Consider the following 68,777-nt stretch of genomic DNA (forward strand, 5'->3'; position numbering starts at 1 on the left):
TGGGTAGAAACCATAATGGGATTGATGCCCACGAATGTAAATGCACTCTTATGAAGTATGCATGGTTAAGAGATTAGCCTTGTTAGGAGCTTACAATAAGTCTTGCTAAGAACTGACCTTCTTAGGAGCCACCTAGTTAAAAGATCTCCCTCTAGACCTATTAAGAGCATTACCTTGTTAAGAGTAGCCTTACAAAATGACTTAAAACATTAGCTAAAGTGTCACCCTATTAAATGATTTAGAATATATGTTAGAATCTACCCTATTATGGGATTTAACTTGCTATAATTGTTAAGAAACAATAAGTAGGTTGATCTGATAGATAACACCAATGCCTTTCTTGTATAGATCCAACTAAGCGCAAGCTTCTTCCTCACATGCATATTACCTTCCCCTCTAAATAACACTTCTTTATTCACAGTTTATCACCACCATACACATGATCTTTGTACTATTCTATTTGTCTTTAATAAACTTAGGATTTTGCACCTTTAGTTGTTAATGGTGTTGAAATTCTTCTTTGCATGTTGATAGTTTCTATCACATTTTACTTTGTGTTGCCCTTTCCTTTAGTGCACTTATCACTTATCATCCTCACATTGTTGCACTTGTTTGAACATACTTTATTGCATAATGGAAGATTAATCATCTTTATTGGATATGTCTATCTACCTAGTATAGGTGATAAGTTTAACTTGATTTGGTTGATCATATTGTATTGCATGCATTGTGAGAATACAACCTCTCTCTCTCTCTCTCTCACACACACACACACACACACACACACACACTCTCTCTCTCTCTCTCACACACACACACACACACACACACACACACACACACACACACACACACACACACACACACACACACACACACACACACACACACACACACACACACACACATGCGCGCGCACACACACACACACACACACTCAATAATCATCGAGCTCTAGATCTTGGCATATTGCCTTAGGAAAATTCTTACATTGTATCAAATAAATTCTCACGCTTATTATAAAGAGTAACAAGTAATAAAAGATATTGATATACCATAACCATTAATATAATAAGAGAATGAACCTAAAATAAAGGAGAATAAATATATAAATAGTGAATTATATTTAGCTAACAATTAAAATATTTGATCTCTTTTGAGAGTTTTATGAAATTCAACAATATAAAAGAGGTGGACAAGAACCAGAAATAGAAATAAAAGAAGAATAAAATGAATAAGAATAAGAAGGAAAACAAAGTGTAGGGGGGTAATATTGTAGCATTATCTCCTAAAAGAGATCCTAACTAATATGTTCAATAAATGTCAAGGTATCATCTACCATCCTTCACTTCTTTGTCAAAGTTACACCAAAAGATTAAATAAATGGAAGAGGACACTAATTACAAATTGACAAGGAGAATAAGGAAAAATAACAAAACATGTTTTGAAAAGGCAAATGAATCAATACACAATTGTAACATGGACAATGATAGCTATGTAAAATGTGGAGAGAAATACATTTTAGAGTTGAAGTTAATCTTATAAACAAATAAACAAAAATACAAAAACAAGGAAAACCACCCTAAAGTGCATCATTAAATGAAAGTAGTTTCCAGTAAAATTTATAACATGGGAAAACAAGATTTTACATAAAAGCATTTATAATTAACATTGAGAATAATTATTTTGTAAAGGGGGTAATCATATACTTATGACCCTATAATGTGATGAGTTAGACTTAGCAATCTCACGGCTACATTAACACCTAATAAGTTATGTGGGAGTTATTATAATCATATCTAGGTAGCTCAGTCATCTTATGAGTTATGGTTAAAATGCTAAGTTAACAAAGATCACAATCAAGGCATTATTACATGCTTTGGTTAATGAATAATTTTATTATCATATTCTTATTGAAGACTATTGAAGATATTCCCCTTAAGTGGATTAGAAGACACACCCCTCAAAATGACATACTATCATCATGTATTTTAAATATATTTTAGATTATTTTCTTCTATTGTATAGGTTATATTATATTTTTTAATCATACTTCAAAACTACTTAATATTAGATGTATTAAGAGCAAAATGATGAAATCTAGAAATGATATCTTTGTCATAATTTGTAAGAGGTTAATTATGTGGCTACATATTTGACCTTTCGCACATAGAAATAGAATTTAACTGTGGATTTGATGCTTATATGCAAAAATGAGAATTTTCCTTGAAATCTTATTAATTTGCAAGTAGTGATTCAATTGTACCAACTCTCTCAAAATAAAAACAAAAACTTTGGGATTGTTGGTGGATACTATTTGCAGCTTGTTATATAGGATTATCACATTAGGCTGCCCTCATTATAATTTGAGTGTTTTTGGTAAAGACTAGAAGGTATAGAGCAAACATCCAAATGATATTGATGTGACTATAATAATGTTGGGTAATAGCCAACTTATGCAAATGAAATGAAGTTCGACATGTAATAGAACAACCCAGTGTAAGATTTAAGATTTTTCTTTATGTTGATACAAGAGTTAATGTAGCTACAATAGAATACTAAATAATGGTGTATTCCCTTGTGATACATAGATGTAGAATAATAGCCTAACAAGATATATATTCTTATCACTCTCCTTAACAATCAATTCAAATGATGAGAAAATAATTTCTTCATTTACATCTTAAATATATAATAATAATAATTATATTTAATTTATAAAACTAGATATCTATACACATTAATCAAATCTATATCCCCTTAAAATATAAATGAATAACTCAAAAAGAAAAAGAAAAAGAAGAAAGTTATCACCTTACTATCACTTACTTCGATAGATATGTTATAAGTATTGCACTCTTATGTGCTTCCTTAATGATTTTTTTTATAAATTACAATTTTACTCCTTGTTTTGTGTCTTAGTCTAAGTCGTTTATGATTGATTCTTCTTTTCATGACTTCCATATTTAACCATATAAAGCTAGAAGGCACTCATGATGTTTTGGTGTTTCAAAAAGCTTTATGTTATGTCAACTTTTGAATATTATGAAAAATTATGTTATTGACCAGCTTATATTGATTTTGTAATCAAATACAAACTATCCTTTCAAAGTATCGTCTCTATTGCAATTCTTTTTTAAGTTTCTTAAAGTAAGACATAAAAGTCATCTTAGGAAATGTTCCCATTGGTATATAATTTAAGTGAAAAAACAATAATCAATCTCCTAAACATGATTATAGCAAAGATCATGTTTTCCATCATCTTAGGGAAAGTTAAGTTCAACGAATCCTCTTTTTCATTCTACTTTCATGATGAATGTTTTTGTGAAGGTCCCACTTTGCTTTTGTCAAACAAAAGTTGCATCTAAAATCTTCACAAATCTCAAATCATGATAGCTGACCATAAATGCAAGGTTATACCATTTTAAGATGCGTTGAATTATATCATTATTTATGAAACCAAAATATTCACAAAGAATCATTGATGAGTAAAATACTTGACAAAAAGTTTAAAGTATATAGAAGAAATCATATTTAGAATAATAATAATAATAAAATAATAATCAAAACTAGTTACTAGAAGAAATGTATTGTATTAAAAAGAAAAATTATGATTATTAGATAGAGAAGAGTTGTAAAATCATTAGTAATAGAAGAAATTCATTTAATTAATATTTTATTTATTGATTTATTTTATTTTAATTATGTCAATTGTTGGATAAAGTTGATAGTTTTTTAAATAATTCTTTAGAAGGTTGATCTATTTCTGAACTTTAATATTCTTATTTATACTACAAGGTCTAGAATAAGGATTTCAAAATTGTAACATGTTTAGTTGTTAATATACATAAGGTCCTAGACTACTATGGGACCAAACTTCACAATATTGATTAATTAGTATATGATCTAACACTTAACCATCCAATTCCATTCATTCATTCCATGTTAACTTGTGAAACTACAAATAAGACAACTAATAAAAGCATACACACAAGTAACACCATAACACAAATATTTTTATTGTGGAAACACTTGCTCACAGGAAAAAAACATGATACAAATTAATTCCCACAAGTCTTTACACTCTTTTAAATGCACACTCTTAAAGGCTTGCCTCTGTTAGTAGCTTATAATGATGCCCAGTTAAGCTATTAGGAATCACTTAATTAAGGGATTTATCTCTAGCCTTGCTAGGAGTAACCTTGTTTTAGGATTTTCTATCTCAAATTAACAATCCGCCATGTTAAAGGAATTAACTTCTGATATGTTAGGATCTTGCTCGCCATATTAAAGGTGACCTTGTTAGAGACTTTGAATTTGAGAACTTGTTAGGATTCACCAAGAAGAGTGATTTGGAAACAACACTTCAGCACTGCTTGTACATATCCAATTCAATTCACATCTACATCTGCTTGCAGGCATTCAACAACCATCTCAATCACATAACCCTTTACAATCTCACTATTCACTCTCACGCTTGCAAAAAGAACATTCTGCCATATAAATATACATGTCTCAACATTAGGTCAATCCACCACCTTGACCTAAATGTGTTACACTTGAAATTCATTATAGTTTGACCAAAATATATTACCAAACCCTAATCCATCATCAATTGATACCAATAGATCATCCATTTGACCTACAACTCGATCCAACAAAGAACATTTGGAAATATCACCTTCATAGTTTGTATGATTTGGTTTACAAGAACACATGGTTTGGATTAATCGGAGATAGTTTAGGAAGGAAAATGAACAACAAGTTTAGTATGCCTCCTTGTAAACCAAAACATGTTACCAAAGCCTAATCCATCATCAACTAGTACCACTCGATCATCCATTTGAACCACAACTTGGTCCAACAAAGAACATCTGGCAATATCACCTTTTTCCAATGAATATGTAAATTTCCAAGAAATTCCATCACAACTACAAAGATATAACCAATCCAAAAAAACACATTGGTTCCACGTAATTGCCACTTCATCAACTAACTTGACATCATGAAAGATCTACCAAAAATAAAGTATATGTTATTGGTTGATGAGGTAGATAAAGCTGAGATGATTCTTTACACTCATTTATGAATTACATATCCGAAAATATTTGACATCTAACATACTTCCCCCAAAAGTATTATTCTCAAGGAAATTGATTGTGACTTATAGGTTTGTACATTGATCTATTTATAATAGTTTTAGATTTATTATTTCTTTATTTCTCTAGTCTATCACGCCATTTAGTATTCTAGCTATTTTTTGTGTCATAACCTTGAAGTTATTCAAGGTTGTGTTGTCGTGTTTCTCTTTTATATGTGCAATCAATGTTTAGTTGAATACACATGGACCCATTCCACACAGATTATATGTTGTGGAATAATTTCAATAATTTTTTATTAGGATCTTAAAGGGTATTAAACATTATGACCATGGTATACGATGTGACCATAATATTTTCACCTTTCTAATTTTCATTTATTTATGTAAAGCCTTTATCAAATGTATTTATTTCATATCAATTACTAACACAATTAATATTGAGTGTCAATTAGACAAACCCAATGCCATGAAGGATCAATTCCTTATAAACACATAGTTTCTTAATCATATGGTCACATCTACTATAAAATTAACTATTTATAATATTTAACCATTTTTTATTCACGAGAATGGATAGATAGCCTAGTTAAATTATGTTATCAAATGTACTTCTAACTTTGGTCACATCCGATGACTTTAATTAACCTTTTATGATTGTTGGTTAGATGATAATTCTACATTAAATATCTACCTAGTCAACACTATTTGAAAGTGTAACAATTTAGTTTCACTATTCAAGTTTAAGAGTCACAACTCTAGCCCATCAAAATAGGTTGCATAATCTTACAAAAATGTGGAAGTGAAATTACAACTTGGATCTACTAGCTTAATATTAAATACAAGGTATCAAAATAGTTTTAAATATTTTACGCTTTTCACCTATCAGAAACCATTAAGGAAATCAAAGATTGAGAAAAACTATTTAACATACTTCTTGACATGCTACAAGCTTTTGTTTTGACACTACGAGAAGATTTTTTTCTACTAAAGAATACACTTTTCTAGAGATATTACCTTGTAACAATGCTAAATGTGGTCCCCTTGTAGGTTTCTAATGTTGAATATATTTTTGTGACTATATTCTCACAAAAGAAGATTTGTGCGAAATTGATTCTATAATGCATAATGAAAGCAATCCTAGTTTGGATGACTTCATCTATAAATTTAGAAAATCCTTGTAATGTTTATCGATCTTCTTAAGGTCTATATTGAGTCCTTTTATTTTGAATATTTAGGAAATTTAATTAATAAGAAGAATACTACATTCAATCTTGACATCTAGATACTCTAAGGAAATAGGCAACTAACAACTTGTCATTTTATTGATTGTATCATACTAGAATATTTTGAAACTTATGATTCTTTGCAATAGGTATCTTATTTTTCATTTGTAAATATTAAATTAATTGGTTTCATTAAATTAAAATTTATCCAAGATAATATATTTATTTTTGGGAAGGAATGGAATGACTATCCATTCTCAGTAATTTTCCTTTTCTATCAAATTTAATTTCACCAAGACTCTTGACCATATTGAGTGGCCTTTCATTATTTTCATGCTTTAGACACTTTGTTTTGGTACTTGTTTCATTAATATTTTTTAAATTTTATTTGTTGTCATCTCAATTTCCTTTAATGATCAATAAAATAAACCATTTTAAATTCATTCATCCATTCATTAAGGATGCTCTCTTTTGCTAGCTCTTTATGTTCCTGTAATAGAAAACATGACTTATTTATTAGCTCATTCAACTTCTTAGACCATAGCTAAGAATGTTTTCCTTTGTAATTATCTTATTTAGTTTTCAATGGTTATTATGTTGATATTTCTTTTCTGACCCTTATTGAAGATGAGATGTTGTTAAGCATGATATTTAATTTCTTAAAGGTTTTTGTGAAGGTTTTAAATATTCAATGGTAAATTATGCAAAACAATTGGAAGTATTTTCTTCTTCAACTAGTTTCATTAGACAAACTTGGCTAAAAATAAATCAATAATGAGAATTTTTTTTTTTTTTTTTTTTTTGCATTCCCTTCACTTGTCAAGCTTATCATACAACCCTTTGGAAATATTAATTACTAGATCATCAAAACTCATTCCTTAGTTTGAACAATATTGATTTGTTCAAAGGTGTTGGCTACCACATACGCTTAGTGCCCCTCTTATTGGGTGTCCTCAAAACCCTCATACCAAATATTTAAAAAAATGGTTAGAGACTTTATTTAGGCCTCTAGTTTTGCAAAGAATCTCATCAAGTTTTTAGAGAATTTTATTGTCTTCCCCATGATTTTTGTGGATTAGGCTTTCTTTTAGCCTCTTAACATGACATTTCCCTATGTACCAAGTGAATTCTTAGGAAACTTGAAGGGAATAAATCTTAAGAAATTAGCATCATATTTTATTTTGCTTAAGATGTACATTTTGGATGATCAACATAAAAAGGTCTAGATCATGCTCCCTCCTTACCATGACATATATTTTTAAAAATTATAACACTTTTTTCATTAAAAGGATTTAGAAATCCTAAGATCTCATTAATACTTGGCTTCTCCATGTATGTGATGATTTTTGCAATGCCCTCTTACTACCAATAATATATTTAGTGGCATCTTCTTGTATCTTCTAAAAGGCCCCTTCTATATCAACTTTCAAGGGTACATTCCTTAAGAAATTTTGAACAAGGCATTATAACTCTTCTAGATCTTATTCAAAATAATACCAATAATGTTAATTCTTAGCTTGACATCAATAAATAATTTAGGTTGTCTAGCCATTAATTGGAGACCTTTTAAGCATTTGTTTATACCATTTTCTCCTCGATTATCCACAAAATTAAGGTACAATAATTTAAGTGTTGGTGGAATTAAAATGGTATAGTAATACACATTTTCATTATTATAATCACTTGAAAGGATATTTTGTGTTTTCTCTTAATCTTTTAGACTAGCTAGTTAAATCATCACTAGTGACATTAGTCTTCTCTAAGGAGTTGGCCTCATTTGGGCTATCTAGTTCACTATTATTGAGCCTGAATTGTCTCATTTTTTCCAGTGTTCTCTTCATGAAGGCCCTCTACTTAGCTCTCATTTATTGCATTTTAGAGTTCATGATCCTTATTGTCTATTTTTGGACAATTGATAATAGTTGTCAAGTTATTTTTCTAGTTCTATGCTAGAGCTCAAGAAACTTGGATTTGAAATCATGATTTATTCAATCCTTCTCTAGAGTCACTATTTTTAAGGCATAAGGTTTTGTTAGGAGACTAAGCTCATATTTAGATTCAAAGTTCTTTGAAAATGAAGCTTTTTTTTTCCAATAATTGGAAAGATTTCTACAAAAAATCGAAAGTTATAATTTTATTCTTTTATCAATATCTTATATTATTGTTCACTTCTTTCTTTGCACTAAAGTTGTTATTTGTTCTAATATGCTTATGTAGATTCAGGTACAAGCAATAATAATTACACTTGAAGTGGCCCATAGGCCATCAACATAATATTTTGGACTAATACATGCAGGCAATAGTCCTTGCAACGTTGCTAGAGTTCTATTTGCTACCTATTCTCCTCCTCAAGGATACTAATGAGGTGGTACACTCTTTATTAGAAAATAAGGTCCATTCCAACTCTCACAACCACATTCCACTTCTTCTCATGGGTATGTCACTACTAATTGGCTAGATTTTGGCAAGGCTCATTGGAAATACTTTATGTCTAATTCTAAACATTACACATTTATTTAAACAAGATTATATAAAATGTATTAGGTAATTAAATTTCAATAAAATACTAAATTAGGTGGTGATGTGCTTGTGAATCTAGATTAGTTCTAGTAAACTACCTATATTGATTATTAATTAAATTATATATACGTATTTCACAATGATGAGTAAGTTTGCCTAAAAAGCCTCCTACACATATGCTTAAGTCATCCTATTATTTAAAAATTGAGATATGCAAGATGGAATAAAATATTTAATTATTATTGAAAGCATTTATTTTAATTAAGTTATCAAGCTCACAACTTTAAGATTTTGACTTCTATTATTTGTTATTAAAATAGTATTAAATTACTTCCATGAATATAATTTTTTTTATAGATTTTATGGTTGAATTTCTTGTAGTTTAATTTTTTTTTGTACAAAATAAGTTGTTGAAAATTATTAATATTTATATAGTTATCTTAAAAAAAATATTTTATAATTCTTTCCCAAGAAAAGCATATATAATTTATGAAAATTAATCTTAAAATCATAATCTTAGCTCATAATCTAAATTGTAAATAAAATATATATTTTATAAATAAAAAACAAAACAAACATAAAAGCAATAATTTATATTACTATAAAGAAATAGAAGGTAAGACATGATTTGCCCACGTAATAAACATAGTCAACGTGAAATCCCTTTCATAATTGATGACAAATGTTGAAACATTGTTTAGTTGTTATTCGAAATATAAGTATAATAGTTGTTAGTGGCGTTTATACTTCATTGGTATTAGTGAGAAAAACAAAGAACCCCTTACAAGATTTATTAATACTATTTCTTTGGACATACTCTTGACTTTTCGTGGGGTTCCTTACAGTTAGGAAGTAATGTGTCACTCTGGTTCCACACCTTATCAATAAATGAAAATCGGTAGTTGTAACAATAATTGAATAAAAGTATATATATATATATATATATATATATATATATATATATATATATATATATATATATATATATATATTGTTGTTTGATGTTTTTTAATTTTTAATTTTTTTTGTTTTTTAAAGAAAAGGTAAAAGTTTGTAAATTTTAGTTGATTAATAAAAGTAAAATTACAATTTTGTGTGTTTTGGAAAGAAGGAATGAAATAAAGAAAACTATTGATTTTGTCCAAGTGTACTCGACTTGGTTATACTTGACAATCTATTGATTATCATTACATATCTAGTTTAAATAAAATATTTGACAAAGTATTTAAGTCTCAAGAGGTTCTACAATTAGCCATTTCAATGAGAAGTTATGTTGCTATCCACATTTGAAATTGATTTCTATTCCAAGTCTATTGTTGTTATGCAAGAGGATATGTTAATAGAGTTGCAAGCACCACATTTTCTACCTTTTGACCAAAGATTAGTAACGAAACAAAAGACATCTAGAGTACAATCAAGTTGCCCCTTTTCAAATTTGTTAGTACAAAACGTAATGCATAGTAAACTGCAAGCATCAATTATTTTGCTAATAAATCCAGGATGAGAAATGGTAATACAATCTGATGCAGGAATATTTTGGGTGTAAGGGATTTTTTGCATTACTCAAAAATATTTCTCTTTCTATTTTTCTATAAGGGTTGTTTTAATGCAAAGTTTCTATTTGTAGAAGTTTGCAATTTTTAGTAAGTTGGTCATATGAGCTCAGAATGTTCTAATTTCATGGGTGGGGGTTCATCTTAGATATATTAGTCTGCTAGATGAATTTCATTTCTATATAATTTTTATTGGTGACATTATTGTAGAATTTTGGTATGAATTTTTGGTATAAAAACTCTAGGCTCAGTTTTGAAGGCCTAAATGACTCTAAAATGAGGTCAAACCTTAGTTGATGGATGTTTATGTGATCAACCACTATAAAATAGTAGTTTCCATTTCCGAGAAGGGGTTATAATAGCCAATCAGGTAAATGGTTTGTAAGTTATGGTCTCTAGAAGTTGGGCCACCCAAAAATGTAATTTGTAAATTGTCTTGAGATGATTCTATGTAATTAATTCTAATAAAACAATATAATTTTAGGTTGGTCAACCTCAAGAGTTAGGGCTAAGTGTCTAGAACCTTCTCGGATAAATGCCTATATAAGGAAGGCCCATAAGTTGTTTAGGGCAGTTTAGGGTGGCGGTTCACAACTTTGTCTTGTTAAATATTGTAAGGAAGGTGCCCATGTGGCTTTGCATATTGTATTTCTAAATTATGTAATGCCATGCTTTTGGAGATAATAAGAAGCCCATTTCCATTTCTTGTGACATTGTTGTTGTTTCTCAATTTTTTGTTGTTTATTTGCGGTATTAAGGGGAGCACTCTTCATCAAGTAGTATCAAAGCAAAAGTTCTTGAGTGTGTAGAGAGATCAGTGACTGTGAGGCAGTTCGCACTAGGACCTTAGTTTGAGTTGGGTGTGTAGACAAGTCATCGACTGTGAGACATTTTGTACTAGGGTTTCAACAATAAGCTTGAAAATGCCTCCATGAAAGGAATGTGGAGGAAGAGTTGGAGTTCTAGAACTCAAGGTTAGAGTCATCCAGAGATAAATACGAGCATTGGAAGAACATATGTATAGAGGGATGAACATTTTTGTAAGAGATGAGAGAGAGGAGTAAAAGAGAAGAAGAAGGTGAAGTTCTGAACCAAGAGGAGGAAAGACTTTTTAGGGCCATTTCTAGCTTGGGGGAATACCTAAGATTGAGGTTTGCACAATTTTGAGAAATCTTAACCACAAGGGATTGATTGACTGGATCAATGAATTAGACTAATACTTAAGTATGAAGATATTGAGGATCCTGATAGAGTCAAGTTTGCAAAGGCCAGATTGAAGGGTCATCTGAAGTTCTAGTGGCAAGAGATCCAATTGAAGTGAAATAGAAGAGGAATGAAGAAAATCACAAGATGGGATCAAATGATAGCTAAATTGAAGTGACAATTCATTCTTGTTGATTATGAGTTTCATCTATTGAAGAAAATGCAAGAGTTAAAGCAAGTAGGAAGAACTGTTCAGGATTATAAAATAGAGTTTTATCAAGTCCTCATTAGAATAGGCCATGCTGAAGATGATAGGAGAATTTTTTTTGTTACCATAATGGTTGAAGCCAAGCATTCAGGAGGAATTTAATATGGTCTAAATGAACAATATTGAATAAGCATACAAGTTTTCCCTAAGAGTAGAGGAAAAGATGAAAAAGAAGTTTGAGAGCATGCAAAGCGGAAGGGGTTGTGGAAGATGTAGTGGATAGTCTTATGGAGGCTGAAATGAAGATCGAGAGAAGAAGAATAAGGCCAACCATAATAGTCAAAACTAGAGGGGAAACGATTTCAATTATTTCAATGATTAGAATAATAGATATCTCAGAGAGGAAGGGGAAGATAACAAGGATCAGGAAGAGGAGGCTTCCATGGAACATGTTTTTGCTATGGAGAAGAAGGTCATTGAGCATTTGAATGTCCTCAATTCCAAGGGAGGAAAGATAGCAGAACTAAAAGGGTGAGTGTGCCAAGATGATGTACAAAAAGAGGGGTATAAGTGGACACCTTTTTTATGAAATCAGATAAACCCGAACTTGGACAAGATGTTTAAGGGTCATTCACTCAAAATGACAAGATATGTAAAACATATAAATTGTAGTACTCTGAATCTACTTTTTAAGCTCTTATATTTGTTTTAAAATGCATAAGATTAGGTGGGTCAAACTCTACGCACAAAAAAAATAGTAAAACATATAAATTGTAGTACTGTGAATCTACTTTTAAAGCTATTATATTTGTTTTAAAATGCATAAGATTAGGTGGGTCAAACTCTACACACATAGAAAATATAACATAGTTATTTTTGTGTGTAACACAAAAGACATAGTCATATTCACTATTTTGCACATCCTTTTAGTAAGATGATAGTTAAGAGACATATCTAGAAGTTGTATTTTTTTTTTGTAATTTTCTGATGAGTATTTTATTTTTTATGAATTATTGACTGACTACACCCTAAAATTTTGGCACTTGTTCGCGTGCTGAGCATAACTTACACCAAAACAGTCAAAAATGGAATTTTTTTCCCTAAATGTGTATAGAATCAAGTGTAGAAGAATAAAATATAGTTTATTTGTGAATTTTTAAAAATATATCAGAAGTTATTATAAAAATGGTAGATAGATGTCTGTGAGGAATATCAAAGCATTGGTAAAAGTAATTAAAGTTTACCATGTTAATGTTGTCCAAAAATAGAAAAAATTATATTGTTAGAAAGCTAAGAAGACGTGTAAGATTATGGTGTTGATTTTAGAGATACCTACTTCACCATTAGCAAACCTGATGAAAGCAAAGACAATAATTCATCTTAGAAGATGAAAACATGTCTAAAGGAAAAAAATTGGAGGGAAAAAATCTCGCAAGCCTTTGGGTCGTTTCCCTATGCTATCACCAAGCCATAACCCAATTGGGTTTCTAGGATTCAAATAACCTAATTGGGTTTTGAAATAAAAAAGTGCATTCAAAACCCAATGGGGTTATTCAAAACCCGATTGGGTTTTGAAGAATTAAAAGTAGGTTTTACTCGAGAAGCCATAACTTTTGTATCTGGAGTTTGATTCACTCCATTCAAAATGTGTTGAAAATCGATTGAAGAGCTCTACAACATGATGTAGATAAATTATTCCTATGTATCCAAAATTTTATTTCCCATCAATTTGAATTAAGCATAATCTAAAATAGGTAGTCATTATTTTCCAAATAAATAATCAATAGGTAAACATGAATGCTAACATATTTTTCATTTTCTATCTCTCAAATAGACATGCACACACTCAATCACTAACTAAATAACTCTTAATATATCTCTCTTACTAACCTTTTATCTCTCTCTCTCTCTCTCTCTCTCTCTCTCTCTCTCTCTCTCTCTCTCTCTCTCTCCTGTTATCCTTAAGTGTTGTCTCTCTCCGAGTAATCCCTAAGCCTCTTTCTTTCTCTCCCTCACACACACACAAAAATTCACTTACTCTCTCCATCATATCCTATAATCTCTCTCTCTGTCTCTCTATCTTATCCCCTTCTCTCTCTCTCTCTCTCTCTCTCTCTCTCTCTCTCTCTCTCTCTCTCTCTCTCTCTCTCATATCCCCCCTCTCTCTCACTCTCAAACACATAACACACTCACTCACTAACTAAATAAACCCTAAGATATGTCTCTTACTATATCTTAATCTCTTACATTATTTAACTAAGTCCTACCTACCTCTCTCTCTCTCTCTCTCTCTCTCTCTCTCTCACACACACACACACACACACACACACACACACACACACACACACACACACACTCCATCCTATCCCCTACTCTCTCTCCATCATATCTGTCCCCCTTTCTCTCTCTCTCTCTCCATGTCCAATCCCCTCTTACTCTATCCATCCTATCCTCTATTATCTCTCTCTCTCTCTCTCTCTCTCTCTCTCACACACACACACACACACACACACACACACACACACACCATCCTATACCCTAATCTGTTTCCATCATATCTCTCTCTCTCTCTCTCTATATATATATATATATATATATATATATATATATCTTACTCTCTCTATCTGTGTCCAATCCCCCCCCCCCTCTCTCTCTCTCTATATATATATATATATTTCACTCTCTCGTGTCCTATCCCATCTCCCTCTTTCTATCCCCTATACTCTCTCTCTCTCTCTCTCTCTCTCTCTCTCTCTCTCTCTCAAACCTCTTTATAACCCCTCACCCATCTCTTAATGACCCCTAATCCCTAACCCCCTCTCTCTATGTAAAGTTCCAACTTCAAGGATCAGAGACTAGGGACAGAGAGGGAGGGTTAGGGATTAGGGTTAGAGACAAATGGGTAAGGGGTTAGCAAGGTGTTTGAGAGAGAGAGAGGAGGGAGAGGATAATAGAGAGAGAGAGAGAGAGATGGAGAGAGTGAGAGAGAGATGAAGTGATGGAGAGAGAGAGAAAGAGAGAAGATGGGGGATAAGATGAAGAGAGTGAGAGGATTGGACATGGACAAAGATATATATATATATATATATATATATGTATATGTATATATATATATATATATATATATATATATATATATATATATAGAGAGAGAGAGAGAGAGAGAGAGAGAGAGAGAGAGAGAGAGGCTTAGGGATTACTCAGAGAGAGACCACGCTTAAGGATAACAGGTTAGATAGAGAGAGAGAGATTAGGAGTTAGTAAGAGATATATATTAGGAGTTATTTATTTAGTAATTGAGTGTGTGTATGTGTGTTTGAGAGATAGAGAATGAAAAATATGTTAGCATTCATGTTTACCTATTGATTACGCATTTGGAAAATAATGACTACCTATTTTAGATTATGCTTAATTAAAATTGATGAAAAATAAAATTTTGAAGACATAGGATTGATTTATCTACATCATGTTGTAGAGATCTTCAATAGCTTTCTAATGCATTTTGAACGGAGTTAATCAGACTCCAGATGTGAAAGTTATGGCTTCTGGAGTAAAGCCTACATTTAGTTCTTCAAAACCTGATCGGGTTTTGAATAACTTGATTAGGTTTTGCATAACCTGATTGGGTTCTATTTTTAATGTATTTAAGCCAGGCTTGGTAACCAAGCCTGATCATTTTTTGAAATTCTAAACAACCCGATCAGGTTATTAACAATTTTGGATTTTTTTGTGTGGTGTCCACTAAATTGTACACCATCTTGGTGCACACACCCAAAGGTTAGGCCAGAGTTGCACATGTGGATGAAGATGTCAAATCATCACATTTTAAAGATTGTGAAAGAGGAGAAGTCCTAGTTAACAAAAGAGTCATGCTAAGTAGTGAGAATGAACCTCATCAAAGGAGCTTGTTTTGCACCAGATGCAAGTGTAAAGATAAGTGTTGTGATGCGATTACACAAACAATTTGGTCTCATAAGAGATGATCATGAAGTTAAAGCTCAAGAGGGAGAAACACTTGCATCCATACTAGATTTCTTGGGTCCAAGATGACCTTTTCATGTTCAATGAACAATGCCTACTAAAGTTCAAGATTGGAGGCTACCATGATGAGGTGCTATGTGATATCATACTCATGGATGCATGTCATATGTTGTTGGGTAGATCGTGACAGTTTGACATGCATGTTGTACATGATGGTCGTGTGAATATCTATTCTCTAACAAAGAATAGAATAAAACACAAGCTAAAGCCATTGAAGGGCATAGGAGAAAAGGTATACAATAATGCCAGAAAAAGTTTTGTTGATGGAAAAAAATTCCTAGAAGGTATGAGGCATGAACATATTTGTTTTTCTATAATTCCAAAATATGGTAAAGAAGAAGTAGAAGATGTACCTGCAAAGTTAACCAAAAAAAATCATTATTTATATAGACTATTTAAAAAAATCCTTGAAGAGTTAACAAGAAAATATTCCTACAATTAATTAATTTCCCATTTCAGTAATATTTGTAACAACTTTCTTTATATTGTTAATTTCATATCCTTTTCAATAGTTATGTGATTTATATGAACAATGTTCACCACTTTCCATCTAATTAGTATTCTCAAATATTTTGGTTTCAAATAGAGAAATAAGTCAATTCCTTTAAAAAACTTATTGGTATGATCCACAAGATTTAATTTCCAATGCAGTCATGTTGGCCTAAGCTTCAAACTCACAAGCATCAAAACCAAACTTCTCTAATGCCAATTCCCCAATAGTTTAATTCCCCAATTTTATGTTGTAAACTTGCATACAACCCTTTCTGACCATTTGCCTCTTGAATCACATCCTCCCTCATTTTCATAATTTCCCTTTCTCCACATTCCCATCTCTTGACAAGATATTTGAGTTCCACATCTTTCATCAGACTTCTCTAGGGACCCATGAATATTTTTTCATTATTGCAAAAAGCTTTATTTACAAATTCAATATCATCTTCTATTTGTTGATGTTTCTTGAGTCAAATGAGATTTTTGACACGAAAGCTTTAAAAGAAAATGTGGTATGAATTTAATCTATCCACTATTACTAGTTGTTGCCCTGGTATTTATCATAACAAAATTTCAAAAATTTCAATCAAATTATGCAAGAGGACATATGTAATGGACACCCCTGGATGTCCTAAAAAACTAAACCAAATTGCTGAAAGGAATTATGTCAAACAGTTTGCATTCAACTTCTTAAAACCCCTTATAACTCCAAAAATCAAACATTTATTTGTTTGTTGTGTTTCGTGCATGGAATTGGTATCATACAACATAAACAAGAAAGAAACTACAATAATATGCAAAGTGGAAATGAACGGCTGCTAATAAAATGTTATTTTCAGAATTCATAAAACTAAATACATGACAGATTTATCAACTCACTAATTACTTCAACAATATTGTCATAATACTCCAGCCCATGCTTATGAACTTGCTGCTACAATACTTTTTCCTCCAATCAGTGCACTACCTTCATAATACCATTCCCTCCAAGTGGCATAAGCGTCGGACAAGTAGTGAAGAAGATATGAGCAAAATATTAAATCTGCCTGTAGCCGAAAATGCAACTAAACTGCCTGATAATGGAGCCGATAACAAAGAATTCCAAAGGCCAAACCCCAAGGGAATGATGTCTAGAATGTTACAAAAGAGGATAAATGTCCTCAAATGCCAAGAACGAAGCTGCAACTCATACACCAATTTCTTCTCATATTCAACTTGTCTAATGAAGCCACAAATGCTTCCTTTTATTCTATTCCCATGGGTCCGCTCAACTCATATGGGCAATGTGGGATAAAAGATGTGTAATATAAAACATATATTAAAATACCCCTTATGTCTCCCTTGGGTACACATCACCATAAAATGAATATTAAAGTAACACTTTAATATTTTACAATTAAATTAGACGTTACTTTAATAAAACTTCAGGCATTAAAATATATTAGCAATCGGACTTCGAATAATGCGAGTGATAGCTCATCGAAAAACTCTCACCGAGGAGTATCGAATCCAATTACCAAAATTGACCTGCACTGTGTCCTGCCGGCTTACTAAAAATAGTAAGTATGCCTGAAACTGAGTAAATCAACTTTGTTTTGGCCGAAACTGGAAATGACTAAGCCAAAACACTCCAAGATCCCATTAAACCCTTCGTTAGCCCTCGGGACCATGTAGAACAAGGCTAACGCACACACACTTGGTCAACTGCTAAAATGGGATCATTACAAATCCGCCCTCCTTGAAATTGCTTGTCCTCAAGCAATTAAGTAACATAATGAATGCCAACCTCCACCTGGATCCCAATTGAAGTAATGTGTGATATCCATATGGAAGTTAAACCAACTGCAAACCTGCATCATCAGGACCAACCCCTGTAGCCTAGCATTCAAAACTTTTGCTGATGAAGTTAGAATGTCACCATAAGGAAACTCCATAGAAGATCTATGAAACGTCTTCTTCCCGGTATCTATCCACATAATATATATTGGACTGGAATGCATATTATCACCATCATGCATTGAAAAAGATGTAACTGCAGGTGAATCATATGTACTCATGCTAACTATATCAACAATAGGTGTTGTTGCATCAAAATATATGGACATAAAAACAACATTAACTGCTGCAACAGAAAACTGAACTAAATTTGTAGTTGATGAAAACTCATAATCATCAACATGTGTGGCTTCATTAGAGAATACATCAACCACTGCATTTATACCATTAAACTCCTCATTGGATGGTTCAACTGACACAGAAGTGGCTACTGATATGACAGTATCCTCATGTTCTCCTAATCCCACTATTACTTCAACACCATCTCCCGACAAAGCTTCATATGTGGTCTCCTGACTTTGCACACATGTTTCTACTGATTTCGCTAAAGCCATATCACCAACATCATAGCTGGCTGGCTCTATACGTGTCTCAATCCCACCTGAGAAATCAACTACCTTCTGCTTTGGAGCAACATACAAATCATCAATGTTGATGCCCATCTGTCTAGCCATAAGCTGCAACATCATATCCATTCGCCTATTCTGCTCCTGTTGCATATATTGCCCCTTCTCTAATGTACCCAATAACTGTCTAAACATCACATCTTGATCTGGACTAATATACATCTTTATCTAGCTATCAATATGATCTCCACAGGATGGCAGGACTTATAGCTCTGATACCACTGTAATGGACACCCCTGGATGTCTTAAAAAACTAAACCAAATTGCTGAAAGGAATTATGTCAAACAGTTTGCATTCAACTTCTTAAAACCCCTTAAAACTCCAAAAATCAAACGTTTATTTGTTTGTTGTGTTTCGTGCATGGAATTGGTATCATACAACATAAACAAGAAAGAAACTACAATAATATGCAAAGTGGAAATGAACGGCTGCTAATAAAATGTTATTTTCAGAATTCATAAAACTAAATACATGACAGATTTATCAACTCACTAATTACTTCAGCAATATTGTCATAATACTCCAGCCCATGCTTATGAACTTGCTGCTACAATACTTTGTCCTCCAATCAGTGCACTACCTTCATAATACCATTCCCTCCAAGCGGCATAAGCGTCGGACAAGTAGTGAAGAAGATATGAGCAAAATATCAAATCTGCCTGTAGTCGGAAATGCAACTAAACTGCCTGATAATGGAGCTGATAACAAAGAATTCCAAAGGCCAATCCCCAAGGGAATGACGTCTAGAATGTTACAAAAGAGGATAAACGTCCTCAAATGCCAAGAACGAAGCTGCAACTCATACACCAATTTCTTCTCATATTCAACCTGTCTAATGAAGCCACAAATGCTTCCTTTTATTCTATTCCCACGGGTCCGCTCAACTCATATGGGCAATGTGGGATAAAAGATGTGTAATATAAAACATATATTAAAATACCCCTTATGTCTCCCTTGGGTACACATCACCATAAAATGAATATTAAAGTAACACTTTAATATTTTACAATTAAATTAGACTTTACTTTAATAAAACTTCAGGCATTAAAATATATTAGCAATCGGACTTCGAATAATGCGAGTGATAGCTCATCGGAAAGCTCTCACCGAGGAGTATCGAATCCAATTACCAAAATTGACCTGCACTGTGCCCTGCCGGTTTACTAAAAATAGTAAGTATGCCTGAAACTGAGTAAATCAACTTTGTTTTGGCCCAAACTGGAAATGACTAAGCCAAAACACTCCAAGATCCCATTAAACCCTTCGTTAGCCCTCGGGACCATGTAGAACAAGGCTAACACACACACACTTGGTCAACTGCTAAAATGGGATCATTACAACATATAAATTCAATCTTCAAAGTGTTCGAAAACTTATCCAATTCTTGGTAGTCTCATGATTTCAAACCCTTTGACTAATCACCAACTCCACCCCGCACTTTGAATTTTTGAATTCTGTTTCCTGAATCTCAAATTATCAATGGTTAATGAAAGAAACTGGAATACGCATTTTCAGCCAAATCATTAACCATTAACCTTTTAAAAGGTTAAGTTTCTTGGTTTAAAACACATATTCTTAACCATTAACCTTTAAAAAGGTTAAGGTTTGGGGTCCAAAACACATGTTTCACTTTGAAATCTTAACCTCTCCATCGAAAAGAGGTTAAGATAAATTTCCAAAACACGTATTCTAAACCATTAACCTTAACCTTTTATCCAAAAAGATTAAGATTAGAGGTTCAAAACACATATTTTTGAGACGGTTATTAACCTTTCAGTTGATAAAAATAAAGAAAATGAAAGGTAGAAACAATGGGGATTATGCAGAGTCAAAGAAAAAGCGTCCGAATTTGAAAAGCTCTCAAGCTGCTTACTCAATATATTGAAGAGAATCTACGTAGTGAGCAATGGGCCAAGTTCAGATTTCCAAGAGTTGAAAGGCATTTGAATATAGAAGTAACAACCGACAACCTATGCATGTGGCTTTCTCGACAAATCAACTCTGTCATTTCCTCAGTCCAACCCACGACACATTGGATGGTGTTATTAAATCACTTTCAAATGAATTGAGTTCACTATGTGAAGAGAGTTTGTAGTTTGTGGCATATTGATCAAATATGAAGAAGAAGATGCGCTAACTGCTTGATAGAATGTTTGGCTCACTTTAGACATCATTTGGATCTTGAGATGGTTCAAACATAGTGGAGATCACACAAATGCACATAGAAGTTGAATCATGTTGTTCATCTAGTGTGGAAGACCACAGTCACTACTGAAGTTTGTGTTGACAAACTTTATTCGAACTGTGCCTTTATCCTTGTTTCACATACCAAATTTCTATCGCAATATATCAGATTCCATGATGGTTGAATGTGTAAAAGCCGACCCTCAAATTATTGCCATTGGTAAGAAAGTCACAAAGCAGGTGTCTATGTGAATGGTGGAGTTACGACTACAGTCCCAGGGCATTTGATGTAATGCCTCAATAGAGAGGTAGTGAGCACGGACATAGCATGTAAACTGTTTGACAGAATGCTTGACCAAACTGCAGGGTCAATAAAATGCAAAGATACACAACCCTGGTTCATGTTGAGTTTGATAATGACAGAGTAAATGGTGGGTATGCACAGTTACAATCTGAGGCTTACCAGACGACCAAGAAAACGATAGAGTTTGTCATCATGAATTTTTAGAATCCCCAAAACTGTCCAATTTTATAGCTTACATTGGATATTTAGTGGGCGTGCTCTCTGGTGCCTCGATCACCAACAATGCTAATATATCAGTTGTAAGATTAGGTGACTGACGTGTTATCTTCCTGACAGAAACAACGAAGGGATCAATCCAAATAGACCCCAACACGCTTGAAACCATCCGGGATGAATGCCAGCCAATTTGGGCACCCTATAATATTTGAGGATGAATTCATCACGGTGCTTCCAGATCTCATAAAACCCGGCTACAATGTTGTCCGCATGCTTGCTGGAACTAATGAAAGAAAGCTAATTGGAAAGGTAAACTGTAGGGAAGGTTATGCTCTAAGGATGGGTGCATTCTTTTGCAGTGATAGAGAAGTACATAATTATTCCTGAAATGCCTTTGAGATATCCATTGGATAGTATATTCGGAGGGGAACTTTTCAAATGGCAGCCGGAGTCCAAGGCATTCATGCATGTACTCTCTAGAGTCACTCGAGAGATGGTTACCTCTGTTGAAGTGCCATTATTTATGACATTACACGTCATCAATGCTTATGAGGAAAGCACATTTGGTAGATATAGACACAAATTGGAGACATGATGAACATACAGTCACTATTTATGGAGAGGGTAATTTTGTAGAGGTTAATTAACCTCAGTCACTATTTATGGAGAGGGTAATTTTGTAGAGGTTAATTAACCTCACTCAAATAACGTATTTGGAAAGTAGTTATTAATCACAGAAGGGTAGTTCTTAACCTCCATCTCTATATAAAGAATCGTCTTACCTTTGTCTAGGGACTTTTTAGAATTTAGAAAAAGGGAACACTATGCTAAAATTTTGATCAAAAGATGATATTTGGAAAGTGTGTACAAATTTTGTCTTTGTAATCAGAAATTCCTCTCAGGTTCTTGGTGCAAGAAAATAAAGGAACATGCAATTTGAGTTCTCTTCTTTCGAATCTAAATTGTTAGAAATGTTGACTCTCTTTGTAGTGAACATTCTCACGGTATTGTGCAGATGTTTATGAGTTTTTGGATCAGCATTGTGCTAATAATAATTCTCAAGCGTGGATCTTGATTGTTGTTATTAACAGGTTTTAAGTTAGTCTAGGAAAGCTTTGGAGTCATGTGATGCATTCATCATTAATGACTTTCTATTTATCTTTTAAAGTTTAATTTCATCTCTTTTTGAAAAACCTCAAAATTATATCATAGGAGGGAGTTGCCTCTCTAAACGCAGAGGAAGGCCGCATATCAAGGGCCTATCCAATTGTTTTGAACAGTTTGTCACTTACACTCCGTTGGGCCATTTTTATAGTGACAAATCTGTTTACCAACACTGGTACACATAAAAAGTTTGACTGACTTCATCGAGTGGTCGTAAAAGAATTGGAGTCTATGAGCATCATTCTCTATCTTGAAGATGTTGCAGCCCTTGCCATGATTGAATCTTGAAGCTTTGTTCCTGTTACTATTACATCAAATGTCTCTGATTCGATCTTTGGGAATTACTTTGCATTTTATGTTCCCTCCTTTTTCTATTCTTCATTTTTCAATGCAAGTAGCGATTCTCACGAGGAGTAGTTTTCATCCCTATTCGATCCTTTCTTCTCCTAGGAGCTATATCATTCAAATGGAGATTGGGAGAGATTTTTAGTCTACTACAATTTCAAGTTTAAGAATTTATACTTTTTGTACAATTTATAAAGGGATAAAAAAGTACATAAATGTTACATTAATTTTTTCTTAGAAATATTAATCAAAGTTTTAGATATTAGAGGTAATCAAACAAGCATCCTTAACTTTCAAACTAATATATTTTACTAAATGATTATATTAGGTAAATGATAATCAAGTAGGCACCCTCAATTTTTAAATTTAGTATAGCCTCTACCTCTCTCCCTTTTAAGTTGGTTCCTAGTCTACAATACATTTTTTTTTTCTCTTTTATCGTTCTAATGATTTGTGATACTAAAAGTTGTTAAAAACTCTAACACAATCTACCCAAAACCATTTACAATTTTTAAGTAGGAGATATTTTCCACAACTACTCAAATTGTGATATGACTATTAGGATTCAACTTTGTAATTTTGAAGGCAAACTCGTTGGCCCATGTTTCACGAGTAGTGTTTCTAAAGAGTCATATCTCATGAGAATAAATGGAACACTTAAACACTCATGACATCTAGGTAATGCTCACAAAAGTGAAACAATAGACTTTCTAAAATACCATTCATTTGAATACACCATTAAAATATTAGACATTTACACTAATCATCTTGAAATTTTAAAAGCTAATCAAATTTATACTTTATAGTCAAATTTCTTCGCCCAAGAAAAGAAGTTATTCTAAATAAACCAACATGAATAACAACATTATTGCTAATGTCATCTAAATTACCTTGTATTACATAACCATAATCTAGTTTCTAATTTTACTAAATAGAGAATCAATTTAAGAACTCTTAAATAATTATCATATTATTCAATGTTTCTTATAAGATCTATAGATAATACAAATTGTCTTTCAAATTGTGATATTACTATTAGAATCTCATGAGAATAAATTTCATTGTCCCATGTTTTATGAGTAATGATTCACACTGATCTCTCATGAGAATAAATTTCATTCTCATGTTTCATGAGTAGTGATTCACACCCATTTCTCATGAGAACAAATGAAATGAAATACTTACCATTCATTATATCTACTAAAGCACCTACCATGTAGATAGTTTTTTACATAACCTCAATAAACAAATTGTTCAAGATCCCAAGACGAGAGATTATTTATCACTCCTTTTTGTCTTCAATTCTGCAAAAGTAGTTAATATATAGAGATGAAAATATCATTGGAAACATAAATAGGTCGTCTGTTTTTGTCCAACTGTAGGTTCATGTTATGATTGTGAAGAAGCGGCAGTATTAAATAGGACATTCAGTCTTATTTATTGTATGGACAACACTTGTGAGGTAATTAATAGCCTGCAGAAACGCTAGTACAGACTGCAAGAGTATTTATGATCACAAATGGGGATACAAAACGCAAGGTAGTGTTTCTTTCTATTCATACCTCTTCAGTACGCCATTTATTGCTGTCAAACTTATGTACAAACACGAAACGATGATCAGATTCAGAGCAGAGCAGATTTTAATACTTTCACCTGCTCTGATAATGCTGGACAAGAGTGGACGACCATTGAAATCATCCAGCCCGTTCACAAACAATATTAAAAGGGACAAGTAGCAATCCTTGTTGTAAAGGTAAATGCGTGGTTTTGGAAATCTTTATTATCAATTGTTAGTTTTGTTAGGTTGGACAGCTGTTTGTCCATATGCTATTTTTTTTTCTTTTTCCGATGAATAGTTTTTTTCAATTAATAAAATTTATTAAGATTACAATTCACAAAAAAAGGTCGGGGGATACAGGATCACCTCGCGAGTGAGTTCAAACAGTCGAAGTCGGAATAAACAACATGGTCGCAGCTAGAAACTATAAACTATTCATAAAAAAAAATATTTTAAACAACTTCAAGCTGCCTAGGCAGTACCAGCAGAGGGAGGAGGATCATCTTTATCAGGAAATCTCCACGCATCAGTGAGATTGTGAGGCGAACTGGGAACAGTCCAGCCGTTAGCAGCATCTGTAGGATCTGGGGTAGTTGCAGTCTCCGCATCCTTCTTGTCTAGCCGTGGAGGAGAAATTGCCAAGGCCAGCCGAGGAAACTTGCCAGAGTGTGCCCGTCTAGGGGGAGGAGCCGGAGACCGGCCAGAAGCCCGCCCAGGGGGGGGAGTCGGGGACCAGCCAGAACCACCACGCGGTGGGGAAGCGGAGCGGCACCTCCAACCGCCATGACCACCGCTAAGAGAGCGGTGGCGGGGACCCTAGGAGCGCGGCGTGTGAGAATGGCGGCCAAAGGATTGGCGTCGGGAACGGCGACCGTGAGACGAGGAGGCATCGGCCGAGGCATCCAGAGGCACTCTAACAATGGTGCAAGGAGCATTGCCCCAATGATTTAACAATTCTTGTAAGTGGGCAACCTCCAGGGCAACTTTATTAGCTTGCACCTGTATCTGCATAATGACATTGTTACAAATGCATGCCTTAGTGTACATTGCAATGTTAACATCTAAAAAACTGTGAGTGAATAAAACTGCATTCCTATCTTTCCATAGAGAAAACAAAATTTCCATCCTGAAAGTATGCCAAATCTGGGAGAACTTCCGAGGAAATCTGGGGGAATCACTTAGCAGGATCATGTGCCATGAAAAAGGTTCAAGCCTAAAAGGCTTGAAAAAATCATGAATCTAGTGCCAATAATTCTAAGCACGCTTGCAAAACCAAAAAATATGCAAAAAGGACTCAGGTTGGCCACAGAAGGGGCATCTGGGATCAGGAACCCCAATGTGCTTGAGCCGAGGCCCCAAGGGAAGACCTTGGAAGGCAAGGCACCAAGCAAAGTGAGCAATCTTAGGTTCTGTAATGGCACTCCAAATGGTGTCGAACCGTTTTTTCCATTAAGAAAGCAAAGAATGCAAATGCCACCGTTGATTAAGTGTGTCCACCATTGGAAGGTGGGGCGAAAGCCATCTGTATCCCATATTGGGCTTATAATTGGTAAATGGAGTGGCAGGAAATCACTTCCAATCATACCACCAAGGACGAACAGACTGAATCCCCACTTTATGAAGTAAGTGCACAGGGATGGAAGACAACATAAGGTCATAAGTCTGACGATCGGCACGAACAAGGCGGTATTGAACTTGCATATCCTCCCATGACCTGAAATTCATGGTGACTCTTGAAAAAATGTCCTTGGTAGTGTGGATGCCACATTTAAAGAAACGCAGAGCACTGGCACCTTGAGTCTTGGCAAGAGGAGTACCTTGGAAGGCAAACAAGGGAGACCACCAAATGTTCTGTTGATTTAAGGACAACCCATTGCGAAACTCATCACCAGCCCAACGAAGCCAAGGTTTAACAACTTCCCAGGCTTTCCAGATACTCTTTATAACAAAAGATCCCTGTATGACCACTGGTTCATGCATAGTGAGAAGGGTCTGAAAACCAATCCCCTTCCACGCCGGTCTGTTAGCAGGGAAGCCTGAAGAGATGCAATGCCTGACAAGAATTTTTCAAGCTTCATCTCCAGAAATAGCTCTGATAATCCATTTAGCACAGAGGGCAAGGCCTTGCTTCCGAGTGGAAAGCAGGCCGAGACCCCTAGATTCCCTTGGGAGACAATAGAAATCCCAAGCAACTTTGTGAAAACCATGATAGTCAGAACCAGAGGCCCATAGAAAATCTCTGAGCAAACGTTCTAATTTGAGATAGGAAGCTTTGGAGGGAGCCCAACAAGAAGAATAATACACATGGGTGGCAGTCAAAATCTTAGAACAAATCTAGAATTTACCAGCAAGAGAAAGCGGCTTAGTGATCCAATAATCAAGCTTTTTGTTAATCTTTGTAAGCACAACATTCCAAAGTTCCATAGGGGAAGCTTGGAAAGCAAAGGGAATGCCAAGAAAGCGGAAGATTTCTTCATGAGTAACCCATTTCCATTGGAATTGGCTAAGCCAAGGTGGAGCTGGCAAAAAAGACTGTCGGTAGCAGAGTGTTTTATGCCATTGAATGGCAGAGTCAGAGGCTTGACAAAAAGTGTCCAGACAATTTAAAGCATTTTTGATGTTTTCTTCATCTTCAAGAAGAGTAAGAAAAGAATCATCAGCAAAATGACCATTGACTAACTGGGAGGAAGAATCAGGCAAGGAAATGCCACGGACCAATCCTGAAGACACAGAGTGAGCAAGTAAATAACCAAAACTTTCAGCAGCAAGGACAAAGCACTGGAGCTAGCGGACAACCTTGTCTGATGGAACAAAAAAGTCCAAAAGCTTTAGATTGCGAATTATTGATGGTGATGCAAGCATTAGCGTCACCAAAGAGCATCTCCACGGACTGAAGGAAATTGGGACCAAAACCTAGAGCCTGAAGCATAGCCAAAATGAAAGGCCATTCAATGCGATCATAGGCTTTAGCAAAATCTATCTTTAAAAAGATAGCCTGCTGCTTGGACTTACGGGCCCATTCCATACTTTCCCAGACAACAATGATGTTGTCAAGTATATACCTGGATTTGATGAAGCCAGTTTGTTCAGGCCACACAATTAGAGGAAGCATATGGCGGATTTTGAGAGAGAGCGCCTTAGCAATGATCTTATAAGACACATTGAGGAGGGTGATGGGCCTCCAATTGCAGATGTCCTCAGGATCACCAACTTTAGGTATGAATTTAATATTGCCTTTATTTATGATCGCTCCTAAGCTTTTAGAATGGTATGCTTCAAGATAGACTTTGTGCAGATCAGGACCAATTTGCTCCCAAAGATGTTTGTAAAATTCACAGGGAAATCCATCACACCCAGGGGATTTGTCATCCGCCATGGAGTAAATTGTCTCTTTAAGGTCTCGGAGGGAAATAAGTTGCTTATAGAAAGCGCGTTGCTCAACCACGAGGCAGTTTGGAGTAACAGTAATACACTTTCTGAGAGCCTACTCCTGAGCAACCAAATGGCCCTGCGAAGCAAAAACATTCTCATAGTGAAGAACAAAAGCTTGCAGGATGTCAGGCAGACTAGAAAGAACATCAGTTCCCTATTTTATCTTTTTAATCCCAACATTGGTATGACGGGCTCAGAGAGCTTGGAAGAACTCCTTCGAGGCTTTGTCGCCAACCTCCAACCAGTGGAGACAGGCTTTGATTTGAGCTCCTCGGACAACGTAGTTATCAGCAATTTGCTTTTCATGGTTAAGCTTGGCAAGCTGAATTTGAAGATCCACATCAAAGGGGTTGAAGGTGAGCGCTTCAGAGGCTTTTTTGAGGGCAAGGGTGTTGGCTTCATAAGACCGTTTTGTAAAAATTGCCAGCTGACGCCCGTAGATGCGCAAAAAATGAGCCATTCTGGTAATGACGTCATTCCACCATTGAATCCAACTTCGATGGGAATGTGGACGTGGTTCCAAATTCCAGACACGTTGTATGTGGGAGATGGTGGAAGCATGCAACAACACAGACGTGTTGAGGAAGAATTGAGACTTGGCCACTTTGGGGACAACTGTTTGCCAAAAAATGCCAAAATAAATGGGATAGTGGTCTGACAATGTCACATTTGTCAGGGGAATGACAGGTAGATCACGATCTTTAGAAAAGGAAAAAAAAGATTGCGCCGCGATCATAGCACAATCAAGATGTTTTAATATGCGGTCAGGACCGGCTTGAAAATTGGACCAAGTGTGCCAGGCCCCACTATCATGATGGCGGCTAGTATTGGGATCAAAAAGGTCCAATTTATGACGCATGTAAAACCAGGCTTCTCTTTCCCCAGCTGTCCAACGGAAAGGCAGAATGCCATCTTTGTCAGAGGCCACTTCAACCATATTGAAGTCCCCACATAGGACCCAAGTAGCTGGCGGCAGGTTGTCAACAAGCCAAACCCACATTTGTGCCCTTTTCACAGCATCATTGGAAGCATAAACATTAATGACTCCAAAAGAATGATTGTTAATGGAAATCAAAAGCCAAATAATACGGTGTGTGGGGTCAGAACCGTGAGAAATAATAGCAGAATGAAGGCGAGGTGACAGGAGAGTAACTGCACCACCTCGGCCAGCTTCATGCTGAGAAGAAAACATGACACTATCCTGCCAAATGACGCGGCATGCAGCAGAAAGCATGAAACCAGAAATCTTAACTTCTTGCAGGCAAAGAAAATCTAAATTCCCAAGTCTATGACAGGTATCCCGGACATAGAACTTTATGGGGAGGTCTGTAAGACGTCGAACATTCTAAGAGAGGAAGTTCATGAGAACTCTTCCATATTATCCTCATCCTCTAGAGAGGAGTAACTATTCTGCAAAAAGGTAGAAACCGGGTGGAAGTCAGACGGGAAATCCTCTAGACTTACAACCTACCGTTTGACCCCTAATATCTTCGCACGTCCAAGAGGACTGCGAGAACGCCTTGTTGCTGGTGGTACTATGGAAGAGATTGCAAGAGGAGAATGAGCCCCAGCCAAGGACGAGGCCCTGGTGGCCGCCTTAATCCCCTGCGAACTAGCAAGGTTTGAAAACTGCGAAATCGGAACAAGTGCAACAGAAGCTGCTGGCGTCTCCACGCTAGCAGGCTCTGACACTTCGGTGGAAGCAGGAGGAATCGCGGTAACTTCCGCATAGGATGGCTTGGGGGCCAAAGGATTCAAGGCAGGCTTGCCTTTGTGCCCAACTGTAACCCATTCTTTTTTTTTTTCTTTCAACCTGTTTGACAAGCGTCGCTTTAGGCTGGGGTTTGACCCTAGGCGTAGCCAAAGGGCAATCCCTGATCTTGTGTTCCGCAGACTGGCACCTATAACAGATGTTAGGTAGGTTCAAGTAAAGCACCTTCTGTGCGAAGGTTTGAGCACCAATTTGAATTTCCACAGAATCTTTGAGATCTTTAGAAAGATCAACTTCAATGCAAACACGCCGCTGAGGGAAAGCATTAAAAAATTTCTCTAGCTTCTTGGTAACAACTTTGCCAAGGGCTTGGGCAATAGACTCAATAAAAGGCCAGCAGGGCAAGGGTAGACCTATGAATTCGACCCAAACAGGAACTTTAAGCTTTTTATCATCCGAGATAGAGAAGTCTCAGGACCATTTCTGAAAAACAAGTAGAGAGGAACGCACAGATCAATGGCCGTTGGTAAAAATCGCATCTGCTTGCGACGGGTTAGCAAAGCGAAATAAAAAAAAACCTTTGGTAAGGTTTTGCACAGCGTCAAGGTGGACTCCATGAGGAGTCCAGCTTTTGTTGACCCATTCTCTGAGCATAGCTTCAGGGGGAGTCCTACCAACAAAATACCCTATCAAGGTATGTTGTTCTAACCAGTCACATGCAGCATCAAATTCTTGCAAAGGAAGGACAATATCAAGATTACCTCATGGAAAACCTTCGGGACAAACTTGTGCAGACATTTGTTCGGTGGCGGCGCCATGGCAGTCCGAAGCAGCAGCGTGAACACCAGAAACAATTGGTTCACTGCTGGCCGAAGCCATTATATCCTAACCTAAAGCTCCCGCAGTAAATGCAGTATGACAAGTGCCGACAGAAGGGAAGTGCAAGCGAAGGGCCATACGCAAGAAAAACTGAAAGTTCGCATGAAGCAAGAAAACCCTAGCAGAGCAAAAAAAATCGAGCTTGGCCACCCATGAATTTAAGTTTTTCTTCATATGCTATTATTTAGTATCTAATTGTTTTTGCTAACAAATTGGTTAGAGCAAGGATAATTATTTATTAAATAATTGACTTCTTTTAGAAGCAACTAGAAACCAATTTTGTTAGGGTTGGTAAGTTGTTTTATATCTCCACCGTCGATTGTAAATCAATCTTGGCCGTTGGTTTACCAACGAGAGTAGTATAAAAGGGGGTCTAGGGGGCATTTGGAGAACAAGAAGTTTGGAGAAACGTTTGCAGTGTTAGCAAACAGTCTTGCAGTGTTAGCAAGGGCGCAATGTTAGTGCGAGAATAGCAGTGGAGAATATCAGCGAGATAAATTAGGAGGTTGTTGGAGTTCTGCCAGTGAGAGGCAAGGAATTTTGTATCTCTTGATTTGCTGAAGTTTAATATAATTCCTCATCTGTAGAACTAGTTTTCCCTTAGGGGTTTTTTCCAGGGCCAATTTGTCCGAAAATATTGTGTTCATTGTGTTGCGCATTTCTTTCCGTATTTTATAAGTGAAGTTGCAGTTGTGTTATTTTTCAATATTAGCTGAGAATTTGTTTTCAGCAGTTTAATAATCGTTTATGATAGGAGAGTAATAATCAGTGAATGCAATAGTTAGATTTTTCACATGGTATCAGAGCCTAGTTAAGGGTAGAAGAGTTTTGCCCTAGGAAAGAAATTTTGATCTCTTTAGATTTATTATTGCTTTAAACCCTTGAGATGGCTTCAACTGGTTTGAGAGATCAGGATAGATTGGATGGTGCCTCAAATTTTGGTGTCTGGAAGGCCAGAATTTCTTTATTGTTGGAAGAGAATGGTATCAAGAATTATGCTACTAGTGTTGTACCTATACCAACAGATGTGACACAGCTTGTAGCATATAGGAAGGACGATGCCAAGGTGAGGAGGATAATCCTTGATGGTGTCAAGGATCATATTGTTCCACATATCTCGGAGCTAGATACAGCGAAGAAGATGTGGGACGCCATTCTGAATCTATACTAGAATGCTACCACCAACAGGAAGTTGATTCTCAGACAGAAGCTAAAGAATACTCGGATGAATCAGGGAGAAGACGTTACAAGTTACCTCACCAAGCTTAGACTTGTCAAAGATGAGTTAGCAGCTGTTGGAGATAGCCATAGTGATGACGAGCTAGTGAGAATAGCCCTAAATGGGTTTACTAAACAATGGAGTGTCTTTGTTCAAGTTGTGAGTGGACGAGATACTTTATTGAGTTGGGATCGACTATGGACTGATTTCACTCAAGAGGAGTTTAGACTAAGTCTTGTCAATGGGGCCAACAAGAGTCAGAAAAATGAGGTGGAACAAGAAAACGTTGCCCTAGCGGGTAAAGGGAAAGCAAAGAAGGGATCTAGCAAAGGATCAAACTCACAAAGTGAGAAGATGAAGAAGGACCTTTCTAAGGTCAAGTGCTTTGGATGTCATGAGTTTGGCCACTATGTCAGTGATTGCCCAGAGAGGAAGAAGGGTAAGAAGTAGGTGGTAGCTTCAGCAAGTGCGGAAGAACTCTCCAGTAGAATGGTAGTTGAGTTTGCACTGATAGCTTATATGGTTAGCTCAACCTCATAGTGTGTTTGGTATATAGATAGTGGGGCGTCATTTCATATGATAGGAGTTAGAGAGTACTTCTCCAGTTACAAGGAGGAGGACACCAACATCCAGATTTCTATGGGAAACTTGTCCAAACTCAACCCTGTTGGGAAAGGGACTATTCAGTTTCAGAGGGAGAATGGAAATATAATCCCACTTCATGATGTGTTATATGTGCCAGGCTTAGGTATGAATTTGATTTCTGTATCTGTTCTTCAGGATAGGGGGTATAATGTACTCTTTAGAGGGACAAATGTGTTGATTAAGCACAAGGATTGGAAATCACCCATAACTATTGGAGTTAGGAGTGGTCGCCTTTATAGATTGCAGTTTGATACTCCTAAGGCACTTATGACCAATAGTAATCCTAGAGATCTTAGAGAGCTATGGCATAGGAGGATGGGCCATATTCATCATGGAGCACTTGGATTTCTTCGTGAGACAGTGACAGGTGTTCCAGAGGTGAGCACAGAGCATGACAATGTATGTAAGGGATGTGTGTTGGGAAAGTTTGCGAAAGCATCTTTTCCAAGGAGTGACACCAGATCTAAGGGTGTTCTTGATCTAGTACATTCAGATGTTTGTGGACCAATGTCGATGAAATCTCTCGGAGGATATGAGTACTATGTTACTTTTATTGATGATTTCTCTAGAAAGACCTGGATATACTTCTTGAAGATTAAGGATGAGGTTTTCAGTCGATTCCAAGAGTTCAAGGCTCTTGTGAAGAAATCGACAAGAAAGAAGATAAAGGTTCTTCGGTCAGACAATGGAGGCGAGTGCAAAGGAAATGTCTTCCAGGAGTTCTGCACCAGAGAAGGAATCAAGAGAGAATGGACTGTTCCTTACAATCCACAGTAGAATGGAGTTGCTGAGAGGAAGAACCATTCTATATCGGAGGCAGCAAGAGCTATGCTACATGACCAGGACATGCCCCGTTACTTATGGGCAGAGGCGTGTAATACAACAGTCTACATTCAGAATAGAGTTCCACACAAGGTGCTAGGGAAGATGACACCAGAAGAGGCTTTCACAGGGAAGAAGCCAGATGTTAGTCACTTCAGGATATTTGGGAGTTTGGCATATTTCCATATTCCTAGAGATACACGTACAAAGTTAGATCAGACTGCAGAGAGGGGGTACTTTGTTGGGTACAATGAGACCTCAAAGGCATACATGATTTTCATTTCGGGGACTAAAAGAATTATTTTCAAATAGGACGTCAAGTTCATGGAGGACAAGGCATTCAGGAGATCTAGAGATTTGCCAACAAATGATCAGAGTGAGCAGCCAATAGAAGCTCTAAGACCAAGTCAGGAGCAACAAAGCTCAAGTACAATTACCAGTATGAGTGTAGACTCAGTTAATGAAGATTCACAGAGTATGGAGCAACATGTGCAATGAGAAATGCATCTAGAAGACTTAGAGGTTGACATTTCATCCTCTACAGTTGGCAGCAGGAACCATGTGGTTCTAGATACACAAAGGGATACTCAGGAGTTTGTGGGAGCTCCTAGGAAGAGTACTAGACAACGAAGACAACCAGCCAAGTTCAATGACTATGTGACATTAGTTAGTTGGTAGATAGTTAGCCTTCTAGCTATCAGGAAGCTGCAGAACATCAGGTATGGCGAGATGCTATGGTTGAGGAATATTCTTCAATAATGCAGAATGATGTGTGGGAGGTAGTACCTAGACCAACAGATAGGGCTGTAGTTGGATCATGCTGGATCTATAAGATAAAGCACGATGCAGATGGTAGCATTGAAAAATACAAGGTGAGGTTCGTGGCAAAGGGGTTCTCTCAGAAGGAGGGAATAGATTATGAGGAGACATTTGCTCCAATTGCCAAGTATACTTCTATACAAGCTATAATCTCACTTGCAGCACAGATGGGATGGCAAATCCATCAAATGGATGTCAAGACAACATTCCTTAATGGTGAGTTGAAGGAGGAGGTATACATAGAACAACCTGAAGGCTTTGTAGCACACATCAAAGAGACCCATGTGTGCAGATTGAAGAAAGCATTATACGGACTCAAGCAAGCTCCTAGAGCGTGGTATGAGCACATTGATACATACTTGCAGAAAATGGGCTTTGTGAAGAGTGAAGCAGATGCTAACCTCTACTACTTGATGGTTGGGGGTGAGATTATCATTCTTGTTCTTTATGTGGATGACCTATTTCTTACAGGTTCACTAGGACTCATAGTGGATTGCAAGAGGAACCTTGCAGAAGAGTTTGAGATGAAGGATTTAGGACTTATGCACTACTTTCTAGGCATGGAAGTGTGGCAGACAGATGGGGAGATTTTTCTTGGTCAAGGGAAATATTGCATTGAAATCTTGAAGAAATTCAGGATGGAGGATTGCAAAGCCATGTCTACACCCATGATCACGAATTTGAGGAAGGTAGATACATCTAAGGAGAAGGATGTAGATCCCACTTTATATAGACAGTTGATTGGTTCGCTTATGTATTTGGTCAATACTAGGCCAGATATAGCATTTGCAGTAAACTCTCTTAGTCAGTTCATGGTTGAACCAAAGAGAATGCATTGGATAGCGGCTAAGCATGTGCTATGTTACTTGCATGGTACAGTCGAGTATGAGATCAGATATGTTCGAGGTGAAGGTATCAGGTTGATAGGCTATACTGACGCAGATTGGGCAGGAAGTACAACAGACAAAAGGAGCACTTTAGGGTGTTGTTTCAGCTTGGGATCAGGAGTTGTATCTTGGTTCAGCCGGAAGCAGAAGTCTGTGGCTCTAAGTTCAACAGAAGCAGAATACATAGCAGCTAGCATGGCAACATGTGAAGCTATATGGCTTCAGAAGTTGTTAGTAGCCTTGTTTGGTCAGAAGGTTGAGACTACTGTGATACATTGTGACAATCAGAGTTGCATCAAGTTGTTTGAGAATCCAGTGTTTCATGATAGGTCTAAACATATAGATATCAGATATCACTTCATCAGAGATTGTGTACAAAGGGGAGTTTTTCAGCTACAATACATACCTACAGAGGAGCAGGTAGCAGACATTCTGACTAAGGCATTGGGGAAGGCAAAATTTATCTTCTTTAGAGATAAGTTAGGTGTCTTGTAGAACAACTTCCACGCTAAGAGGGAGTGTTAGTTTTGTTAGCTTGGACAACTGTTTGTCCATATGCTATTATTTAGTATCTAATTGTTTTTGCTAACAAATTGGTTAGAGCAAGGACAATTATTTATTAAATAATTGACTTCTTTTAGAAGCAACTAGAAACCAATTTTGTTAGGGTTGGTAAGTTGTTTTGTATCTCCACCATCAATTGTAAATCAATCTCGGCCGTTGGTTTACCAACGAGAGTAGTATAAAAGGGGGTCTAGGGGGCATTTGGAGAACAAGAAGTTTGGAGAAACGTTTGCAGTGTTAGCAAGGGTGCAGTGTTAGTGCGGGAATAGCAGTGGGGAATATTAGCAGAATAAATTAGGAGGTTGTCGGAGTTCTGCCAGTGAGAGGCAAGGAATTTTGTATCTCTTGATTTGCTGAAGTTTAATATAATTCCTCATCTGTAGACCTGGTTTTCCCTTAGGGGTTTTTTACAGGGACAATTTTTTCGAAAATATTGTGTTCATTGTGTTGCGCATTTCTTTTCGTATTTTATAAGTGAAGTTGCAGTTGTGTTATTTTTCGATATTAGCTGAGAATTTGTTTTCAGCAGTTTAATAATCGTTTATGATAGGAGATTAATAATCAGTGACTGCAATAGTTAGATTTTTCACATCAATCTTAAACCAGCGAGCTACGGATGTATTCAATAATGTGATGCAATGAAGTGGTTGCCCTCAAATCAATTTGAATTACCCAGGATAGAAATGAGTATACAGACACATTCGTTATTCTCAATTTGAACACAATTTTAGAAATCAATAACGCACCATACTCAATCCATGTTGCAACCCCTTGTCTGTCAATTTTTAGGCAACAATGCTTATGGGTCACTGAACGGATTAATTTTTTCCTTAGTGTGTAATATTTAAGGGTGGTTGTGGGTCACTGATCAATTCACCTCTTTTATCGCAGTTAGAAATGTTAAAAAAATCTCTGAGATGTTCACCTGTGATCAATTATGAAAATCAATTTGTTTACTTACTTGTGTGCCCCTCTATGTGGCTAGATTCCTAGCATTTGAAGACTATTGTTTATCATTTAAGCTTGCCTTGGTTTCTACTTAATCATTCACTTGGATTAATACAAATCATATTGTGATTTTTAATTTCTGGATTCAATTGGGTAGAGTTTTTTTGTCATCAATGTTTAGGATCAAACTGCATGATCCATCATCAAGATGCTAAATAACAAGAAGAACAAAAAGATCCATCGAAATGTTGATGACAAAAAACTCTACACAATCGAATCCAAAAATTAAAAATCATATTTACATGGATTGTGGAAATCTAATAGATCTCATAAATCATATCATAAGTAGGAGATGTTTTTCCAAAAGAAGTTAAATTGTGATATTACTATAAGGATTTCACTGTGTAGCTTTTGAGTCAAACACACTGACCCATATATCATGAGTAGTGATTCACACATGAATCTATCTTTCATGAGGATAAATGGAACACTTTAACACTCATTGGATCTAGGTGATTCTTAGAGGTTAAGCATGAGGACTTCTTGAGAGGTCACCCATCATATTTCCTTCACGGAATGGGAATATGGTTGGCAATGGACACAATTATTTTATTGGTACTTGTATTTTTTGAAAAAAGAGGTACAATGATTATGGTTATAATAAGATATATTACAAGTAATATATTAGACTGTAGCATAATCATAAAAATACATTGTGTCATTCGTCTTCAATGGGGTTTTACCATAAATTAATGCATTGTTTAAAATACTAATAACCTCTCTAAGTATTTATGGATTTTCCATGACCTAGAAGTATAACCCACAGCAAAACATATGAACTATCTTGCAAAGTGCACCCACAAATGTGATTGCTCTTTTAAAACTTATTTCCAAACCTAAAAATTACATTTCCAAAGTTCAATCAAAATACTTGACCTTTTAAAATACATATATGAAAATTAAATCGTTCTATATTTATTGCAAATAATAGTATGATGCATCTCTAGTAATAAATTGGAGGTTTCAAATGAACAAAACTCAATTACAAAGAAATTTTATTCTTCCAATTAAAGGAGAAGTGTACCATTTTTTTATAGCTAACTTTTTTCACCTTAGAGCCTAAATTGTACATCATTTTTTCTTTTTTTGTCTTGGTATGGAGTCAAAAAAGTTCTTGTAGAAATCATTAAGATTAATATGTGATGTCCCTAGAGTGGGCCCCTAACGGAAGGTGACGTAGGTCTGTCCGTGCGGTTTGTCGCTACCACGTGTCCGGGGTCCTCGCTAGCGAGGCTATCCTGGGGTTGCCCCCTTAACGCGGGGAGGTGCCGTTTACTAACAGTCCGAGCTTTTGGTGCAACGGTTACTAACTTGGTATCAGAGCTGGAGGTCTCGAGGTCGAGACCCGCGAAGCGTGGTGGGCTATGATGTCCCTAGAGTGGGCCCCTAACGGAAGGTGACGTAGGTCTGTCCGTGCGGTTTTTCGCTACCATGTGTCCGGGGTCCTCGCTAGCGAGGCTATCCTGGGGTTGCCCCCTTAACGCGGGGAGGTGCCGTTTACTAACAGTCCGGGCTTTTGGTGCAACGGTTACTAACTCCCATATCCCTGTTCTTGAATATGGTTTTCGAGTACAACTCCAGAAATTAGAGTACTTTTACCCAATCAGGATGGTAGGACTACTGCTCTGATACCACTGAAATGACCCTAGCTATAAAGGTCACTAAATCCCAATATTGTACTGAGGCAATTCGTCAAATAGTTGGCAAACAGGCTCTGATACCACTGAAATAACCCTTTCCAACGATCACCCCAAAAAATAATGGATTGAAATAATTTGTTAACGCTTATCTTGCAAACTTCAGTTTGTATTAACTCAGCGAGAAACACAAAATGGATACCAATGTGAATGGGTAATAGCAATAAGGGAGAATTCGTATTGTCATCAAATTTTCAAACATTCATTAACAGTTCTAATATTGAATATCAGAGCCCAAACGGAGGAATTGGTTTCAAAGGAACTTGAGTTTTTCGTCAACAGGAGATTGCAAAATTCGATCAAGATCTGCCTTCAAGAAGTGACGCTGCTATCAAACTTTAACCCATTTTCGGGTCCGTGCGCAATCATTCCCCAATGTTGACAATGCCTTCGTTTCTTCCTCCTTCCGAATGGTGACTGAACCCGGCGCCTGTTCTTCGTAGACGGTTTTGCCTTGGATCGGTTTGCGTTCGTTACTGCGACCACCGCATTCTCTTAGGCGCCCAATGTTGAGGGACTTGAGTCGGGTTCAGATCTGGAGAGGGATCCTAAACCCGCGCTATCCAAGGTAAATGCCAAGGCGGCGAATCTGCAATGGGAGTATCAATTCAATGCTCGATCCAATGTTTCCTTGCCCGCGCGATCCCATTCCTGGAAATCAGACATTCTGGTTGAGGTGTTGGCTCCGGTTATTCATAATAGAAGTTGGGCGTCCATTCTAAGCTGCTGTTTGCAATACGGACTCTCTCCTGGTTACAGATCCGTCAATCACCCTATCCGTAAACCTGAATATGCAAATTATTACAACATGAAATGGCTGAGTGCCATCTCCAATAAGCAACCCTTCGGAAGATATCCCACCTCCTCAGTTATGCAAATCTAAGAGAGTTTTCGTTCTCAGAGATCTTATGGGAACTTGCAGACCGACGGCTACAAATTGCCTCAATTGGAAAAGAAATTGAATCCACAAAATCGCTTGCCTCAAAGGGAGCCCTATGTCCTTTATTTATCTCTTTGCCGGGAAGTTTCTGGAAATCATCCGAAATCATCTTGCACTACAAATATTAACTTTATAAAATTAAATAATTAACTTTATAAAGTTAGAATACAACCTTTATTTAATATTCAAATGAGTAGGCCCCGCTTTCTTATTTGGAAGACAAAATCGACCCTCTTCACATAATTATTTGCCTACGAGAGTCAATAATAGGCAAATCCCTGTTATAATTACGTTGCTAAGAGAGGGACATGACATAATAGATCAAAGTGTGGTTGTTTCAAAATCTAGTATGTTACTTAAAGATGTTCTCGTAATTGAGATCTCAAAATTGTCAACACTTATAGATAAATGTCTCAGCAATCGTGCACGAATGTCCCAATAGTGGTGAACAAATGAACCAATCGTGAACCGAAAAAATTATAACCTGATCAAGTATTGGTATGTGATATCATCTTTTAGTCTCCTCTACATTAATAATTATAGGATAAATATGTAGAGGGTGTACTTCTAGTTGCAATATTTAAACAAATTACTTATTAGTCACATATACTAGCACTGAGTAAAAATATAATATAATATGTGTTAGCCCTGAGCTATGTAGAGCACTGAGAGAATTGTAATGAAGGCTGATACAATACAATGGCCTAGCTATTGATAAAACCCAACACAGGAAATATGCCATATTTGACATAAATTATTTCATCAATCAATCAATCATGGCAATCTATTCGAATTTGCTATGTTCCAAATCACATCGTTTTTTGGCAAATGATCTTCCACTTGAATCTTGAGAAGGGGCACTCCTTCCATATTCAAGGTGGAAATCCACATCTTGTTTGAAAATGCACAAGCTTCCCTAAAGATTTTTTAAATCGCTAAGCCTTTTGGAAGGAGTGCCCCTTTTTAAGATTCAAGTGGAAGATCATCTACAAAAAAATGATGTGATTTGGAACATAGAAAATTCAAATAGATTGTCATGATTGATTGATTGATGAAATAATTTATGTCAAATATGGCATATTTCTTATGTTGGGGTTTATCAATAGCTAGGCCATTGTATTGTATCAGCCTTCATTACAATTCTCTCGGTGCTCTGCATAGCTCAGGGCTAACATATATTATACTATATTTTTACTCAATGCTAGTAAATGACTAATAAGTAATTTGTTTAACTATTGCAACTAGAATTACACTCTCTACATATTTATCCTATAACTATTAATGTAGAGGAGACTAAAAGATGATATCGCATACCAATACTTGATCAAGTTTTAATTTTTTCGGTTCGTGGTTGGTTCATTTGTTCACCACTATTGGGACATTTGTGCACGATTGCTAAGACATTTATCTATAAGTGCTAGCAATTTTGAGAGTTCAATTATAGGGAAATCTTTAAGTAACGTACTAGATTTTGAAACAACCACACTTTGATCTATTAATCTTAATGATTTCTACAAGGATTTTTCTAACTCTATACCAAGAAAAAAAAGAAAAATTGATTTACAATTTAGGCTCTAAGGTGAAAAAAGTTAGCTATAAAAAAAATTGTACACTTCTCCTATAATTGGAAGAATAAAATTTCTTTGTAATTGAATTTTGTTCATTTGAAACCTTCAATGTATTACTAGAGATGCATCATACTATTATTTGCAATAAATATAGAACGATTTAATTTTCATATATGTGTTTTAAAAGGTCAAGTATTTGATTGAACTTTGGAAATGTAATTTTTAGGTTTGAAAATAAGTTAAAAAAGAGCAATGACATTTGTGGGTGCATTTTGCAAGATAGTTCAAATGTTTTGCTATGGGTTATACTTCTAGGTCATCGAAAATCTATAAATACCTAGAGAGGTTATTAGTATTTTAAACAATGCATCAATTTATGGTAAAACTTCATTGAAGATGAATGATATGCAATAGTGGAACATAGAATCATGCCAAGGATTGTTATATCAACCCTTATAACATTTCTCCTTGCATTTTAGCGCCAGTCTTTGATCACAAAAGGCTTCATGCTTGTTTTATTTTGGATTATCGGGAAGATGAGGGACTAGTCTTGTTGTTTCAAAATCTTCTTTTCTTGCCCCTCAATGTGCAAGTTATTTCACAGAATCAAAACCAAAATGCCTTAAGATATCTTCTTGGTCTTGTTTGTTCCATTCATGAGTAAAGCTTGCAAAAAGCCAACGGTGAGATAATGTTGTTTGTTTGGATGGAAGGTTGGGCAGACAAAGCCTTTTTGAAGGCCTCCACTTGGATGTTGTCATAGAAGAGATCAGGCCTAAGGCCATGAATGAGTAAGCAAAGGAAATTTTGATATTCGTCAAGGAGGTTCTGAAATTGCTTGATGACAAGGATTTGCTGAAGAACAAATCCATCATGAACCAGGTCGTGGCGACAATGTTGGCCATAGTGGCACAAAAGTTGCAAGTCTTGATGATGGGAATGTTGTTCTCAGAAATTTGTCCAATCTCCTTGTGTAAAGTATTCATGTTGCATGGATTCCTAAAATTATTGCAAATGAGCATTAAAATCTCTTATGCCTTTTAGACAATGCCAAAAACTGTTAGTACTTTAATGTAACCTTGACAATTTGATGTGTTTGCTGCTACGAGAATTCTCTTTTTTGTGAGAGTCTTAATATTTTGTTGCTACAAGAACTCTTTTTTCTGTGAAAGGAGTTAATATTTTTTTCAACGGTGGATTTTGCTTCTATTGATTGTTTTTGTTTCTTGGAATTTGATTTTTTTCTTACACAATTGAATCCAGAAACAAGATTGCAGATGATCTTCCACTTGAACTGGTTTTGTATTACATAAATCATGTTCCAAAACCACGTGCTACATAACCCATTGACCCCACATTTAATATTGGAAATTTAATTATTTTCTTCAATATTAAATAATTACATGAAATATTATCACAATGTTACAATACAACTCATCAAGTATATCTCATGAGAATCTTTCCATGTTGCACGTTCATCTAGGTGCAACATTACATAATAAAATAAAATAATACAATATAACAATATTATGCAATGTGTGCAACACCCATTATCTCAATAAACTTTGATGATTTAACACATTTATCTTAGGAATTATGTCTTAGTGTGAGATGTTTAAGTCGTTTGAAAATGGTGAGCTTCAAATTCTATTGTGCACATTATGTAACCACATATTACACTCATTTAGGTCCCCTTTTGCACTCACAAATCAATCTTTTCCAATATTTAAAAAAAAAATTTCGATATCTAAGAGAAACAAAGGTGTTTATCTTCAAATGACAACATTCAAATTTCTCTCTTCACTAAATTGTATTCATTGATTTAAAATGCATTTATCTAATAATGACAATAAAAAGTTATTATTGTATTCATTGATTCAAAATAAAATTATTTATTAATGACAACAAAAAGTTACTATGTTATTAATTGATTTGATTTGTGATTGTCTATTAATGACAAGAAAGGGAAAAATGCAAATGTCTTTTACATCTAACTAATGGTTTTTGGCCCTCTCTTCTCCAAATTTTAGGAACCAATCATTTCAGATTTAATTTAGATTTACCCTGTGGCAAGGGGTTTTTTTATTGTGAAATTTGCTAATGTTGATGACAAGAATTCCATCGTATGTCGTGGTTTCTCTTGGGAGGAAAGGTTCCCCTTGATGACCAAACCTTGGTATCCAAAATTTAATCTGACTACTGAATCCTTTAATAAGATTCCTCTTTGGGTTAGGTTGTCAAATCTTCTCCTTCACTTTTGGCAAGACTCAGTCTTGGAGGTTGTGGGGGAAGCCCTTAGGGATTTCTTATTGTTTGATTCAGTCTCCTCCAATGTCTATAGGACAACGTATCTCGCATCTTTGTGGAGATGGATATCTTTAAGGGGTTCCCCTGCTATGTTGAAGTTGGCTTCTTTAAGTGGTTCTGGATTCAATTTCTTGATTATGAAGGTATTCTCTTCAAATGTAGGAAATGTCATAAAACCAACCATCTTGCTTCTCGATGCTCCTCTGATAAGGTTAGATCGAAGAAATCACCTTCTTGGTGATTGGGGGTTTCAGATGATCACTATACAGTTCAAAAAGTAGCTTCAGATGTGGATGGGTTGGGTAGCTCTTCTCATATTGATATCACTTTGGATGAGGATTCTGTTGATGTCTAATGATTCACATGTTGTCCCTATGACAATTTTGACTCAAAATGTTGTTGTTGATCTGTCACCTACTGCTAACTCTATTGCTTCGGTCCCTTTGGTAGCTTTGAGTTAGAATTTTGTAGCTGTCCCTTCTGCTGCTAACTCTGTTTAGAAAATTGTTGTCGATTCTTTTGTTGCAGGGCTTTTGGGGATTAGTGGGGATTGGCAGAAGGCTACGGGGAAGGTGGAGGATGGTTTGACTTCAATTAAAGGAAAAAAAGGAAAATCCTCCAAACTTTCATTTGATATGTCTTTACGTTCTCAAAAGAATGGACCAAAATGTAAATCTTGATGGTTTTTGGTCTCTTGGCTTGTTTGCCCTCTTGTTGGGAACCTTAGTGTGTCCCTCTAGTTTGTCAGGTGGTTCTCCATAGTTGTTTTAAGATTCTTATTGTCATATCTTTCTTGTCCCTTTGTACAAGGTTTCAGGTCCTTTCAAAACCTGTTTTTACTTAATCAAAACTACGGTGTACCCGTTGCACACTAAGGTGTGATTGCCAGTTTTATTAATTGGTCTTTGATGTCTATATAGACACTTTCATTATTAACAATATCAGATTTATACAATCCATAGCAATTCATTTTTCTTTTACGTATGACTGTGTAATAAATTTTTTTATCCATCCACGAAGAAGAAAGAATTCAACTTCATTACTCTCCATTATTTATATATTTATGAAAATCATGAAAACTGAAATTTGCATCATGTTATAGATTTTGCATACTCTAACTCTATGGCCACCTCCACAATAATATAAAAAGGAACAAAGAGAAAAATAAAGTGCTAACATTTTGTATTAGATAGACTTCAATTTTCTCTATCATACTATTTAGAATTATTTAAATTTTTTTTTCATATTTCTACTTCTTTCTCTTTCCATCAACCCCTTCACCTTTTGTTTTAAAAAGGTTTAGGTTTACAACTTTAATATTTTCTCCTTATGATTTCTATCATCTGAAATATTGATGGAAAAAATGCTCACACAATTGAATTTAAAAGTAATATACAAATATCTTATGGATTGTCAAAATCCACTAGCTTTAAGAGCCCCTAAAGTGGAGTAAACAATGCTATAAAGCGGAGCCAAACTATCGGCCAAAAAGAGAAGAGGAAATACCATCAATGATACTCTGCTTTTCCCTCCTCCACATGCAACAAAAAATTTATGTACCTCAGTGATTAATTACATGATCATCCATGTCGCTACTAGAGTCTCAGTTGTTGATCTCTGACTTGAGGTTGTTTTCTGGGATATCAAATACCTTCAATGTAATAACTTAGGCAATAATATAAACTGGGCTTGAAGCAGGAACCTAATTTTTATGGAGAAACTATCCTTGCATCTAGCAAATTATATAGGCTTGTAGCAATGTGATTTCACCCATGCTAATAAAGATTTCATCTTTAAAACATGAGAGGCATACCTATACAAACAAATCTCAATATTTGGTATAATTATGCAAAATTGGATATTCTAAACATGGCAATAAGTTAGGCATTATAACACATTAAATTCAGCGATATCAAAAAGTAATCTTTAAACAAGCTTGTGCTTTATATGGACAAATCACCCTGTGCATCCAACAAATAAAGTAGGCTTATAGCAACCGGGTTTTGCCTATGCTAATAAAGTGTCTTCAAAATATGAACTATCCAAAAAAATCTCTAATTCACAAATTTTTGGAATAACCATGCATCATTAAATATGTTGGTGTAATTAAATATTCACCAATTACACTTACTTAAGCTTACTTAGGATAATGCATTGCATAGTAGTTTGTGATTGAGACACTTAGCCGTGTCCACCTCAATTAAACACATGGTGTACATGAATCCACTCTGGGTGGTTATAGTTGTTATCTCATTCCACCTTTAGTGCACATACCACATTATCATCCTCATCATCGCACATACTTTATTGCATAATTGAGGATGATCCACCTTTCGTGGACATGTGATTCCACCTTGTGTGGGTGATAGCTTATCTTCTCCTTATCATTGTTTTTTATCGCCTCTCCTATATAAAGAGGCCTATTATGTACATTTCAAATCAATCCATTTGATGTCAGTCAAGTCCATTATCAATAATAGTATTCTTGCATCTTCATGCAATTGTCTTGCCAATCTCTTGTGGAAGTTATTTTGGTCTTTCATTTGACCCTGGGGGTGTTGTAGAGTCACCTAAAACTTTAACATGGTATCAGAGCTCTCATGGTGTGAAGACTTCTTCTTAAGAAGTGTAATCTTGGCTTGACTCATTATTGGTGTAGCATTTAGCAATTTAGACATCACAATTTGGAGGAGATTTTGGGAGTCGTATTTTGTGACCTTCTATTACAGGTGAAAATTGGAGCTTGCTAGTGCAAATTAGAGGTTGGCATCATATAGAGGAGGTCCAAAAACCCCTAAACTGAATTTTGTCTCATCCAAATCGGACATTTGAGGCCAAATATAGAGCCATTTGATTTTTGAAGGTGCGGCTGCGACGATTTAGAAAAAATAATTTCAGAGGCGATTTTCAAACAGTGATATCTCCCTCATACGAACTCTTTTTTTCGAGCAATTTTTTTTTTGTTTTGGGGTAGAATTTCACAATTTACACAATGGTGTAGGTGATTTTGGATCGTTGTCTTTGAATCTTTTTGAAATTTGCAAATCTTGTTTTCTGCAACTTTCAAGGCTCTATTTGGGCACATTTGGTAATAGTTTCAGGTGCAATTTTTTTTATAAAGTGCATGATTTTTCCTCTAATTTCAAGATCTGTAATCAAATTTTAATGATTTGGAGTGGGCATATTACTTTCAGAAATAGGTCTTTTTTAGCTATATTGCACTTGTTGAATACTTGGATTGCAATTTTTTTAATTCAATCAGTAATTTGAAGGAGTTATTAGTTGATTTCAGTCATTCTTTGATTCATTATTGATTTTTCAAAAGTTCCATTACTCACTCCATATAACTATCATGAATGGAAACAAGTAGTTTCTACTTAGTGGATGAGTATTGGATTGCTTAGAATGATTCTTGGACAGGATCTAAAACCAGCTACAGGTGTTGCAGAAATAAGGAAATGGTTTGATAGAAAGGATAAAACACTTGGCTCTCTTAGATCTACCATCTCCAATGATTTGTTATATCATATTGCATCCTGCACACATCCTCATGATGCTTGGACAATATTGGAAGGAATCTTTGGTAAACCAGATAGAATAAGAAAATCCAAATCAAAGAATGAGCTTATAGGTCTAAGTCCATGTGATTTTGACAATATTCAAGACTTTTTCTCTAAGTTCAATTCCATTAGATTGGAGCTTCTAATTGTGGCATTACTAAAGATGATGAGCAATTGATATTATCTATTCTTTCCAAGCTAGGTCTTGAATATTCAATCTTTGTTTCCACATTCTATGCTACTATGGATGCTCTTGGTAGTGCATACAAAATGCCTTCTTTTGATGAATTTGCAGGTCAGCTCACAAGGGAAAAAGCAAAGTTAGCACACATGGGTCAATTGAAGCCTTCAAAGTATCAAGCATTGGTTGCAAATGACTCCTGTCCAAAGGCTCCAAAAGGAAAGGGAAACAAACAACACAAGGATCGTAAGCAACATGAAAAATATGATGACTCTCCTTCACAACATAATATTGAATCCAAGTCCTCTTCAAGAGAGGAATCATCTAGAAGAAAGAGAGATAAATGTGCTTATTGCAAAAAGTTAAGACATGATGAGCATATATGTTTCCATAAGAAGATTGATGAGCTCACTCATATTCTTCAAAAGAACAATGTCCAATTGTCCTCATCAGTGTCTACTCCTACACATCAGGGAGCTTCTACATCTACATCGACACCATCATCCAAAGGCAAAGGACAAGCACACATTGCTTCCACACATCTTGAGCAAGGTAAATGGCTTCTTGATTCAGGTGCATCACAGGGCATCTTCTATGGATATGTTTTCTTCTATTGAGCCTTGTACTTCTCCACATATATTGATGGGTAATAATACACACATGAAGGTTTGTGGGAAAGGTCCTATTCCTATGGGACAGGGTACATTTAATGATGTTCTATGTGTACCATCCTTAACCACTAATATCCTTTCCATTTATCAAATTACTCATGGGGCACAAGGTAAAATTATCGAGTTCACTCTTGATTATGTCTATATTAGGGACATAAAGAGTAGACATGTTATAACTATCAGAGTTGCTTTGATTAAGTAAAAACAGGTTTTGAAAAGACTCGAAACCTTTTAACAAAAGACAAGAAAGATATAACAATGAGGATCAAAATACAATTGTGAGAAACCATTCAGCAAAATAGAGGGACACAACAAAGTTCCCAACAAGAGGGCAAACAACTCAAGAAGTTATAGACCATCAAGATTTACATTTTGGTCCAGTCTTTTGAGAACATAAAGAAATATCAAAAGAAGGAACATAAGATTTGCCTTTTTTTCTTTTGATTGATGTCCAACCATCCTCTACCTTCCCAACAGCCTTCTGCCAGTCCCAACTAACCCCCAACAACCCCTCATCGACAGAGTTAGCAACAGAAAAAGGGACAGCAACAACATTATGATCCAAAGCCATCAAAGGGATAGCAGTCAAATCAATAGAGACAACATCAGGCGACGAGTCAGAATCAACATTCTAATTCAAAACCATCGTAGAGACAACATTAGGTGACGAGTCAACAACAACATTCTAATTCAAAACCGTCGTAGAGACCACCTTCGAATCACCAGAAATAGCAATAGAATCCTCGGCCAACGAGAGATCAATATGTGAAGAGCTATCCAAACCATCCACCTCCGAAGAAACCTTATCAACCATATAGTGATCATCTGAAACCCCCAACCACCAAGAAGGTGATTTCTTTGATCTAGCCTTGTCAGAGGAGCAGCTCACATCAAGATGGTTAGTCTTATGGCATTTCTTGCATCTGAAAGGAATAAACTCATAATCAAGCAGTTGAATCCAAGAACCAGTTGGAGAAGCCAACTTCAACATTTCTGGAATCCCCTTAGAGGTATCCATCTCCACCAGGATGCGAGCATATGTTGGTCCTATAGACAATGGAAGAAACCGAATCAACCAATATGAAATCCCCAAGAGCATCCCCTATAGCCTCCAAGAATGAATCTTGCCAGAAATGAAGGGGAAGATTCGGTAACCTCACCCAAAGAGGAATCTTATTAAAAGTTTTAGTAGTCGGATTGAATGCTGAAAACCAAGGTTTCACCATCAGGGGGAACCTTTCCTCCCAAGAGAAACCACGACCCAAGATGGCATTTCTGTCATCAACATTAACAAATTTCAAAATAAAAAACCCTTAGCCACAGGGTAAATTTGCATTTCATCCGAAACGATTGGTTCCCAAAATTTGGAAATCCAAGCATGCAAATCTGAAAGAGAGGGCCAAAAACCCCTAAAACGAAAAATAGTAGCCTTATTGGAGTAATCCACCACATATGAGTTGATCTCCTCAACAACATCTTGTTCAAAATGAAGCACAAGGGGATTACTAACCAGGATAGGCACAGTCGAACGACTGACTGAAGGAGCAAACAAACAAAGCCCCTTCCTCACAGGATCAAAAATAGTTGCCTCATATGCGACCACATCCACATATGAAAGGGTAGATCGAACCAGAGAACCCTTCGCAACATGAACACCGGGACTAGGACCACCCCTAGCCATAGTAGTCACCACAGGGGGAACCCTAGCCGTAGCAACAGGCAAAGCCGATGCAGAAATAGGAGTCGAAGGAGGAACCCTAGCCGCAACAGCGAGCAAAGCCATTGTAGAAAAAGGGGTCTTAGTAGCTCTTAGGGCAGGCAGAGCCGTCGCAAAAGCCGGCACAAAAGCCCCAGTAACCAGTGCGGGAGAAGTCACTGGACAAGCAGGAGAAATCGCAAGAATGGGAGCGAGAGTTTTCTTCATCATAGGAGTTTTCTCATAGCTATGGGAGTTGTTGATCATACATCATGCTTGTATTCTTTTGCACATTTTGTTGATAATTATGATGATATTCATAGTGTACCTAACCCTTTATCAAGAGTGAATAATTCATGTGATGAGAACATTAGACACTTGAATCATTTTGTTCTTGAGACAAGTGTTGAACTTCCTACTCCTCCACCTCCTGCTTCTTCAGGCATGAGTTCTACTATTCAACATGATGATCTTTATGCTTCAAATCTTGCAGTGTGGGATGAATTCCTTGATGCTCTTTCAGATGAGTTTCATAATGCAAATTTGGTTAATACATCTAAGGGAGTTTCTCTTCAAGATACTTCTTCACCTTCTTTGAAGATTGGATTTACCAACTCTTCATGTTCTCTTGATTTTTCACATCTCATAAGTCATCTTGATGGTGTGATAAAATCTTTGAGCTTGGAGACACCTATTCAATCTTCAGAGATGCATCATGGAGACCTTCTTCCTCTTTCCTCACTTTTTACATGGAGTGGCTTCTTCATCTTTTGGTGTATTTATCTCTTCCTAAGGAGAGACATGTTTCTTGTAGGCATTGGATTATATTTTGCTTGTAGGTACTCTTCATCTACATCGAAGCTTCTTCATTATGGGAGGGGATATCATGTCTCCTTATTTCCTTCCTATGGGGGGGTCATTCTTTGTATATACATAATATATGCAATTTTTTGGGTGTCTTGAATACTCCTTCCACCCATGCATCTTGTTTTCATCTCTTTTTTTAGAGGAAGGTTTTTCCCATGAGGTTTTTTCTCTTTCTCCACTTTATGAGAGATTGCATTTCATGTATTACATTGCATATTGTACATGGGTACCTAAAATGGCCTAGTAGTTGGGATCCATCTTGCATAGTGAGTTTAAGTGCATTCCCCCGAGTTGCACTAAGGGAGGGTGTTGGTGTAATTAAATATTTACTAATTACACTTACTTAAGCTTAGGATAATGCATTGCATAGTAGTTTGTGATCGAGACAATTAGGAGTTCCCACCTCAATTAAACACATGGTGTAGGAGAATTCCACTCCAATTGGTCATAGTTGTTATCTCATTGCACCTTTAATGCATTGCATAGTAGTTTGTGATTGAGACACTTAGGAGTTCCCACCTCAATTAAACACATGGTGTAAGAGAATTCCACTTTGGTTGGTCATAGTTGTTATCTCATTCCACCTTTAATGCACATATCACATTATCATCCTCATCATTGCACATACTTCATTGCATAATGCAAAATGAGCCACCTTTCGTGAACATGTGATTCCACCTTGTGTGGGTGATACCTTATCTTCTCCTTATCATTGTCTCTTATCCCCTCTCCTATATAAGGAGGCCTATTATGTACATTTCAAATCAATCTATTGGATGTCAATCAAGTCCATTATCCATAATAGCTTTCTTGCATCTTCATACAATTGTCTTGCCAATCTCTTGTGGAAGTTATCTTGGTCTTTCATTTGATCTTGGGGGTGTTGTAGAGTCACCTAAAACTCTAAGAAAATATTCTAAACTCTGCATTAAATTAGGCATTCTAACACATTAAATTCAATTATGAAAAACTGGGCTTCAAATAAGAACAGACTTTCTATGGAGAGATCATCTTATTCATCCAAAAAATCATATAGCAACCTTGTTTCACCCATGATACTAATGATTTAGTCTCTAAAACATTAAGAGGCATTTTACTTCTAAACTCATGATGATACTACTAATTATGTCCCTGATATCAAAGCAATAAACATGAGGATAGTATTAGATTGTTATCAAACTGAAAAACCCAAGAAAAGAATGACACATCATCAAACTTCAAAGAAAGTAGGGCTTCCATATTATACATTTAGGTTTACCAATGGCATAGACATGTAGAGACCAAAGTAGAAGTACAAAATAGTAAATGCAGGTACAATATAGAAATTTCACCATGGCCTATCAACATGTACACCACGAAGGCGTCTAGCTAAATGTAAATCTTTGGGCATTATTGTTACTCGTTTAGCATGAATTGCGCACAGGTTTGTATCCTCAAACAAATTTACAATGTAGTCCTCAGCAGCCTCTTGCAAAGCTATTAAAGCTTCAGCAGTCCATCGATCCACCTCTAGTGAATAATGTGTTGTCACCTCCCTCACAACTCTCACAAACGGGAATGTTGGAATCAACAGTTCAAAGCTCTTTTGGTATCTTCTTATTTCTCTAAGAGCAACAGTTCCAGGTTTAAATCTGTGAGGCTTCCTCACACTCTTTGGTGTTGTTGTTGCACGTGGAGCCTCAGCACTACGTCTGGCCCTTGCAGCACCAGCACTGGAAGATTCTGCAGGACGAACAGGAGTGGAAGCAGTGGGAGTGGAATCAGGAGCATTACCACTTTTTTTCCTGGGGACTGTTGACTTCCGCCTAGCCATCTTCAGATATCTGAGAGGAATCGTATAATTAATAAGCTTGCTGATAAACAAATTTTAAAAAACTGAACTATTTATATACAATAATATAAACAACTGAACATCCAAAACCAATTCAAGTGGAAGATCATCTGCAATTTTGTTTCTGGATTCAATTGTGTAAGTAATTTTGCATCAAAAAATATTTACACAATTAAATCCAGAAACAAAATTGCAGATGATCTCATGGATTGTGGAAATCTACTTGCTCTTAAGTGGATGATGACTAAACCTTATCTAACTTTCATTCTAGCTGTTCTCCATAACTAACAGATTGCATTCTGCAGTTGCACAAGAAAAAAGTCAAATTCCAAGAAACAAAAGAATCAATAGAAGTGAAATCCACCACTGAAAAAAATATTAATTCCTTTCACAGAAAAAAGAATTCTCATAGCAGTAAAATATTAAGACCTCTTTCACAGAAAAGATAATTCTCGTAGCAGCAGACACATCAAATTGTGAACATTACATTAAAGCACTAATAGTTTTTGCCTTTGGCATTGACCGAAAGGCATAGGAGATTTTAATGCTCATTTGCAATAATCCATTGCAATAATTTTAGGAACCCATGCAACATGAATACTTTACACAAGGAGATTAGACAAAATGCTGAGAACACCATTCCCATCATCAAGACTTGCCATGCAACATGAATACTTTACACAAGGAGATTGGACAAAATGCCCAGAACACCATTCCCATCATCAAGACTTGCAACTTTTGTGCCACTGTGGCCAACATTGTCACCATGACCTGGTTCATGATGGATTTGATCTTCAACAAATCCTTGTCATCAAGCAATTTCAGAACCTCCTTGACGAATATCGAAATTTCCTTTGCTTACTCATTCATGGCCTTAGGCCCGATCTCTTCCATGGCAGCATCCAAGTGCCAGGCTTTCAAAAAGGCTTTGTCTGCCCAAGCTTCCATCCAAACAAGCAACATTATCTCACCCTTGGCTTTTTGCCAAGCTTTACTCATGAATGGAACAAACAAGACCAAGATGATATCTTAAGGCATTTTGGTTTTGATTCTATGAAATAACTTGCACATTGAGGGGCAACCATATATATATATAAAAGCAGATTTTGAAACAACAAGACTAGTCCCTCATCTTCCCGATAATCCAAAATAAAACAGGCATGAAGACTTTTGCGATCAAAGACTAGCGCTGAAATGCAAAGAGAAATGTTAAAGGTTGATATAACAGTCCTTGGCATGATTCTATGTTCCATGAAAGGGCGAAGCTAGGATGGCATTATGTTTCAAACCCGTGAATGGTTCCCTCGAGCAAGAGCATTGGTAGCAGCTTCTAGTTCTAAATCCACTCATCTTGCCTTTGCAATTGAAAAAGATAATAAGGGATGATGGTGATCAGAGTCTTGATGATAGTGGTCAATTAATAACTGGAAAGGAGAGTGACTATCAGATAGCATATCCTTTGGTAAGTAGCGTCTAAGTTCTGGGTATTGCAACTACAGATCGTGATGACACTGAAAACAATGTATTTGAACGTACTGGAATAGTTTATCAAACAGTGAGTGTAGTCGTGGCTACTTGTAGAGGTGTTGATGTTACTCCTACCAAGCTTCATCACAGGTATACAGAGATTTAGATGGCTCTAGATATAATTTTGTATGAGGCAGGTAGCACCTGACTTGGAGCTATTTTGACATCCATGCGTATGGGGAGGAATTTGCAAAAATGAATCTTTCAACTTTTATTAATAGACACAGAGAATCAAGTCCATGGTGCAGAAAACTGGAAATAACTAGAAGGGTAGTCTCTTGAGCATCTTGGAAAAGTAAAACTTCTCTCACAGGCTATGTTTGAGTTGTCAGAAGAGACCTTATAGTTGGTGATGAAGTGGCAGCATGTCTTACCCTTGCCCCACAGAGCTCTGCAGCTTAGACTTCATAGGACTAATCAGTCAAAAAACCAGCTAATGAGGATCCATATGTAGTCAGTGATGTTGTCAATTAAACTGATGAACATGCAGGCAACTTTTAAAATGAAAAAATAAATAGTCGGCTTCTGTTGTTTGCATCAGCTCTTCCTGAGCCGGACATTACAACATTAAAAAAATACAATTGCAGACAATCTCTGAAGTGTTAAATTTTGAACCAGAATAGCATGATAAAAGCAGATAGAACAAAAATACAATCAACACCAGATGTACCCTGGAAAAACCCTCCTACTCAAGGGGAAAACCCAGCCACGCCAAAAAGTATCCTTTATTAAATGCTTCAAAAACACACCAATATCAGGCTTATGACTGTTAACAGTTTTAAACAATCACATTATTTACAATTCATGCACATACTGAGATATCAGTTCAAACACAGGGCATATAATGCTCTAAGCATCTCACAGATATCACACAATCTCTCACAGAACCAATTACAAAACATGTCTATGGATTAATCATATACAGATCCAACATATTACTACAACGTGCCCAGCATAAAACATAAATCACTGTCATGAACTCTACATGCAGACCTTAGATGACTGTCTCTGCAATCTGCCTTGCCTCAAATAGCATAATAGTTTCACACGCATTATTTTTGTCTTCTGGCCCTTTATTCAATGAAACAATCATAGAGTGAAAAAACTCACGGGAAGCCAAGGAGTCGTCGGTTGCAAACACTGTTACTCATAACAATGATACTTATAACATGTCGAATACACGACCCTAGTCACCCGACAGAGATGTCAAAACATAATGCACATGATACCAAGAGTTCATGATGCCAACTTACACACATATTGAGCCAAGTCAATTATTAAAATGGTGCCATGTCATTGTAACTTCATGATGAAGTGAGAATATGAAAGAACGACGTGAGAGAGGATGTAATCGTCAGCATAACACAACTGATCGAGATGACTCAGCAGCTGAGTCATAGACAGGAATGTCCAGCTGGAATACCATGTTTGATGCGTGTTACAATTGTTAATCCAGTGACTTTTTAAAACAGGTGAGAAATCCTAACAGCAGTGGTTTGCTTCAGCCTATTCACCAGTCGTTCATGAGCGAATCTGCATGCCCAGCACCAACTCAATCTTTCATAGAAACTGTAGGCTCCAAAAACTCCAGTACGGATGCCAGTTGTGTTCAGACTTCAGGTTCAGCGAGATTAAGATATGTATCTCTGATGCAAGTTTGAATCCCCAGGATGGTCGACAGCTATACACAGGAAGATAGCGACAACAAATTCCAACAATTACAACCAAACCATGGTGAGTCCGGCTTTACTACATTGTCACAAGCAATCACAGGTAAGGAAGATCTCTAACACAGCTACTGAAACATCAACATGAAGACATGGCAAATCCATGCAGGTGTGCTGCTCTCTTCAACAGTGCTGAGTTGAAAATGTTTGTGGATTTTCATGGATATGAGGAAAGAAACTGTTCCACGATAATTCTCTTGTGGTGACAGAGATCTATTGGTTTGACCATCAAGGGAGGCTAGTACACCTCAAATAGAAGCATGAGTTTACATGATGAAAGATGCGTGAAAGGTCAGTTAAACCATACATTCATAAGCACGTGGAAGCACTTTGACATGACATGATCCATGGTATGACAGTCACAGGACATGGAACACAGAAGACAGTCATAGAAGGTTAGAAAAGGCACATTTGTTGGCAAAACAGGATAGTGGATAGGGGCATGTAGACTGCAATCCCTTCTATAGTTTGAGATAGGCTTCATGACAGTCGGGTTTCAAGAAGACTATCACAAGAGAGCATAGGACAGTAACACAGGATACAGTAGACAAAACTATAAAGAAAGATGCGTATGATGAGTAGGAAATGTTTAAGGATAGTTATGGAAGTTCCAAGGAATTAAACGACAGAACTAGTGCCAGAACAGTGCTATAAAGATCTCATGGCAGTTCTGTAGAATGAGAAGTTGGCAGTAGAGTAGTTTCAGGCCACAACGACCTAAGGATTTTTGGGGAGTTCCATTCTAGGGTGGCTACCCTTGTTGATTTTATGTCTAAACTTGGTGCAGTAGTGATCTCTGATGAGTTGTGGGGCTATTTTGCAAATCGAACAATCTTTGGGCAGTTGTGCTGTAGTGAGATCTCTAATGAGTTACAGGGTAGTAATGATCTTTGATTAATTGTGGTGCAGTAGTGATCTCTGATGTCTTGTGGTACAGTGTTGGTCATTGATAAGTTGTGGTATCTAAGGACATGAATTACTCTATGCTGGAAGTGTCCCTTATTCGATTTTGTTGGGTCTAGGTTCTTTCAAAGATCCTTTAAACCCCTCAATGATGAATGGCTTAAAGCTCTTCAACTTGAGTTATGATCCTTGAAACGAGAATTTTAGTATCTTTCTTCTTTGTTCCATGACCTTAAAATAATGATGAAAACTCTAGACTCGTAATAACAAATAAGTTTAGAACAATACAATTGTTTCTGGATTTGATTGTGTGCACTATTTCTGCATCAACTCCAGAACAATTGTATTGCTTAAAACGATGGATAATAGAAATCTGTTCAACTTTAACAAAAATGTTGGAAGGTGCAAACACTTTTACACATCCAATTGACAAGGGATATATTGTTTGAGAGTGGGATGAAATAAGGTTTGTCTTGAATCCCTTACTAATTACGGCAATGGAAAGAGTTTGGCTTCATTCTAGTCTTTCTGCCTCTTGGAGGTTTGGTATGTACTTATGGTTGTCCATACCAGACATATGTGACACACTAAAATAATCCCTCTTTACTTGTTTATCACACAAAAAATAAATTTAAAAACAAAAACTAAAAAAAAAAACTAAAACAAATATATGATATAAACTAAAGGTGAGAGTTGATAAGGATTTGGTTAGTGTCCTTTTTTTTCTGCCAAGGACAATGAACAAAAGGATCAATATGGAAGATGCTCAACTAATTGAGTATGTCTGATTCCATTTCATTGACATGATTTCCAGCCCTGCTCTATTTGTTGCATGAATTCTTGTTTCACCTTTTCCAAGAAATAATAATGAGAAATAGAAACAAGCCTAGCATCTGCTCTTTGCCGTAATTTTTTTCCAAACGTGTAGATTGGTGCACCTCTTACTTTTGGAAAACTTATGTATCACTTGAAATTTGTGTGTCTTCTGCACTCTCTTTCCTATTTTCCTAGGCTTTTCTGCTCTACCAACCTCATTGCTCTGCTACCATATAATGGCAGCAAAAGGAATCATCCATATATTGGTAAAGTTATAAATACATTTGAATACTCTTTAAGATGTACCCAAAATTGATTATGTATAACCGTTAATAGATTTGATCTCACAATAACCTATTACTATGTGAACAAGAACAAAACTAACTAGCACCTGCGCCAGATGAGGTGCAATAGTATAGCCGATTGCAATATATGGAAGCAGTTATATGGTATATCCAACAGTTAAAAGTTTCTGTTGAGAAAGAACCTGAGCGATTTCCAAGTGCGGATTGTTTAAAAAGACTAGTCTTCAATGCTCTTAAGGGCTTGCTGAGCCTTCTTGCTACATCCTTCAGAGTGAAAATACCGGGGTTGTGGTTAGTGGTTGGGGCTTTAATTATAGATTCTAGCATACCCCACAGTTTAAGTTTCAGCAAACAAATTAATTATAACAATAATACACATGCAGGGATGAAAGCTCACAACCAAATGTCTGTTTACAGACTAACAAGGGGAGAAAAAATTAGGATCAGCAGATAAACGGAGAGCAGAACATGATAATATAATTGCGAGATGGAGAGCAACTGAAAAGAGTGAGGAGGTGCAATGAAGAAATGTTTGAATTGTCCAACATGACACCAGACCAACCATTCTATAAGAAGTGGTGCACCTGTATATGCTTGGGCTTGAAAGAAGCAAAATATGTCACTTACTCAACAACCTTGATCTTCTCTTTCCAACTTTGATCTTGTCCAAATTAGTAAGATGCTAATACAGCTAAAATTCAATCAACTAAAGGGTTTAATGTATAAGGTCTGAAGTTTACATGGCCAGCTAAGGTTCCAAACTATGTACAAATTAGAGATAGCAAGTATCTGTAATGATGTTCTGTTCAATATTATCAGGCATTACAGTTGTTCAGCAACCAAAAAAACAAACAGAAGGTACTCAATCAGTCACCAGTCAAGAAGCATTTCCCACCTCATCTCATAACATGGACTTGTTATATTCAGTCAGGCACAGAAGTATTAGAATTATCAAATATAAAGCTTAATTAGTTCATTTAAGGCTCAAATAGTACATTTAAGCTCTGTATCGCCTAGCAAATTAAGTACTAAAACTAAGTAAAATACTATAGTGTTAAAACCAAGGTAAATACTGTGTTAGATGTCCAGTTCTACTGAGGCAGAATTTCCATTTATCATAATATATATGTCTTGCCAGACATAGCTTACCAGCCAATGTGAGGTAAAGGTTATATTCTTTTTCAAAAAATCTGCTCTGTTCTATACCACGGGATTGCCAAGATTTTTCCATTACATTGCCTAATTTTTTATTTTTCTTGGAATCTCATAGAATATGTCCACTAAAGCTACTCTCTATCTCTCGCAAATTACTTGAAATTTGTAACAAACATTCTTTTGTGCGGAAATGTTTCTCATTTATCTTTTGGATAACAATAAAATAAAGAAAATCAATCATACCAAAAAGTTGATTCCAAATTTCAGTCATGTGCCAAATTTCTTTTGACTTATTGTACTTGGGTCTAGGTATGCGTGTAGGCTTTGCGAGTATCAGACCAATGGTAAACTGTTGTTCTTTGTACTTGGGTCCAGGTATGCATGCAGGCATTGCAAGTATTGAACCACCAACTGTGAACTGCAGTGGAACAGAAGAAGCCTTCTTCATTTTCCACTTTACTATCCCATCAAGATTACTAACAAGTCTGGATGAAACATGGGAATCCTGGCATCTCATTAATTCCCTTTTGTCTTTAAACTAAACGTATTCAAGTTTTAACTTGGGGAAATACTCATCATAATGGATAGTTGAAGCTGAGTATATCAATGTCATAAAAATTCAACCAAAAAAATTAAATGTAAGTCCAAATTGCTTTATGAAAGTAGGCCCTATCATATTATATCTGCCTCTTAAATGATTGCTTCTTGTCAGTGTTGAAGTTAGAAGATATGTATGCAAGGTTAGCACAATGTCTGAATTAGTTTTGGACAATCTTCCTTCCTCCTACCAATCACTAAAACTTGGCACTCAGAAAACCCACATTCGTTGAGCTAAAGGTGGATCACAGCAATTTTTTGTCGCTTACTCCAAGTTTCTTCTGCTTGGTTTGTGGCTCATTTGAGGATTTGACACCAGCCAATTATGATGTGGAGATGACGGAATATTTTGAGAGAAGAGAGTAGCTGAATGGTGATAGAATACATTTGAGGAATAGCATTATATGGGCGGACATTTCTCCAAAATCAAACCCTAAGCAGAGTAAAACCCTAGGCAAATGATACAAGCTGCAGCAAAACTTATAAGAGCAGTAATACTCTAACACAACTCTGCTCGGAGTATGCAGATAATTCTAAAGGCATTAACGTTTTCTAGCATAAGGATAAAACAGGTAGGAAATTGACCCAGTAGACAAACAATTGAAGTCCCACGGTCAAGGTTAGACCACATAATTTTACTGCGAGGAAAAAGCTAAACTCAAGTTAAATAGACCATTTGCTGATACATTATTAATTCAAAAAGGATAAGTTGAACCCTTTCACAGAAGACATGTTGGAAAAAACAGTAGACCGTATTTTATTTTCTTCCAATGATGATTTAGATGGCTACACGAAAGTTTTTACAACTGCGTATTACTTTAGTGTGTTTTCTTGTTCTATAATATTTAGAGGATTGGATTGCTCAAGCCTGCAAGATCGATAAAAATAAAATGAGGGAGAATCAAGAGTTATAAAAGGAATACAGAACAGAAGAAAACTATGAACAGCGGTTCGCAGTAAATGAAATCTTGACAGAGGATTCTGGCAAAAACCCTGACATTACAGGCATACCGTGTAAATGATTTAGGGGAAAATCAAACCGACCTTTAGGAACTTCTCTACACAGTCCAAGACTTTCCAAGCTTCTAAAATCTTGGCGGCCTCTTGTTTGCTTCCCGTAAAGAACAATGGAATTGCACATTTCAGTGCAAAAAATTGCAGACATACACATCACAGAAAATCCTTAAATCCTACAGTGAGAAGCAGTGAGTCATTCCATTTAAACCCTGTAAAAGCAACAGAAAATGGTGATTCCAAAAGCTTTTGAATACCTTCTCGACCATTGTTTTAGGATATTTTAAAATGATCAATAATTCTGGAAAGCAAAAAGCTAAAAACGAGGCACTCCAACGGTAAAAATTTGGAAGGGAAAATTTAAAATTGACCTTAAAACAAGACAGCTGATATCACTGACCTGAAAGTTCCCAGTCTAGAACCCTGTTTTTCGTTTCACGGCAAAGATCAACGGTTATTAGTACCCTGAGAGTAATAGTTTATTTGTGTCACCGGCAATCTTAGGGTGGATAGGGAAAAACCCTGGTTATTTCTTACCTCAAATCTTGTTTAATAGTTGACATCATAACCTTAAATTGAGCCACTCTTTGATTAAAAACTATAAAAACAAATAATGCATTATAAAAAAAAATTAAAATTAAAAATACATAATATATTATATAGTTTCATATAAATAGTAACTAAGAGAATAGATTTCGTCTCACCCTCCTCGAAGTCTTGCCCATGTTGTTGTGCCTAGGTGCCCCCATATTACTTGTTAGAGACTGGACTCTCTTTAACAAGGAATGGCCAAAGATGAAAGCAATCATTGCATTTATGCTTAGGTGGAGAGACATTGCGGAAGATCAGAGCATAGATTGGCTCCTCACTTACCTCAAAATCTTTGACTCCTACATTGAGCCAAGGATTGACTTCTCTGATGTGAACAAGTTGGATTTCTCTTTGCCAAATTTCAACAGGTCAAGTCAGGAGAAAACGACTTTCATATTATCTTTGATTATGGTCTTTTGAAAAGTTGAAGATCAAGCATAAAATCCTTGGGTGGGTGGTTTCTTTATTTTGCCTATCTTACTCTATATCATGTTTATGTATAGCTGCATATCCAAATTTTGGTACTTCGCCCCTTTTGATAGGGGAAGTCTTTATCTTTGTTTTGTATATTGTTTTTGCTCCTCTTAAACATATTAAAACATAATGTATCTAAGTTTGGGGGCTACCATGTAGCTTTTATGCAAGTCTCTATCTCTGGAGAGATTTTTTTCGTCTTTAACATATCTTATGAAAATTCTTCTAGAAATGCTAATAGAATATAGTTTTCAGCTCTTTTATCTGGCTAATTTACATATTCTTAGCTTAGATTCTTTTGAATGCTGTCTGGGTTTTTATCTCTCATTTTTTGTTTTTTGTCGCTAGTTCTCTTTATTCCTATTCCCTTTTGTCCTTAGGCTTTTCTCTTTTTTGCTTTGTCCTCCTTAGCTTGTCTCTTCGGCCCATGTCTCATTGTTTCTAGCCCTTTTGCTTCTTTTTTGTTTTCTCTCTTGCCTTTACACCCATCTCTTCATTTTGCTTTTCTTTTCCCTTTTCTTCTCCCTACTTTCTGTTCTCCTTCTTTTTTTGCCCTCTCCCTTTGCCCCTCAATCATCTGGCTCCTTTCATGAATGAATTTTTTTAGGTTTGTCCTTCTTCCCCTATTTTTGTTTTTAGGGTTTAGTCCTTTGTTTTTGCCCTTGTCTTGTTCTTTTGTTCTCTTTGGTTTTGCATCGAGGTTTGTTTTCTTTCTTTAGTTTGTTCTTCTTTCTGCTTGTTCTATTTCTCCAGGGTTGGTTTTGTGTTTGTGCCTCTTTTATGCTTTTTATTTTCTCTAAAGCTTTATTCCTCCTTATTTAATTGGTTTTTTGCATAGATGTTGCTTGCTTAGGATTCTGGGAATAGATTATTATTCGTACGTTTATAGATAATTGATATATTCTTCAATTTTTAGTATTTATAATTATTTGATTGTAAATTTAGATCCTAACTAATATTTAGATTCATAATCATGAGTTCCTTAATCATTTAATGAACATTTTAAATTCTCTTTAGTTGAAATCTCAATGAATGAGATGTGTTACCCAATAGTAAGAGATACACTTTATTAATTTTCTAAGGTATCTTCATGGTGATTCAACAAAGTATAATCTTTTTTGGCCTCTGGACCTTCATCCGTATATATATATATATATATATATATATAAGATCATAAGAATCTGTATTTTTAAGCTTGTAGAGTAGGTGTCCTACTTCTTACATCTTTTTTTATAGCAACTTTTATTTAATTCATCCAACCATTGCAATCTATTCATTGAATGTTACTATGAACAATAATTTACAAATTTTCCCTTCATGAGTCTCTTTGTAGGTTGAATCCTTAGCAATTTATTTCTTATTCATGGGAGGGGCTTAATGAACATCAACATCCTCTTCCATAATGAGAGAAGAACGAGGCTCTTCATCTTCTGTAGATTCTTCAATCTCTAAGATAGGTAGCTCCATTAAATCAAGCATTAAGAGCTGATCTGTCTCCCATACATCCAAACATTCTTCTTGTAAGTACTCATCCATCCAGTTATCTCTAGATGTTGGACAAACATGAAAATAAATTTGTAAGAATGTAATATTCCTTCTCACAATTGGGAGCCATTTTACGAGCTTAGTTGTGTCAAACATCGACACTAACATATAGTGGGTTATGTGTTGTTGACTATCTAAGGGTAGATCATAGTGACAAATCGACAAATAAACATACCATTCCAAATATTGGCAAAAACCTAATCAATATTTCCTACATATTTGCCTTAAAGAGCCATTTGCAGAGCACATTTAGATTAGTCTTGTTAGATTTGGCCAAGCTTCTCATGGCTATGAACATTCACAGTATATCACTAGGAACTCTATACCACTCGGAATTGTTGATTTGCCCAAAATCCTATAAACCACTCTTAAGATCAGAAAATGAGTATTTAAGAGACTTGCATAAAGATGTGGGTATGAGATGGGATCATCAAAAGCCATCTTAGGAACCATGCCCTTTAACTTTATCATAGTGTTCATATTAGCAACTATGTTATTACTAATTTAATAAGAACAATATCAATCAATAAAAGTAGGTCATTCGCATGAACAATGAGAGTTCAATATTCTTGGTAGTTAGCCTTAGATTATATAATAATTAACAAAAAAGCTTAATCAATATCTAGATGTAAGGAAGATGAGTAGATTGAGTTCATTCAATTTCTTCAAGGTTTTTAGTATTCTTTAGATCAAGGTTCTAATTTTCTATTAGACTTGGTCGATCTCCTTTTTTTTCCTTTTTATGGTTATATCTGTCATGCAAATTTTTAAGATACATCAGAATTGTAATAGACCAAGTTTGATGATATTCTATAATGTAAGAAGAATCATGTCTTAATTTTTTATTAAAACTCTATTTCCAAAGGACTCATAATAGAACATTTTTATCTCGAAACTTAGCTAACAAATTTCTCTTGAGTAGTGTTTGAATATGAGCTCGGAAAATGGAAAGGGAAGTTGAAGATCATAGAGAACCATTCCAGATAATACCTTTAATTTATCGATTGAAACATATGGAAGATGATGGTACTTATATAGAATGATTCTAATTCAAAAGAGAAGTCAAGAGTAACCTTCAATTAATAATATTCTATGCGAAAGGATGCAGCTAGATATAAAAACTAATGTATCAAACTTACTTGTATGATATGGAAAAAGAATATCCCTGGTGAGACTTTGTAAACTAGGGTATGCCCTTTTTACTCATGTAATAATACAGGACTTCAATTTCAGGCAAGACTGGAGGTTTTATTCTCCATTCTTTGTTACCAATGCTTGTTTGAAAGAAGATTTCTTGTAATTTAATTTTATATATAAATTATAGGGCTTTAGCCTTTTCTTGATAAAAAAAAAAAAAGAAAATAAAGAAAATAGATTTCCACAATCTATATATAATTGACAAATTTTAGAAGCAAATTGTGTAATAGTTTATTAGAAGAAAAAAGAAAAAACTATTACATAATCAAAATTTGTCAAACATAATTAGTAATTTTTATTTTTTTTAAAGTCTTGAAAGTAATTAAAGTTTCCCTTTCACCACTTTAATTAATAGATATGACAAATAAAATTTATAATTCTAAAATTTAGATACCAATATTTTTTTTAAATATCAAATTTTGAGACATAATTCATTTCGTTTGTTAAAGACAAGATATTAATGCATTCATTTAATTCAATATAATTAGATCAATCAATCATATCATAGAAATTAAAATAAATAAATGAAATTTCTTAATTTATGGTTTATATCTATTTTTTTAAATTTCATGTGATTATATAAATCTTAATTTTGTTTCAATTAATTGATCTAAATTAATTTTAATAAGTATGAAATTTATTTTCCTCTCTCTCTCTCTCTCTCTCTCTCTCTCTCTCTCTCTCTCTCTCTCTCTCTCTCTCTCTCTCTCTCTCTCTCTCTCTATATATATATATATATATATATATATATATATATATATATATATATATAGACACACACACACGCACACACACACACACACACACACACACACACACACACAATAAAAAACCTCGTAACTTTCATTTGTAATGTGTATGAAACATATAAATATGGCTAAAACAAGGACAAAACATATGACCACTATACTATTCTAAGGGTGAATTTTTCCTTTTCAATTTAAAAAATAACTTATATTCATCATATAAATCAATTGTACACTTGATTTGTCATCTATTTAGTAAGTTAAGTTCTTCCTAATAAAAAATTCAAAATACATTATCAAGTTGACATCAATGACAACACAATAGTTGATTCAATTATCACCAAACATGTTCTTCAAAGCATCATATAACTTCCTAACAACTTCTAGAAGACATATGCATTTATACCAACATGGTCATGCTACATAATAGCTAGCATTGAGAATTATTGGTTGAACAAATCTTTAAAATATTTGCTAATTCTTTAGAATCAAATACTACGTGTGAATGTATTGGTCCTAACTAGTAGAGGGTTGATTTTCACTTTGTTCATTTCTAATTTTTGGTGGACAACAACACTATAAGCTTTTTCTAAATCCAAAATCATTTCATTGACTTGAATAGAAAATGTTTATTGTTCTAGGTTTCAATAGGTTGTTTCTCCAACATTTAGCCAACCCCGCATGACTCTCTCATGCAAATGTGTTAGTCAATGAATCTTTGTAGTACTCACAATTCCCCCATTTAAAGGAAAAACTTAAATTTTTATTGGTAATATTTATTTTTACCTATATAAATTAAGTTCCAACTCCTCTAATCATAGTGGTTTTAATATATTTCACATTTAATGTTAACCTAATAGTCACATTAAATTATAGCAACTAAAAACCACAATTACATGTTGTTATTATAAATCATTATTGTATTTGACACATTATGAACATTTGTTTGCTTCTCACCATTGTAATCATCTCAAGGCTTGGAACGCCCCACTTGGGAACCCAAGAGAAATTAACCCACTATGTTACAATGTTTTATCATTTTTTTAAAAACAGTTTGTACAACATATGATAACAATGCAGAAGCAATATACACATACACATCAAGTACACATAAGAACTTACAAATACAGTTTCCATTCCTCAAGGATTCCTTCACGTTGAGTTACGTTAAAGAAGGTTTTATCAATTAATTTTAATCTTAAGCACAATATCTACAATCATATCTGAATAACAAATACATAACCTCATAAGAAAACACATAAATACAACTAATATGGTAAATAACATTTCGATAACAACATCCACTGCACATGTCATAGGGTATGTAATAATAAACATCAAAATACACAACTACATCACATAGGATCTCAAAATACAAGACACATGATACATATAAACATTAATTGAATATAAGTCTCCAAATATAAGATAAATAAATACATGGATACAACATCTGAATAGAAATCTTTGGGATGAGAACAAGAATGATAAAGACCTACAACCACATCAACAAACTTCCAACATTGGTGTCAATTTGTGGGGGACCCAAATGGTAAGAAGTCACTACCTCCCGACCATGTGGTCACCTAACTAGGCTTCCACTCCCACCGTACAGGTGAGATAATGTACAATCCACATATAAATATGAAACACCAAAATCAATCCTAGGCAAGGAGTCCTAATAGCCAAATCTATCTCAAGGGTACACAAACTATTGATAAAGAAAGACAATCAAAGTTGAAAGAACGCTCATCCAATACCAACATCACATACCAAATCAACATCGAGATACTAAATACAATGAAGTATCAAAAGCAAAGAGATACAATCATGAAAAGAATAATAACTTCTTTATCAATGTCAAATGTCAAAATTACACTAACCAACAGATAAACAATTGTCATAAATGAAAGTGAATCACCAACAATAAGAACAAATCATGATAAATACACCAACAAAAGAAACATCCACAAGTACACCACCTGAGGAAAATATAAAAACCATGAAGGAGACTCAAGCTACATACTATGGGAGTGTCATCACATGGTCAAACTACCTGAGTTACCTTGGACTAGTCTCTCACTAGACCCCGGACCCACGAGCATTGACTTACCCTAGACTGGGTACTCTAAACCTTAGTCCCTCCATGTGATAGATGCGAACCCAAAATACCCACTCATGAAGATGAGGAAAACTAGTCATACCTCTCACTAGGTATCATCTCATTCCCATCCTTAGCTTGTACAAGCACTCAAGATATGAGCGAGCCAAAATCTCTAACTTGTCTTTTTAATGTGTGTCTAAATATTTTAAATTACTATGTTATCACATATTATACAACTTACAATGAGCTACCCCAGCAATCACTTTGAGCCCTGAACTCTGTTGTGAGCCACATCCATATGATGCACATAGACTACATTCCCAAAAGTCAAAAATCACAACTGTCTCCCATATCGTAAAAATTTGATAATCAAATTTGGTTCTATGATAGGAAACTCGAAATGCATTGGTTTTCAAGACTCAAGTCATCATAAATGCTCATAAACATAAATCTCAATTTGAATTATAAAATACATCATGACATCGAGTCAAATAATCATAAAAGAAATCTCAAAAGCCTTTGGTACACATCTTAGTTTGGCCAACTATACAAATCACATAAAACCATCACAAAATAAATATCAGGAGACTTTAAACAAAACATAAGAAATACATAGTTTACAACCATATGGTTTAATTCCATCAATTGTGCATATGGTATCTAAATGTCAAATCACTTTGTGCATATAAAATGTCATACAATATTATCATGTTACTCATTTACATAATCTTAAATCATAAATGACTTATATTGGTAGATTAAATATTAATATCGATTTCTTTTTTAAAATATTAATGTGACTTCAATTTAAGTTCAATGCCAATATTTACTTTCATTTAATTCATAATGCAACTACAAATAACTCAAACTTAAAATTATAGTTATAATTAAATTATTTATAATTTCTCTCATAATACTAAATATTCATAACTAACTAATTTCATAGTGAACTCCACCATAATTTCTCTTAAAATACAAGTGCCACATAGTGGCTAGTACTTGCCATTAATTAATAATATTGAATTAGATTGTAGACAAAAAAAAAAAAAAAATCCAAACAGTTCAATTGTATATATATATATATACAATTCAAATTTATAAATATAATACATTATTGTACTTGTCGTAGGTTAGTACTATTGCATTTAGTTTGCACAAGTATTGTATTAGTTTATCATCTACCATCCAATCACAAGTACTTATTTTTGAATAATTCAAATACTTATAAAGTTTTGTTATTCGTTTATAATTTTTAAATTTTATACAAATTATATGATTGGCTAAATTGGTTTTGTGTTATAGGAGCCCTTTTTTCAGAGATTCTCCATATTGCAATCTTTTTGGCAAAATTCTCGTAGTTACAAAGCACTTATACTGATATATCATTAATAATGAAGTTTTGTAAGAGGGAAAATAAACACATTACTATGTATATAAAAAGACATAAATAAATATAAAATAAAAAACTTAATTTTAAAATAAAATATAACAAAAGTGATAAAATTAAACGACCCTTATATTTATATAGTAAAATGCAATAAAATAAATTTACTTAGGTTTCTAGGTATATGTGGATTATTGTGATGAAAAAATGTTGGAATATTTTTATTAATTAGGAAAATTGTGTTATCTTAGACTTTTTCGGAAAGAAGAAAGTGGAAGTTCATTAAAAAAAAAACTTAAATTTAATATAAAAACATGAAATTATAATTGAAGTATATATAATATATTTTAAAAAGATTAATTGTAAATAAAATATAAGAAGCAGATACCACATTAACAACATATATTAATTTTAATATTGATTACATTGTAGATTCACGATAAAAAGGGTTGCCTACATTAAAATTAATAATGTAATTTGTTTTCATTTTTTCAACAATTCTATTAGTTTATTTATAACTCTACACCAAAATTTATTAATTATGAATTATTTTTCACTTTTCACATAATTTTTCTAACTGTATTATAAGCTTTGAGTAAAAGAACATTTGAATTAGACTAAATTAATTTTATCTAAAATATAAAAAATAACAATTATATTCTATAAACTTATTACAAATACAATTAAATTATAAGGTGAGTACATGCCACTACATGGCACTTGTTTTACATAAGTAGTGGAGACTAGTAATATTGTTAAAAATATTGCTCAAAAGTATTAGATGGATAGTTATTCAATTTTTTTTCCATAGAA

General features: G+C 35.2%; 1 protein-coding gene across 5 annotated transcripts; it reads right to left on the reverse strand.

Annotated features, from left to right (window-relative positions):
• Positions 1-51,260: 51,260 nt before the first annotated feature.
• On the reverse strand, positions 51,261-60,465 carry LOC149550692 (histone H3-like). Of its 5 annotated transcripts, XM_089786260.1 has the most exons (4): positions 60,324-60,465; positions 59,954-60,135; positions 52,130-52,178; positions 51,261-51,871 (listed from the first exon to the last, which is right to left on the reverse strand). In XM_089786260.1, exon 4 carries the CDS (start codon positions 51,859-51,861, stop codon positions 51,376-51,378), a length of 486 nt encoding a protein of 161 aa, XP_089642386.1. In that variant the 5' UTR covers positions 51,862-51,871; positions 52,130-52,178; positions 59,954-60,135; positions 60,324-60,465; the 3' UTR covers positions 51,261-51,375. The 5 variants fall into 5 exon arrangements, with proteins under 5 accessions (XP_089642386.1, XP_089642383.1, XP_089642385.1 ...); XM_089786257.1 differs by lacking the exon at positions 52,130-52,178; XM_089786259.1 differs by lacking the exon at positions 52,130-52,178 and having other exon boundaries at positions 59,954-60,099; positions 60,324-60,428.
• Between the last annotated feature and the right edge of the window lie 8,312 nt (positions 60,466-68,777).

This window comes from Cupressus sempervirens, chromosome 6 (genome assembly GCF_028749045.1).
Source record: "Cupressus sempervirens isolate cs-2001-9-10 chromosome 6, ASM2874904v1, whole genome shotgun sequence".
Classification (NCBI taxonomy): domain Eukaryota; kingdom Viridiplantae; phylum Streptophyta; class Pinopsida; order Cupressales; family Cupressaceae; genus Cupressus; species Cupressus sempervirens.

What these genes read in the sequence shown, in the direction of transcription:
- LOC149550692 (XM_089786257.1), bottom strand. Translation starts at nt 51,861, where the DNA reads ATGGCTAGGCGGAAGTCAACAGTCCCCAGGAAAAAAAGTGGTAATGCT.